General features: G+C 43.0%; 2 protein-coding genes across 2 annotated transcripts; one reads left to right on the top strand and one right to left on the bottom strand.

The window, feature by feature from the left end:
* Positions 1 to 29771: 29771 nt before the first annotated feature.
* On the bottom strand, positions 29772 to 30949 carry LOC309957630 (cytochrome c-like). Its single transcript, XM_082832938.1, has one exon. The coding sequence runs from the start codon at positions 30842 to 30844 to the stop codon at positions 30527 to 30529; it is 318 nt and encodes a 105-aa protein (XP_082689064.1). The 5' UTR covers positions 30845 to 30949; the 3' UTR covers positions 29772 to 30526.
* A 35932-nt stretch (positions 30950 to 66881) lies between these two features.
* Positions 66882 to 67265, top strand: LCE7A (late cornified envelope 7A; the record flags this gene model as incomplete). The annotated part of the gene is made up of 1 exon (XM_082858695.1): positions 66882 to 67265. One exon carries the CDS (start codon positions 66882 to 66884, stop codon positions 67263 to 67265), a length of 384 nt encoding a protein of 127 aa, XP_082714821.1.
* Between the last annotated feature and the right edge of the window lie 4824 nt (positions 67266 to 72089).

Raw genomic sequence — 72089 nt, 5'->3', positions numbered from 1 at the left:
TAAAGGATTATTTGAAAACAGTTCTGCCTTAATGTTGACAACCCATGTTTTCATGTCATCACTCTTTCTCTAATCCTCACAATAACTGAGGCAGGCAGTACAGCTACGTCACACCTGTTTAACAGATGGCTATACGGAAGCTCAGGGGGCTAAAGGCTGGGAAAGAGCAGAAGCCCGTCTCACATGTGGGATTCCCTGGCTCTGCTTTCACTCCACTGCTCTTTTTAGCCCACACCACTCAGTTTTCCGCAACATACCCCTGAGCGCAGCCCTGTCTTTCCCAGAGAGTAAAATCCAAGTATGGTCTTTCTGTTACGAGGTCTCAGTCCGAAGGGGACCTCCGGGGAGGGGTCAGAGTGAAGCTCTGCCTTGATTTTTCTCTGCACCCTATTTCACTTGTAAGGGCTGCACTCAACGCTGTATTTTCCCTCCGCAATTGCACAGCGGACCTGCTGGGGTCCGCCTTGGGCAGGGAACTAAAGGCAGCCTCCTGCTCTGTCTCTGAGCCCAGCCGGAATGAACTCAGCCCTGTGCTCTTCTGTCGATGAGCTAAGGGTGGCGCTGCTTTGACATTGGACCGGACTCTAAGGGGCACCCACAGGTTTCTCCTCTCCCTCGTTGTTGCCTGTCCGTTCTGTGGGCCTGCAGGCTTCTTTTCAGGACCCCCACCTGCTCTGCCCCTTCTACCCAAAGCCAACACGTCTGCTCTTCTCTTGACACATTTCTCACAGTTTCCTTCTCCATGGCATCTGGCCCCTTCACATGGGAACAAAGAGCCTGGGGAAGGAGTAAAAATCTGGGACCTGCTTGTAATATTGGGGTTGCTGAGGACCTCGAGAGCTGATGACCTTGTGACCCTCTGGGTCTCAGGAAGGGCGAAGGGCAAAGGGAAGAGGAGGAGGATGTGATGGAGGGGAACTCCCTTCTACACAGGAAGGTCATTAAAAGCTCCTCGGGTCCTGAGGTCCTGCGGGAGAAGGGGATGGAGATGGCTAATCAAATAGATGCGTGCTTTGACTCTCTCATCAGTGGGGCTGCAGTCTGGAGGTGGATAAATAATCAGGTTGAGAAGAAAGCGGGAAACAGGAATCTTGTGACTTATGTCCTACTTGGTGCTGTGGAAGGAGCTGAGACTCCTCCCAAGCTTCCCTGGCTCCCATGAAAGTGAAAGGGATCCAGAGGTTCCCATCTGTCCCACGGAGATGGAAGGAACTCATGGTGCTGGCAGAAAGTTCGCTGGGGGTGTGGGGGCTTGGGAGGTGGGAGGGTGACCCTAGCCAGGATGAATAGGGTCTGTGCCTCTACAGTTGAAAGTGTCAGGGTGGGCTGCTGGGGACAGGCTTTTCGGGAGTCACAGCCAGGGCTCACGGAGATCCCCAGCTGCAGGAGGAGCTAGAGTGAACTAGAATGAGCCAGGAGGATACTGCACCTGCCCAGGCCATGGGAACAGAACACGGCTTCCCTGACCACCTGGCCCCAGCCCAAGAACCCTGTCAGTTCAGTCGTTCGACAGTAGGGACCAGCAAAAACCCCAAATCGAACAGTAGAACACCAGGCTTCCCTTGGCGTGGGGCTTACAGGCCATATAAGCTTCCCTGCTCATGAACCCAGATGCCAGCATGGGCAGGACAAGGGGGAGAGGGGTAAAACATGTTAATATGGAGGTGAGATTTACTTTGGATAATTTCCTAAAATGAGATTTTCTTAAAAGAGATAGAAATATATACAGCTAATTAGTAATTTTAAGTGTGTTTCCCCCTGTATCCCCATCCTAAGTGGGCCAATTGCTCAAGAAACAACATTATATTCATTTCAATGAACGAAGCCCTAGTTCTTTCCACATTTTGGTTTAATGTACAAATGTTGCCAACCTACCACATTTTATACAAAGCCTGTTCTCCTTGCAACCTGCTCTCCTGGGAAGCACCCACAAGGTGTACATCTCTCTATCTCTGGCTTGCCCCCTGCCGTCTTTGCTCTTTCCCATGTCCCACCCACTCTAGGTCTCAGAGGCAGCATGGAAGGAAGTTGGATGTGTCTCATCGCTTGGCCTCTACATGACTCCTTGGATGCTCAACCCTCTCACCGGCCCCTCGACCCACTTACCTGTGCCTCACCCATCCATCAAGGTCTAGCTCAGCCCCACCCCTCCCAGAAGGCTTCCTGAGTCCTGCCGCAAGTCACTCCACCCCATTCCCCAACCAGTCTCCACTGTGCTCTCCTCCTAACCTGCTAGAATGCTGGGTATTTGTATTCTATAATCTACTGCGCCATTTGGCATTGTTCTTCTGTAATGTGATTTCCTTGGTCTAATGTAATAGCTATTCTTTGGTGTAGTAGTGCATACTAAACGAAATGGAATGTTAATACAGTTCCTTGTCTGAGTCAGCAGCAGGAAGACTTTGGAGCTAAGCCTTCCCAGAACCCCACTAAGGCCCTAGGAGCTCCTTAAAAATTGAGATAGAAGTTCACATACCATAAAATTCACCCTTTTAAACTGTGCAGTTCCCTGATGTCCACAAGGCTTTGCAACTTTCACAACTATCTGATTCCAGAACATTTCTCTCACTCTAAAAAGAAATTTCTTAGCAATTAGTCAGTCCTCCCATTCCTGTTCCCACCCTCCAACTTCCCATCTCTATTCCCTGGCAACCACTAATATACTTTTTATCTGTATGCATTTACCTATTTAGAAACTTGTATAAATTACATCATATAATATGTAGTCTTTCCTGTCTGGATTTTTTTTACTTCACATAATGTTTTCAAGGTTCATTCAAGTTCTAGCACGTGTCAACACTTTATTCCTCTTTATGGCTGAAAAATACCTCAATGTATGGATATGCCACTGTTTGTTCGTTTATGAATAGGTACTTTTGGCTATGAATAATAATGTTATGAACATTCATTTACAAGACAAGAGTCTTTTTGTATACATACGCAGAAACAGTATGGACGACCTTTTAAGAAAAATAACCCACTAGGCGAACTCTCTGGGCGGAGAAGGTTGCCATATAAGAGGAGCAGTAATCATGTATGTGGTCAGCAGTAACTTCTGATAGTGGGAAGATGGCTCTTGGTACTTACTGCAAGTTTGAACTCAGTATTTCATAGATAGAAAATGGGTTATTTATCTAGTTATCAAATCGTATACTTTAAAAATGTTATATTCAATCTCTTTTTTGGTCCCTTAATCTCTCTGGCAAATGATACAGCTTTCTGATAACTTTCAGGGGTTGAAGACTTCAGTCTAGCACTAAATTTAATGGTTTTTCCTGCCTCATGAGCTCAGACCTAACCCATGGCCCAGGAACCCGCAGTAAGGAGGGAGAAGTGGATGGTCTGAGCTTCCACTTTCCTGCAGGTTCTCTCCTTCTCCCTCTTTCATTGGTCTTCTTTTGGGCATTCTTTCATCTTCTGTGCATTGGGATCTCAGGAGATGGATTGGGCTGGTGCTGTAGTGATCCAGCCTTTGTAACCAGGAATGCTTCCCTAACTCCAGGGGCACATGGTAAGCTCTTCAAAGCAGCCCCTCACTGGTCTCTATTCTGGGCTCTGAATTTCTGCAGCGCATCGAGCCTCCAGATGGGATTGGATATATCCATTTCACTTTCCTGCAGGTACCACCAATCTCTGAGTGGTTTCCTTGCCCCTTTGCTTGGCTTGAGAGGTGGTAAAAACTAACTCTTCACACTCACGAGGGGAGAAAAGGGAAATAAGCCACAGCCATTTCCCCAGAGATATCAATTCCTTACTCCAAGCAACTTTCCCGCTTCAGGGAATGCTTCTATAATGTCTCGTCCAGTCTTTGTAGGCTGGTGGGATGGGTCAGTGATGGTCTCATGATGGCTCTCCTCTTTTTCAGTAAGTCTGGAGGAATCCCTGCAAACGCCTTGGTGTTGCAGTAGAAATGTTAAGGTGCCTTGGAGAGGGAGTATGATGGGGATTAACTTCCTGGTGCCCAAGAGACACAAGCTTCAAAGCTCATGCTTGGAAGCTGCCTCACCTCGCTGTTCCCTGAGTCTCAACGTAATCTCCATTCCATCTTCTAAAGTCTGCTGAACACTTCTCAGGTGGGCGTGGATCTTAGTTTGTTTCTGCCTCATTTCCATCCTTGTCCTGCTGTCCATGGATATCTGTGATAGTACAGGAGTCACTTTTGGAGGCCGTTCCTCTCATCTGTTGTTAAGAGCTGAACTGTGATCCCCAAATTCATATGTTGACATCCTAACCCCCAGTATCTCAGAATGTGACTATTTGAAGATGGATCCTTTAAAAAAGCAATTAAGGTAAAATGAGGCCATTAAAGTGGGTCCTAATCCGATATGACTGGTGTCCATATACAAAGAAGAGATTAGGACACAGACACACAGAGAGCAATGACCATGTGGAGACACAGGAGAAGGTGGCCATCTCCAAGCCAAGGAGAGAGGTTGCAGAAGAAACCAACCCTGTAGACAACGTGATCTTGGATTTCTAGCCTCCAGAATTGTGAGACAATAAACTTCTGCGTTTTAAACCACCCAGTCTGTGGTACATTGTTGTCAGCCCTAGCAAACGAATACATGTTTTCCAAACTTCCCTTCAACTCAGCTTCTCCTCTCTCTATTGTTCTTTCTTATTCCACAGCTATGTCACATACTTGTCCAAGTCTCTTGAATAAGGCTGTCAGCTCTCCATGTCAGGGTTTTAACATGTCTCTCTAGTGACAGTGAGATTGAGCGTCCAATTTGCTTTATACACGTTGGACAGTAGGGGGAGACAGAATCAAAAGCATCAGCACAAAACTGGTGGAACATCTTGGAGATTTGGCTGGATTCCAGTGACCTGACCTAAAAAGCAGGAGGCTGCCCACACGTCACTACAAACCTCCTTCTCCTTTAAGGTCTGATGTAATGCTACCAACCTCAACTAATCAGAACTGACTGTGCCTTCCTCTACAAAGCATGCAACTATGGTCTGCCTTCTATGTTGTAAACCTGGTTATAATACCAAACCCTTACATGGTGCTTATACTTTGAGCCAGACACTATTTAAAGTGCTTTAATAAATTAATATATTATACATAATATAGTTATTATATTTATATAATATATTTAAGTTAAATAATATAAATTTATATTATATATTAATATATTATATAATTAATATTAATATATAATAAATAATAATACAATTATATAACAAATAAGTAATAAATAATATAATATATAATACTATTGCTATAAATATTATAAATAGTACCATGTATATTAATATAATATTAATATGATATATAATTTATAGGAACAATTTTATAGCATCCAAATCCCAGAGAAGTCAAGTATCTTGCCCAAGGTTGAGTTGGCATTCAAATTCAGCACACTGGTTTCCAAGTCTGTGCTTTTAAACACCTGCTGTGCTAGCTCCCTCATGGGTTTCTTGGCTTCTACTACCAGGTTTTATGTCCCTATATGGCAGTGACCACATCTTACCCAACTTCATGTCCATCCCTTTAATCTCTCTTTCCTCGCAAGCACCAAACACCAAACACAAGCCTTGTGTTTGGTGCTTGGAAGACATTAGAAGCTTAATAAAAATTTGCTGAATTATTGACCTATTTTCTCATGTCACAGACAAGGAAATTAAGACCCAGGAGCAAAGCCCTCAAATCCAAGACCAGAACCCAAGCATCCTGACCCCTAGGTATTGTAAAGACTGGCTGGCTCAAGTTCTGAAGTATCTCAGGCCCAAAGAAGTAGGAACCTGTATTAATAAAGATACCCAGAGATTTCCCTTAAGATTCCACTTTCAGTATGTCTTGCCTATATCACATCACTGGCTTTCTCTAAATTAACTCCATGAAATATTCTGGTGATTATAGAACGGAAGGGTTTGCAGAGGGGAAAGGAACACATTGATTGAGCACTTCCATGTGTCAGGTACCATGCAGTGAGTTCAGGTTTGTTATCTCACTTATTGTCAGACCAACTCCCAAATTTAGGCAGTATTTCTCCCATTATTATCGACATGGAAACCAAGGTTCAGAGTGGTTGAATAACTTCCCCAAGACCACAGACCTGAGATTCAAACAGGAGTATGACTTCAAAGGTTGGGTTTTCCTGCCCCACCACCAGGGGCCATCTCAACAACAGGAGGACACCTTCAGAGAAGAAAATATTGACTCTGGGGGATGCCAGGGCTTGTGTTTGCACTGTGACTGTCAGGCAAGGGACCTGGGGCAGCTAACCTGGAAAGCCCTGGATAGGGACCAAAATTCCTCCCCAGACCTCTGGATGTTGGGAAAGTAAATTTCCATTCTTCGTATCTAGTTTCGCCCTTGTCGTATGGGGGCAGGATTGCCATCCCATGAGAAAGCTTTCCAGCTCGGGAGGGGTCCTCTCCGGCTGCCCTAAGGTCTACACCATCTACAGTTTTCCTGAAGGGGCTGAAGTTCAGAAAACCTGGGTTCTAGGCCTGGTCCTGCCACTTACTAGCTGTGGGACCCAAGGTGAGCTGCTTTCCTCTCTGACTCTGGGCCTTGGTTTCCTCATCTGGAGAGAAATCTACCTTAGCCACCACCACGTACCACTGTGCGGGGTTCCTCCTAGGGCTTAGACCTGAAACCCCATGATCGCGAGTTTCTTGGGGTCAGTACCTGCTTCAACACACATGCATCCCCCAGGAAAGGGCCATACTCAGTGTAAGTTTCAGATGGTTTTCAGACAGCAGATTTTGAATGGACAGGAGAGAGCCTGAGGGCATTGGCCGAGGGAGAGGAGCATGAAATGAGGAGACCAACAGGGGGAGGTTGACATCACCAACCAGACTTCACAGTGTAGTGGGACCAGCAGACTGAGCAACAGGCCACTGGCACTCACCAGTGTGTTGCCTCGGCCACCCAATTATCCTCCCTGGACCTCAATTTCCAAATCTGTCCACTCACTGTATTCCAAAGCCAGACTGGATTCTGTTCAAAGCTGGGCAGGCCTATCTTCCCACCTGGGCATCCCTGCCAGGATACCTTTTCTTGCCCTGCTCTCTCCTGGGTGCACCTCTCCTTTCTTTCAGCATCTTGGCTGGGCATCAGTCTGCCCCTTTCCTACTAACTAGAAGCCAAGGAACAGGGCTGAAGGTGGAAACACTAAAGGGAATCATTCTCCTGTCTACCGTGGAGCAGCTGAGAGACACCTGGTTGAACTTTGCATCTAAGCCCTAAGCTGTGCCACCCTCTGCATGGCCTCCTGAGCATCCCTTTCTGCCATATAGTAAGACCTCTATTGATGTTGCTTTTCCTTTTTATCTTTCTTACATTCTAACCCTTCCAGCTTTGAGTGAGAGAGGGAAAACACAGGAAAGGCCAGCACAGATTTACACAGAACTTTACAGTATAAAGAAAATTTTCATATTCACTGTCTGATTGATGCCCATAACATCAGAGAGAATGACGATGACTGGGTGAGAGTCCCTTCTTGCATTTCCCTGGGACTTTGTGTTTCTCCTTTTTTAGCTGTCAGCACTAATGTGATGTCCCGCTTTAATGTCTGTCTTCCCCAGTGAACCTTAAACTTCATGAGATCAGAGGCATGTGTCTGCTCCCTGCTGTGTTCCCAAAGCCTAGCATATAGCTGCTACTCAAAAAATATTTGTGGCTTGGTTGAGTGACTAGATGAAGAGCCATCATAGCTTCCATTTTACAGATGATGAAACTGAGGCCCCAAGAAGCCAAGTGACTTTCTCAAAGTCACCTAGCTCATCAGTGGCAGAAGTGGGATTCTTTCTGGCTCCTAGCTTAGAAGGTTGAAGGAGTGGGCAAGGGTCATTCACCTCCCGTCAGCTTAGAAGGTTGAAGGAGTGGGCAAGGGTCATTCATCTCCCGTCAGCTTAGAAGGTTGAAGGAGTGGGCAAGGGTCATTCACCTCCTACCAGGCATGGCAGACTAGGGCTGTCACTCCCAAGACAGAACATTGAGCGTTACCTCCCCTATCACTCCCCACCCCATTTCCTTCTACTGAGATGTCTTGGGAGGGTCTATGCACATATCATACTGTCGTATATGTATGTTTATGTGTCTCTCCACCCAACCCTACCCTGACCCAGAATGGGAACTGCTTAAGCACAGTGGCTGAGGCTTCTTCTCGTCTGTATCTTTAGGGTCTAGCACAACACCTGGCACATTATATGTACTCCATCTGTTTTTGAGGATGGAATGATTGACTCATGGATGAACCTTCCAGTAGCAGCGCCAAGTGTCTTTTGGATATGACACTCTTGGTGCAAGGTCAGAGTGAGGCTCCTGTAAGCCAGGTGTGCCCCTTAGTGGAACCAATGCAGGGGTGGTGTCAACAGTATTGGGTGTTGGGTACCATTCCAAAGACTATGAGCCCCTGAAGACAGAGCCTGTGGGAAACCTGCAGGACTGATCCATGGGATCCTCTCGGGCAGGAGGGTCTTGCAGAGGTCTTCTCATCCAGCCTGTTCTTATGTTACACAGCGATATACTGCTCCAAAGGCAGAGTGACTGCCTGAGCCCAGGCTCCACTCCCAGCCCGATCTTCTGGTTCCCAAGGGCCTGCAAAACTAACTGAGAAATTAGAGAACTCATTTCCCAGTCATCTGAAGTGTCCCACGTGGGTCAAAGCTGGGTCACAAAGATTAGCCATCAAGTTCATTCCTTCTTTCTCACACTCTTTGGGCCAGGGCAGTGTTTGCCCTTAGGACTGTCATCCAGAGAGGCACCAGCAATGCCCTGGCAGAGTGTTGACACTCAGCTGTCACCTGGGGTCTTCCCTTCCCTTCCTCCAACCCCCCCCCCCCCCGCTCCCCGCCTCGAGCTCACTGACATCACATAAGGCTGCAGGGTTATGCAAGGGACAGAGCTACTCATAGGTTGATGTTGATTATCATCACCGTTATTAGTTATGTTTATATTATTATTATTAGCTTATATTTTTATAGTACTTTATGGCTCACCAAGTACTTTGCTACATGTGACCTCATTGGATTGGGTAGCATGTAAGTAGCCTCTGCTTTAGAGAGGAGAAAATTGAGATTCAGAAGAGTAATGTGACATGCCCAAGGTTACAGAGTTAATATGGCAGAACGGAGACTCAAGAGCAGATTTCTCTGTTTCATATTCGATTTTATCCCACTGTCCTCACTCTGCTCAACTTCTTCTTTTTCCACTTTAAGGTTATTAATGGTGCACCGCTGGTCTTTGAGTCTTCCACTTCTAATAGGATTCACTTCAGTCACCCCGTCTCCTGGATCCCAGTGAGAAACACGGCACCTCCGTAGCTGAGGCCCACAGTGCTTCTGAGACAAGTTCCTTGCATGGTGCTGGGGTGGGGGTGGGGCTTGTGGGAGAGATGCGCTGAAAACCCCAGGAAGAGACAGAGCTGGCACGACCTAAGAGCAAAGGATCATAGGGCCCTTGCCATGTGCCACAAAGGGCGCTTCATTGACTGTCAAGCTTTCTGACCCAAGAGACTTTCTACTCCAGTAAATGGAAATGTGTGTCCAAGACTCTTGAGATTAGTGGGAGGTGGCCTATGTTCTGGGAAGTTGGCTTCAGCAGGGGTACCCAGGTACTGATAGAGGCTCACACTGCTCTCAGCCAGCTCAGTGGTAGCTGCTGCCAACAGTGGCACAAGGCTTCCCTCCCTCCCTCCCTTCCTTCCTTCCTTCTTCTTCCCACAAATATTTATGAGCCTCTACTATGCTCAAAGCATCCTCTGGGTCTTGGGGATTCAGCAATGAACTGGGAACCTAAAGAGATCAACTATCTGGTACATGAAGAGTTTGGTGCAGGGCCCAAGTTCTCTCTGCACCAGAGAAGCCCTGAGCACTAGGAATATTGCTATACCTACCAGGAACTGAAAGAAGTTCAGAAAGCTGGTCTCACCTAGAGGGATTCCACAGAATAACCTCCCTGGGAGGGCAGTGACTGAACACACCACATCGGAGGCTCAATTCCTGCTCCCCCACGCTGCAGTCCATTGGAGAGATGAGCCACAGAAAACAGGATTGACTTTCTCCCATCACCTCTCAAAGTCCGTGGGCTCCCCCTCACTCAGTTGGGCAGCTGGCAGTCAAGTGGACACTCTGTGAGGCACTGCCGGACTCTGTTCTCACATTACAGCTCCCCAGGTCCTCCCTCAGTTCAGCTGTGGCCATTGAAATAGGTGGTTCGGACAACAGAGATGGAAACGATGTGGGGCTCAGTGGCTGGAGCCCTAGTCCTGACTTCCAGAGCCAGTTTCATTCTCTAGATGAGGAGGGATGAGCCAGATCTCTGACAGATTCCAGGTGACCCAGATTGTCTAAGAATGACTCAAGCAGGACCTGATATCCCTCCATTTATCTAGAAGGGATCCAGAATTTCTAGGGTTTGGTCTCCTGTTTGTCAAGTATCCCAGGGAGACCAAGGCAACATGCTGGAGAGAAGTGACTTCAGTCACACTTTGCACTGAATCAGGCTGAGTCAAGGTCAGATCATGCTCTGCAGCGACTATGATGGTCCTGTGGACTTCCTCCCTCCCTGATGATGACAACTAGCTCTCATTCCTTCCTTCATTCTTCACATAACAAGTATCTGCTGAATGCTATGCACTCTGCACTGCATCCTTGAGGACACAGTGATGGACAATGTGAGGCATCTGCCCCTGAGGAACTCTTTCAGGAAGTCTTATCCCTACTGAGCATCTGTTATGTGCTAGCCACTGTGATATGCCCCCAAGGTCACAGGGGGAACACCCAGACCCTAACATGAAGGGTCTCAGAATCTAACAGTGGAGGCCAGTCATGAACACAGGGCAAAGCAGGTGCCCTGTCAGAGAGGCACTCCATTACAGGGAGCCAGTGATGAGGTCCCACCTAGGCAGGTGTTTCAGAGTACAGTCTTTGGAAGCATGTAGGGGTGGGGAAAAAAGAGTGTTCTAACAGGGGGTGTATATAGGCACGTTCGGGGTGGTAATAGTTTAATGTGGCAGTAGTGTCCCTACCATGTAGGGGAGACAAGCCTGGGGAGGTAGAAGTTGCCAAAGTACAAAGAATTCAGGCGCCATTTGGAGGGACTTGGATTTTTTCCCCTTTGCGGGTAATAGGGAGCTACTGAAAGTTTTAAATAGGCTGAGATTTACATTTTACACAGATAGCAAGCGTCCAAGGAAAGAAGGCAGTAGAACGGGGAAAAGGAAACCTGGGTGCATCTTTGGATGTGGGATGAGGAAGAAGGAGAAGCTAGGATGACTCTCAGTCTTGGGTCTTGGGACCATTTACTGAGGGAACCTAGAGGTCTGGTGGGTTCTGTGCGCGTGGATTGCTGTCAACTGTGGAACATGGTTTATGCCATCAGAAGGTTCGGATAAAGAACAGGTAGTTGGGAGGAGGGAGAGAGGCCCTCACATGGCAGTGATGGGGAACCCTTATGATGGAGAACATTTAAGGATTGATAGGGTCTGTGGATATCGAGGCAGAGGTAAGGAGAGCAGAGGATGAGTAAAGGAGAGTAAGAAGAGGTTCTGGAGACTGAATTCCCTGGATGGAGCAGACTGCAGTCTTAGGACAGAGCCAGTCATATTCCCAGATCACTCATTGGATTTGGGTGGAAAAGGCTGGCACAAAGGCAGCAGGAAATTTTTGGTCATTTTGTCATTAAGCTAGAGACTTCAAGCATCTGGTAAATTGCTCAGACCCTTATTACATGACTCAGGCATGCTCTGCCTATCTGTCAGAGCTGGGAGTATGACAGAAGACGTGAAGAAGTCTTGGCCTTGCAGGGCGGGGAGAGTCAGGCTGTGGTGGGCATGGGTGGCCGGATCCCATACTGGAGGAGGAAAGGGGATGAGGTGCAGCTCCAACCTACAGTTGCACGTCCTAGTTGCTCAGATGTGTGGGTGTCTTTCTTCTTTGTTACAAGTGACAGTCACTTCCTGCCTTATTAGTGTTTTTTTTATTTGTCAACAGAATCTCCACTACTTGAAGCAGAATGAAGAGAGAACTGTATTTGTCACTCATTTCCCATCTCTGTTCATTTCTTTCTTTCCTTCTTTTCCCTTTTCCCCCTTTTTTCTTTTCCTCTTTCCTTCCCTCATTCCTTCTTCTCTCCCTTTCTCGATTCCTTTCCCACTTATCACGTATCCAGTCTGGAGCTAGGCTCCAGGTTTACAATCAGATTAAGTGTCTTCAGTCCCTGAACGTGAACATAATCCGTTGAGCTTTGTGCCCTTGAGAGAAGGTGGTGTCTTGGGGTGGAGAGAATCATTTTTCCCAAATGTGGGTGCAGGGCCTGCCTCTGGAGTGGTCACTTTTCAGTTCAATAAACACTGGGGCCCACACTGTGCAGAGCATGGGGTGAGGCAGCCCCTCCTCATTTCCCAGATGGGCTCAAGAGTCGGGAACCATGAGGTTCCCCAGGCCTCTGGCACTGAGACCGATTCTTGTCTGGACCATGATACCCACTTCCTTCCAATGGGCTCCATTCACTATGCCACTCAGGGCACCCATGTTCCCCCAGCTTCAGGAATTCAATATGAAGATAACATATAGTTCCGTCTTCCAAAGAGTTCGTGATTGTGGGGGTAAATGACATCCATATACAGAGCTGTGTAGGGTGTGATGAAGTATCTGAGACAGTGAGTCTGACAGAGAGGGCTTCTGAGACCAGACAGGTAGGGAGGTGGCATCTGAGCTGCAGGTGGAGGAGAAGGGAGGGCAGCATTTGAGTCCCAGGAGCAAGGACTGTGTACAGCTCTCCCCCTGTGCCTACAGCACCAAGCATGGCACCTGGCGCTTAGCAGAAGCTCAAAACATCTGCAACGCTGAGTAGAAGCATCAAAGGCCATTTTTGTGAAGACTTCTCTGACACTTCCAGTGAGTTTAGAATGTCCTGAGACATTTTATAATCCAAGTAACATAGATTATAAAATCCACATTTTTCCTCATTGCAGGAAAATTGGAAAATGTCAGTAAGCAAAAGGAAAAAAGAAATGCTTGGGATTCCCCACCCAGAATTACATGCTGTTGACATTTTAATACAGATCCATCCAGACTATTTTCTGTTTGTTTACATGTATTATATATAAAGATACAGACATATTTGGAGAGACATATAAATGGAATGGCCATATTGTATGCTATTGTAACTTGCTATAAACTTTTTTTTTTTTTAATTTCTAATCCACTTTGCTTAAGCTTTGGTCCATAGTCATCAGTCTGCTCCTGTTATAGCTCATTGGGGCAACTGTCAGTGGGCAGTGATAGTGGCTTCCTCATCCCTGTCTCTAGGGCCTGGGAATGCCCTAGCAACAATCCTGACATCTCTGGGTTTCCAATGGTCACTGATAACTATTAATAAAGGCAATAGCAATTATAACAAGAATAAGAGTGGCTAACAATTACCAAGCGCTTCCTACATGCCAGGTCTGGGGCAAAGGGCTTTATAGACATTATCTCAAGGGATCCTCATACGACCCTATGAGATGGACACTGTTATTGCCCCCATTTTGTGGATGAGAAAACAGGTTCAGAGAGGTCACACAGCTGGTAAGTGACAGAGCTGGGACACAAGCCCAGGCTGCATCTTTGTTTATCTTTGAGCATTTTCTCTGTCATCTCTTAACTGAACTTCCCCTTGGTGAAAGACATCCTGTCAATATCAGATATGTGAGCCTTCAATTCCAAATGTCAGTGGAAATCATTTTAATACTTTGATCTCCTTTTAAGTAATTAAGTCACGTTGTGAAATTTATTTTTTAAAATCTAAGTGTATGTATTAGTTTCCCATTGATGCTATAATAAATTACCATAAACTTAGTGGCTTAAGACAAGTTCTGTAGGTCAGAAGTCCAACACGGGTCTTACTAAGCTAACATCAAGGTGGTGGCAGAGCTGTGTTTCTCCCAGAGGCTCTAGGGAGAGCCCATTTCCTTGTTGTTTCCAGCTTCTAGAGGCTGCTCGCATTCCTTAGCTCATGACCGTTTTCAACGTTCATCACTGCAACCTCTGCTTCTGTTGTCACACGTCTCCTCTTTAACATCAATCCTCTTGCCTCCCCCTTAAAAAAAGGTTCACTGGGCCCACTTGGATAATCCAAGACAGTTTTTCGATCCCCAAATCCTTAAGCTAATCACATCTGCAAAGTCCTTTTTGCTGTATAAGGTAACACATTCACAAGTTCCGGGGATTTGGATATGGCCGTATTTGTGAAGAGAGGCTTTATCCTGTCTACCACAGTGTGTGTCAGGGCAACAGTGAACAGTAAAAATAAGAAAAATAAATAATAAAATTAGCTTCCCAATGTTAAACTCCAAAATCAGCATGTAACGGATGAGAGCAACACTCAGCAAAGGCCGCCCAATGAGGTGCCTTCCGGCAGAGGGAAGAATGATCTACTAAAGAGCACAGAGGAAGGGCGGCCAGGTGGCAGATGTTTTCAGCACCACCCTAATCTGTCTAGGGCTGGAGATGTTCAGATGATCTGATGGGGATGTCTAGTTTTTTTTACCATCAAAACCTGAGGCCATTATGTAATTCCCCCATCACCAAACATCTCCAGATTATGACTCGACTTTTTTGAGAAATTTTCCTACCAGAAGAGAATGTACCCATCATGCCAACATTTGGTACACATGTTTCTCTTTGTAAATTGACATAATCAGTCTCTTGTGAGTTAGCTGCAGTGACTCAGCACTGCCAGGATTGATAAACTCAAAGACATGGACAAGGTTGAATTTCTGGGTCAGGGAACCATCATCAAGGTAGTGCCACCCTAGGGAGTATTCTTGGGGTCTGCCAGCTGGCCCAACCCTGGTGATGCCAGACACTGCCTTTCACATATAGGTGCTTGACTCCTGGTTACTTAGAGCAACTAACAGTAAGAATTATGTCCAGATTTTCTAACCATGAGATTCAGACAATGGTCCATCATGTTTACTACTATTTTCACCCCACTTCAATAGGCATTTTTAACAAGGCAATTATGTAAAATAAAGCTTGCTGGAAAAAACATCACAAGAAGAAATAAAATATTCAAGAGGCAAGGTGCTGTGGAGAGAGGGCTGATAGCAGGATCTGAAATCCAGGCTCTAAGTCCCTGTGTGATCTGGGACAAGCCTCTTTCTCTCTCTCAGCCTCAGTTTCCTCATCTGCAAAATAAGGGGCATGGTCTAAATCAGTGATTCTCAACCGGATGGAACATTAGAACCACCCAGGGAACTTTTGGAGACTGTCGATGCCCAGGCCTCACCGGGATGGGGTACCACTGTCTCTGAATGAGCCAAGGTCCTTTCTACATCTTCTATTCTCTCATTCCATGAAAGGTCTGGAATTTGTCAATGAGAATCTGGGTTCGGATTTATTGGAGGCATCCATCCTCCTTACTAAATAGCAAATTCAACAAGACAAGGAAATGAAAATTGAGTGTCTACTACCTACAAAGCACTAAACTAGATCCCTTAGGGGTGCCTGCACTCAAAAGACCTTACTGTGTGTCAGCTAGGTGGCCACGTACCCAAATAATTATAGGTAAAAGGGGATGGACATTGTTCCTTTTAAAATTAATCACACTCATGTATTAAATGAATAATTCCTTTAACCTCTACTGGGTTTCTTTTTTCAGAAATTCAGAGTCTGCCTTATATTATCTTTGTCAGCAAACGGGGGATGAGAAGGATCCTCTGGTGAGCAGAGCTCTAGCAACCAAAGCAAGCTCTCTGGCTCCCCACCTGGTGGTCTTTATAGAACATTTAGAAGTGACACAGCATCAGGTTTCACTTTTAATGTTGATTGAGTGCTTATTATGTGCCAGACACTATTCCAAGAGTTTTATGGATGCTAACTCATTTGATCTGCTAATGATCCTATGAGATAAACACTATTACCTTCCCCATATCCCAGATGAGGGCAGTGAGACAGAGAGCTCTGGTCACTTGCCCAAGGTCACAAGCTGCTCAGTGGGGAGCTGGAACTGGAGACTGTTCTAGAACTCATGCTCCCAACCACTTATAAATGGATTCTGGGCCTTCCATGAAATGTTCCATGTTTGCGCATAATAACGCCTCCAAAGGCTGAGTAACATGGGAAATGTTTATGTTACAATGTTAGGTGAAAAGTTAGTAAGATAAACTCATAAAAGTACCTGATCAAAACTGGGTAAAGTCAAAACAAAACAAAAATCACTAAAAAACTATACACAGTGGAAAAGATTGAAATATAATCATAAAAAGAGACAGAAGGAAAATAACAAAATATTAAGAATACTCAGAAGATGGGATTACAAATGAATTTAAAATTCTTCCTGTTTGTAGTTTTTCATAAAGATTATGCTTTCCTATGATGTCATACTTCAGTGGCAAGTAAGATATTACTCTTTTTCTGTAAGAAAACATTAGGGCTAAGCTCTGATACTGCAAACAATAGTTTTGGCTTCAAAAATCGGCAGATCAGTAATTTGAAATTTAAAAGATCTTTTCTCATGGATATAAGAGTATCCATAGTGATAAAATTATTTTTAAACTAGCATTTTGAACTAATAGTCCCAGATACTGTTCTAGGAACATTATAATTCCTTATTTAGTGAGCTAGGAATTGTTTTAGCCCCTTTTATAGTGATGATTAAGTAACTTGTCTGAGTTTGAGCTGGGAACTGATGGGAGACAGTCTCTCTGTCCAGCTTAGAGCTGAGGTGTCTCATGTTTCTCCCTATCTTACTTCCTCTCACTGCAGTTTTCATTCTGAATATGACAAATTTTGACTACCTTTTCAGCTAACCAGAATCTGATGACTTTCCTGGGGACCTAATTTGTCCTCAGAATATTTTTTGTAGGGTTCCATCACAGACTTTGCAAAACTATACAAAAAGGATCTTTCCAGGGCTTCCCTGGTGGCGCAGTGGTTGAGAGTCCGCCTGCCGATGCAGGGGATGCAGGTTCGTGCCCCGGTCCAGGAAGATCCCACATGCCACGGAGCGGCTGGGCCCGTGAGCCATGGCCGCTGGGCCTGCGCGTCTGGAGCCTGTGCTCCGCAGCAGGAGAGGCCACAACAGTGAGAGGCCCGCGTACAGCAAAAAAAAAAAAAAAAAAAAAAGGATCTTTCCAGGTTGGATGCTCTTTTCTTAGTTATGACCAGAACTCATGCCTCACTTCTGGCAACTTCCATCGAAATCTAGTTCTTCTTCTCCACCTGCAGCATATACCTGGTCCCTGCCGTCTCACCTTGGACAGGCCAAAGTTGCCTTGTTTAGGACCATATGTGGAAAGAGAAGCCATTCCTAGACTTTTTCTACCCTTTCAAAGGGATTGTTGGTGCTGAATCAGTGTTATTTGTGAGTTCTCTTGGAGGGTTAAGTTCAGGTAAGGAGAGAAGCCCAACTACCACACCATCTGCATGAGACCTGCTTAAAGTAGCTTCACTGAGATAACAAGCATTCTTAGTCCTGGCTACGGCATCATCTAAAAATGAAAAAGTCACACTAGATTATTGGCTTGGGCTTGGCACTTTATTTTGGATCTCAATCCTTATTCCAAAAAGGTTCATTTAATTTCAGGTTGGGAATTTTCCCCACCATTTCCTATACCAACGAGAAGAGAGAACTTCTCTTCATTTCAGAGGTCTAGAACCCTACTGACCGAGCCTGGGAAATAGGGAGCATAGCAGAGCTGCCTGTGAGATTGACAGACATTGTGTGCAACCTGCAAAGTTCCATCCTAATCTTAGCTAGAGGGCAGCAATTCTCAGGGGATCTTCCTGTGGGTTAATAGTTGACATGCTTACGGAGGGAGGAATTGGGTCCCTGGGATGTGAGGGAAGTGTTGTTACCTGTGCCCCTTGTGAAAGATGCCATCAGCAACCTGCCCCATGGTCTGCATCGCCTGATGCCAGATCAGAGCTGAAGCTGTATAAAAGGCTGAAGTTCCTGAGGGCACCTCAGTCCACCTGCTTCCTGGGTCATCTGCTCCAGTGCTGAACCAGGTGAAGGCATCTTGAGGACCAGGAGGGACTCTTGGTGCTGGTGCTTTGGGCAGACAGAAGCCCTGGGTGGAGGCTGAGGACAATCTTGAAGAAAGACAAGGAGAAAAGTGGGTTTGAAAGGGAGGATTCTGCTGGAAGGCGAGGGAGGATTAGTGGAAGGGAAAGAAGGATTGGCGTCTTTTTGAGGTTGCAAAAAATTCATTTGAAACTATGGAGTTCCTAGGTTGAAACTGTTTGCATGCCTCTTGTAACTCATTTGGGGAGATTGGGTTTTAAAAATCTGATCATTATAAAGAAGAAATCTAGTGAATTCATAGTTCGGTTTTAAATGTAAGGAAGTTATCTTGGGCTAGTTGAACTTAAAACTTCTGTATTTTCTTCCAGCTTCGTTCAGCTCCTGCTGAGATGTCCTGCCAGCAAAACCAGCAGCAGCGCCAGCCCCCTCCCAAGTGTGCCTCCAAAGGCCCAGCCAAGTGCCCCCCCAAGTGCCCCCCCCAAGTGCCCGTCCCCCTGCCCACCTCCAGGCTCCTGCTGTGGCCCCAGCTCTGGAGGCTGCTGTAGCTCTTGGGGCCGCTGCTGCACTGGGCCATGAAGACCACTGAGGAGTAACACTTCAGGAGCCCAGGTGCTGATGACCTGCCCAGCCTAAGTCTTCTCTTTTTCTGGTTTGGAAGAACTGAAGAAGCGTGGAAGCGCTTCTGAAATGCTTAGCGTTTCCCTCTTCTTCCTGCCCGTGTTCATTCCTTTGTGAGGTCTAGATGTTTAACCTCTGATCTTCACTGGCCTGATTCCCCTCTCAGGTATAGTTCTCTGGAGGACTTGGATTGGAGTTCGGTCATGAAGCTGTTTTCCCTGTAACAATAAAGCTTTTTCTTCCTGATGTCCCTGCCTCCTGATTATTTTGTTCACCTCTCCCACTCCCCCACCCCCTGCCTCAAGCCATCCTCCCTTCCCTTCTTTTAAATGTAAGTGAACACTTTAAAAAATCAGTTTGGGAAACAGATTTCAGCCCTGAAGCTACTTAGACCTCTGGGAAACAATATTCCCTTTTATGATCTGAAGGAGGGAACTTTAAGCTTGAAGGAAAGGATCATGTCCGAGACCATTCCCCTGACACAAGCTTTCCATAAGGAGGGCCAGGAACGGGTTTTCAGAGAGGAGACGGTGGTACCCAGAAAGGTCGCAGTGAGATGACTCTGGGAGGGTTTCTTTCAAGCATGGGTGATGGTTTAAAAAAGAAGTTATTTCCTAGTCATGGGCAGTAAGATCACCTAAAGTGCTCATTCTGGGCTCCAATGAATGGACACCTTTACTTTTCTGATTATTATAATTCTGGGTGCTTCCATCAGTTGACTAGAGAGGAAAGCTGATGGGGGTTAGTTTCTGGGGGACTGTTTAGGAGGCAGGTATGGAATGTCTGAGCCCATTTCCCCTGGCTCCTGAAAGCCTAAGTTTGGATCTGAGTAGGGAACCAAGAAAGAAGGACCCCCTCCTCTGCCAAAGACTGTCTCCATGTGGTTGGTGTGTGTGTGTGTGTGTGTGTGTGTGTGTGTGTGTGTGTGTTTGTGTGAGGGGATGGAGGTGGGAGCCGGGGGGCTTCTGTCACTGCATTGGATTTTCTGTTTCCTTTAGGAATAGGATGATTCCTTCAGGAAAGACTCAGTAGTGATACAGTAAGTCCCCTCCATACGAACCTTCAAGTTGTGAACTTTCAAAGATGTGAATGTGTGTACTCCTGTCCAATCACGTAAGTTAGTTCACACATCTGGCGTACATTGTCACATGCAGCCTGCCCTCCATCTCCTACTGCTGACGATCCTTCAGCTCTGCCATCTCCCATCTCCTCTCCCTCCTCTAGTCAGTAACTCTTCTTGCCTGTTAACTCGATGCCAGCCCCTGTATGCCAGCTGTTGAACTGTACTATCGTATTTTTCAAGGTACTATACTGTAAGATTAAAAATGTGTTCTTTATTTTTTGTGTTTGTTTGTTTTTTATGTATTATTTGTGTGAAAAGTATTATAAACCTATTACAGTACAGTACTATATAACCGATTGTGTTAGTTGGGTACCTAGGCTAACTTTGTTGGACGTACGAACAAATTGGACTTATGTACATGCTCTTGGAACAGGACTTGTTCATATGTAGGGGACTTAATCTAGAAATGATAATTCTGAATCAGGCTTTTATGTACAAGATGAACAATTAAACCTTCCTTTGATACGAGTTAACAGTGATGGGTAAAGTAAGTTAGTATATGAGGCTACAGCAAGTCCATATAATGAGCATGTACTTGCCCAAATCATCTCCCATCATCCTGTCTCCATCTTGTTACTTCATTACTTCCTCTTTTCTAATACCGACCTCACCTTTCAAATGTCTCATCTGTATGCACCAACGGGTGGCCCTAGGTACATGCAACCTGTTAATCAGGCTCTAAAGCCATGTTAAATGAAACTGGTATCTTTTTGTGACTTACCTTTCCTTGTGTGCACACTCATGCCTCTCCCAGCTCACTCACTCCCAAACCTATATCTCACCATCAATTCTTGAATTCTTAGTCTTGGATTTCACTTTTACCTCGTATTCATGGTTGTGGGCTGTTGCATTGATTAAGAAGCAGTTCTGAAAGCAGTTGACCTCCAAAGTCTTTCCCAATTCTTAAAAGTTAGTTATTCCAAAGGCACAATTTTTCATGGGCACTTTGGACCTTTGGAAAGGTCTCCTTTCCTCCCTCCCTCCCTCTCTCTTTCCTTCTTCCTCCCTCCCTCCCTCCCTTCCTTCCTTCCTTCCTTCCTTCCTTCCTTCCTTCCTTCCTTCCTTCCTTCCTTCCTTCCTTCCTTCCTTCCTTCCTTCCTTCCTTCTTCTTTCTCTTTGCATTGGGCAGTGGTCCCAGGGAGAACCTATCTTCAAAAGGAGTTTGGGATGAGGTCAGGAGTGGAGAGTCTCACAAGCTGACTTGGTATTTGGCAATTCGACCAGCATCCTGCACAAGTTTTTCTTTTAGGCCCACCAGGGCTGTATGGGGGTATGGTAACCTGACTACCCTCACAGCTTTCCTGGTCTTAATTATTCCATAACTTTGCCTGGGGTTTTCTTCCGGTCTCCAGTGACAAAGAAACTGCCACTGAGATTCCCATAGGCACATCCTCACCATCATCTCCACTCAATCCCACCCGGAAGCATCTGGATGAAACCCAGCAGGCTTTTGGCGTAAACTGTGGCCTTCCCAGAGGAGCCAAGGACCAAGATCCTGAGAGATGTGAACTAAGATAACAAGTGAACTATTGGGGTGGCCAAAAAGTTCGTTTGGGCTTTTCTGTACGATGTTACAGAAAAACCCGAACACACATTTTGGCCAACCCAATACAAACTACCATCTAGATGACTACACTGGGATGAATGTGTGAACAGGGGAACAGTGTGTGTGTGTGCATGTATGCTGTAGAAAAGGGCAAAGAGAACAGGTCCCAAGAAAGGGGCAGACTTCTCTTCACTTGAGCCCCAATGCCCTGTCTTAGCACACACACAGCCCCCAGCTATGAACAGAGTCCTGTTTGGAAAGTAAACATGCTACAGCAATCCTGGCACCTCTGTGAGGTGACTTGAATACCCATGTGCACCACCTACGGTGCTACCTGAGTGATGAATGTCTCTGGGATGTAAGCGTCAGATGACAATGTCTATTGGGAAATGGGCCCCTCCCAAGAGCCAGCGTCTAACTGGAGTCTTATAAAAGGTTCTCTGGCTGGACACTCCTCAGTCCATTGCCTAGCAGGTGGTGCATTCCAGTTAGAAAGCTGAGTGAGTCTTCCAGTGGAACCAGGGTCTAGTAAGTCTCCAAGTGGAACCTGGGGGAGGAGTATGGGAAGAATTGAAGGCAGAGGGGAGGAGAAGGCAGAACACAGCCAGCAGGTAGATATAGAAAGAGGGCCCTGGAGAGTGCCTTAAGCTTCAAGTGAGCTGACCTCTCCAGGTGCCATGAGGACATGGAAGCCAGATTGGGGGTGGGGGGGGGGTGACTCTGCAAGGTGACACAGCAAGTCTGTAGCAGAGATGTGACTGGAATCCAGGTCTTTGACTCCCTGACCTGGGATGTATTACCATCCTCTGCACCACTCTATTTTTCCTTATGGTCATGGGGAGTGAGAGGCATAGGCAGGAAAGAATGACCAAGACATGCTTCTGGTGTTCGTGGATTCTTTAGATCTGGGTCGTTAGGACAGACGGACATATGTGTGATTTTGGTATTTTCTAACTGAGCTAGTGTTGATGCAATGCTAATGATAGGCGAATACCATTTGAAGGTTTATGGCCACAGTGAAATGGGGGAGGGGAAAAGAGCCAGGAGATTTTGGACTGGATCAGACAGAAAAATTACCACAATATCCTCTTTCTTTTCCACTGTGGTGAACTTGGGTGGTCCTTACTCTAGTCAGAAAAAATGGAAAACCATTGATTCTTTGCATAGACTGTTTGCCACTCTATGCAGGTTTAACTCAGTGGAACTCACTCACTGGAACACTTGTTTGGGGTTTGTTCCTTTGCTTCCCCTCTTTCTTGTGTGTGTGTGTGTGTGTGTGTTTTGTGTGTGTGTGTTTTTTCCTTCCTTGCATTATGCCGGGCTCACGTGCTCACAAAGTCAAATCTCAAAAGCCCTGTGTTGGAAAGAAACAGTGCTCCCATGTGAAAAGCTGCTTTTCTTCCAGGTTCTCTGTGACGATGTCCTCCCAGCAGACCGGCAAAGACTTTTCCAAGGGATCTTCGCAGGACACGAAGGGTTCGTGTCCCACCCCGGCGCCCGACACCTCCTCCTGCTGCGGCTCGGGCTGCTGCAGGGGCTCGGGCTGCTGCAGGGACTCGGGCTGCTGCGGCTCCAGCTCCGTCGGCTGCTGCTGCCTTCCCCTGAGGCGCCGCCTGCTGGGCAGCCGCTGCTGCTGCTGCTGCACGGACAGCAGCCAGAGGTCCCGGTCCTCGAGCTCCGACTGCTGCGGCGGATGCTGAGGCCACGGCTGCCCCACACCTGAGCGAGAGCTGCTCCCACCCCGTGCCTTCACCCCTCAATACCGTGCTCCCCTGCGGGACAGGGCCTCAGAGCTTGCCCCCTTAAAGATAACTGCTCTTAGGTGTTCAGACACCCACCCTGTACTCAGCCCCACAAAACTCCCTGACCACGCCACCCCCACCCCCGACCCCCCTTGTGCTTTTACTCCTTAGGAACCTGAAAGCTGTGGGTGGGACACTGGACTTTACTGTCTGCAGGGACTTGCATATGTAGGTGCTCAATAAATGCCTACTGATTTGATTGTCTTTTGAAGACATGTCTTAATAAAACTTCTACCTCCTGAGAACACTCCCTTTCCTAATTGTTCTTTCATTTGTGTATTTATTATCATGTTCTGTTACTCCATTTTCTCACTCAGCTCTGGCTTGGCACATTTGTAAAAGGTGGGAAACTAAAAATTTCCCTGGAAAGCCTGAACAAGAGTGGCTTTCTGGTACTTAATCGTGATAGCAGAACTCACATAATGGAGCCAGACAGTGTTCTGAAGGCTTTATGGGACATGCATCGTCTCACAACGACTCAGTGAGGTAGGTGCTATTATACCCATTTTACAGAAGAGAAACTGAGGTTAAGGAGCTTGCTCAAAGTCATTCAGCTGGCGCATGATGGAAAAAGCCAGGGCTTATGCTCCTAACTGCTCAGCTTGGTCCCCGGAAGGCTTCCAGAGCCTTGCCACTGAGGTGCTCACTCTCCTACCCATCAGGCCCAGGCAGCTGCATGGCAAAGGTTTGGATTTGCAACTCTTAAGGGCTTTGGAATCAGGTGAGCTGAGACTTAACTTTTGCCACAGAAGAGCACCAGCCCACTGCTTTGCTTGCTGGGTAAGGGAACTTTGCCAGTTGAGCATGCCGGGAGACTGAGAACCTCCCCCTCCAGGCCTCATTCATGCAGCTGAGGTCTGACTGGGAGACATGGGTTTCCAGGACTCTGCAGGGTGAGAAGTGTCATGCTCAGAATTATGGGAATGTCATTCTCTAGAGGTGGTGGTTGTGGTGGGGTCATCCTGAGTAGTTCGGAAACCTCAGCCTGCAGGTGTAGATCTTATCCACTCGTTTCAGGAAGAGGAAGCAGAACAATGTCCTCTGCAGTGGTGTCTGCTGGGTTCACAAGGGAAGAGGCAATAGTAACAGTGATAATAATAGTGACAATAGCTACCACTTATTGGGCATTTACTCTGTTCTCATGCTGGGTTGGGCACAGGTTTAGGCACTTTACATATATTATCTCCTTTAATCCTCACAATAATCTCCATACGTAGACAGGAATTTCCCTATTTTTTTATATGTAATGAAAGTGGGGCTAAGAAAGTTTCAGTGACTTGGCCAAAGTCGCACAGCTAGCGAATGTTCTAGGTCCCTAGATGGTGAGTGAGGGAGATGAGATTTGAACTGGGATCTGTCTGACTCCAAAGTCCATGTTCTCAGTCTCAAGCTGTCATATTCTCCTATCTTAGAAATCACCATCACCCAGGGAAGGGGACACTCAGACCTCTGCAGACACACCCAGGCTCTTAGAAAATTGAAGCCTGGCTTCTTGGCTGCTGCTGCATCAGTGACCCAATGACTGGTAAGCCCTGTCAGGGCAACCACCCAACAAAAGGTATTTGCTCTGAGGCAGGGTCAGAAATGCTTCATTGTTTTCATCCAGGATGTTTATACTTGAGACCAAATGACCCCTGTCATGGAGGCTTTGAAAGGCAGTCCTGCTCTGAATGAGAGGGGCCCTTATTTCCACCTCTGGGATTCTGTAATTTCCAGTGAGAGGTGATTTGTAGAAACTGTTTACAAACAGATGACATCACCCATAGAGCTGCCTCTCCCAATGCCAGTGACATGTGTTGAGGCAAAAAGCCCTGGGACTTGGTGGAGGGGTGAGGCGCGTAGGGAGAACCGCCTGACTCAGAACAGACAGATTGGAAAGCCAACCTCAGGGTGGAGGGAGTGACCCTTAATCAGGGAGTTGAGGCATGAGTTTTGGGAAAGAAAGACGGTGACTCACCACTGAGAGACACGTGAATCCGAATAGCAGTATATACCCTTGCACACAAGGCACAAAATATAGATTAAATGGCTGACTGTGAGATGGTGGTACGGCCAGGCTCAAGTATGTGACCCCCAGCAGGACACACGGGGGGACTTTGATGAGAAAGGTTTGGGCATTCTAAGAATAGTTTTATTACAGACACCTGGAAAGCTACTTTGGATGGGCTAGAGCTCTCTGTTCATGGTCCCATTGCCTTCTCTGACTTCTAGCAGCAGGTAAAGCTATATATGTGGCACAGGCTTTCCCTCAGTGACAGCCCTGTTGAATGTATTTTATTCAGGATGGCTCCAGTTCCTTCTTAAATTATGTCATTATAGTAATAAAAATAGCAACTGATATTTATATAGAACTTAGCAGTTTATAAGGTGTTTTCACATATCTCCTTCACAATCCGTAAGACAGTATTATTGTCTCTTTTTTCTGTTTAACAGATTAGGAGGGGCTCTGAGAGTTTACATGATTCACCTGAGGTTATCCAGCCAAGAAGTGGCAGTCTCTGATTGGACTAGACTTTCTAATGCTTTCCAAGAAAGCCAAGAGTCATCTCTTCTTTTTTTAAAAATTTTTATTGGAGTATAATTGATTTACAATGATGTGTTAGTTTCTGCTGTACAGCAAAGTGATTGAGTCATACATATATCCACTCTTTTTAAGATTATTTTTCCATATAGGCCATTATAGACTATCGAGTAGAGTTCCCTGTGCTATACAGTAGGTTCTTATTAGTTATCTGTTTTATATATAGTAGTGGGTATAGGTCAGTACCAATCTCCCAATTTATCCTTCCTCCCTGCTTACCCCTTGGTAACCATAAGTTTGTTTTCTACATCTGAGGAGCTCCCTCTTCTTAATCTGTACACTGAGATAATTGAATAATGTCACCCAATTAATTATTTAGGGACAGCGTTTATTTATCCCTTATTTATCATTGCATTCCTAGCATCTAGAACTATGCCACGTACATATTAGCAGTTAATAAGTAAATGGATGTTAATTAACACATCATGTGTAAAGTATTGACCTAAACAATTCTAGGAGATGCACAAAAGTATGTCTTTACCTCAAGGAGCTTATAGTCTGAGTTGAGAAACATGGTAAATAATCATATAAGATATGAATGATAACATCACATACAAGAAATAATGTCACATACTGATACATACAAATACAAGAAACATCAAAAACAAAACACAACATAGATAAGCACTGCGGGGGTTCAAATGAATTTAGATGAGGATTTGTTACAGGACTTCAAATGAGGGCAAGTTACTGTGGACTGGGTTATTCATGAGATTTCACGGAGGAGGGATCTGGGTCTGAAGGATGGAGACACTTTGGGAGGCAGAGATTCATTTGTTTATGCATTTACTCAACTCCGTCAGACGCCGTTGGCAGTGCTGGGACAGGATGAAGAATGAGACCAAGACCCTGCCTGCATGGACCTCACCTTCTGGGACAGAGGCAGACAAGAAAGTGAGCAGTCATATTATTTCACATAATGAAAAGGGCTGTGATGAAATAAAGAAGAGAGAGATACAGACATGAACCGAAGGTGTATGGAGATTTTAGATAGGGACCAGGGAAGGCTTCCCGGAGGAAGAACTATTTGAGCAGAAAAGGTGGGAATCATTGCACAGAGCAGGAAAGCGTACGGTTATGGGGTTCGTACCTTGCTGGCAGTTTGAGGCTACGATGTTTAAGGGGAGCACACGGTTATGATGGCCCCATTAGAAACTTTTACTACTAGGAAGTAGCTTGGAATTCCAGTTGCTTGGCATACAGATTTGATGGTAATATTAATCAGATACTATGAACTGGGCATTACTTCACTTAATCCTCCCAACTCTCCCACAAGCTAGTTTTTTTTCTCACATATTTGGGATAAGAAAAACTAAGATATTATTATAATAGGTAGCCATCCCAAGGTTGTACAGCTTGTAATTATCAGAACAGGATTTTGAACTGTATATGTCTGACTCCAAAACCAATGATCTGAACACTGAGCTCTAATTGCTTTTTTGGGGTGAAGAAGGCGGGTAGTTTTAAGCTTGAACAGAGGAAGGAGAAAGGACATCCAAGGTGGAGGTTGTGGTGTAGAAACACCACGAGGACACATCCTTAGAGAGGAGAGATGAGGCCAGATCACAGATGGTTTTGGTTGCCAAATCACAGCATTGAAACTGTATATATTTGTGGCAAGTGACGGTAGGAAAATGGTTTTGAAAGAAGTACTTTAGGAAAATAAGAGTTGGTCTACATGAACACCTACAGTAGTCTCTGACATGACCCTAAGATTAATTAGGCAGTGGTAACTAGGATGCTCTGGAGGGGGAAGTGAACTGAGAAAATATGGTATATCACTGTGAGAAGGTGCAATGGCCCAGGCTTGAAGTGAGGATCTGAACGCAGTACACGGCAGTGGGCAAGGAAAGGAAATGACGAATGTCAAAAGCATTTGTCCAGAAGGAAGAAGAAGAGAGCTGGGCGATGTATTGGGACTGCAGAAGAGGAAGCAGCTAGGGTTCTCTGAGGCTTTGTGACTGGTGATTGGGAAATGATGATACCACTGACAAAACAGAGAAGTCAGGAGAAAAGAGATGTGGGGAGGAGGAGTAAGTTTGGTCCAGGGCACGTTGAGTTTGAGGTGCTAGCAACACATGACCATGAGGCAGGATGTGGGGCTGGAACTCCAGACATAGGATCTCTGAAAATTGATATAAACACATAGAAATAAGTCATCCAGAGATGACAGTCAATTCCTTGGGAATGAATGTGGTTCCGCCTCTTCATTGAAAGTTACTGAGAGGACAGACCTGGTCTGTCTGTCTTGTTCATTGCAGCAACCTCAGTGTAAAGAACAGAGACTGGTTCACAGAAGGAACTCAGTCAATATGTGTTGAGTGAATGCATGAACAAATGGATGAACGGGCAAACAGAAAGTCAAGAGTTGAGCTGAGGGGGAAATCGAGCATTTAGAGAGGAAGTTGAGTCCCAAGGGGAGAGGGCAAAGATGAAATCAGAGAAATTACTCAGACAATTCATAAGACTAATTTTGGGTCTTAGATTCTAGAAATCCAGGTGGAGGAGAACCAGGAGAGTGCAGAATTGCAGAAGCTAAAGGATCTCATCCAAATCAAGTTAATTACACAAGATCTTTCTTCCTGTTGCATGATCTATCTTGTACTCTTTAAATCATTGAACAGTTATAATAAGAGATTCCATCAGGAGGGATAGAAGTTTCATCTTTTTAAATTTTTTTTTAAATTTATTTTTTTATTTTTGACTGCGTTGGGTCTTTGCTGCTGCGCACGGGCTTTCTCTAGTTGTGGCGAGTGGGGGCTACTCTTCGTTTTGGTGCGCAGGCTTCTCATTGCAGTGGGTTCTCTTGTTGTGGAGCACGGGCTGTAGGTGCGAGGGCTCAGTAGTTGTGGCTCGCGGGCTCTAGAGGGCAGGCTCAGTAGTTGTGGTGCAGAGGCTTAGTTGCTCTGCGGCATGTGGGATCTTCCTGGATCAGGGCTCAAACCCGTGTCCCCTGCATTGGCAGGCAGATTCTTAACCAGTGCGCCACCAGGAAAGCCCCAGCAGTTTCATCTTAACTCAGTGGAACTTGTTGAACAGGAAAACTGGCATTCATAGAGTGAGGAAAACATCCTCTCTAATGACGCTGCAGAAGATCAGAATGATTTGGCCCTGATAAATCTGAAATACGTCAGTTTGACTCAGGATATATGATAGTCCACCCTAGAAAAGCAAGTATGTTCTCTTCTCTTGTAGACATTGCATCAGAGCAAGAGCTACCGCTCCCAAAGTATCTCATTTAATGATGTATCTTGTTCTTAAGAATGTATAAGGTCTATTGCCAATAAAGTAGCTGTATCAGCTCTGCATGCTTGGAAACTTAGGTTGCAGTGCTTGAAGGCTATTTTTCTATGGGTATGAAATGTGATTACCTGTACCTGAAAGTCAGGAATCAACCCTCTCCCTTTATGCCCCCCACCCCCAGTCCGGTAATTTTCTGTTCATAACCTCAATCTTTCATTCATGAAAATCTTATTGATCACTTACTATGCCCTACGTACTTGCGTACTTACTATACTCTACGTACTGTCTGATACAAGCAAGTAACTCTTCTCTAATAATTCAGTGAGAGAGAGAGTCAAATGTCACAATACGGTTAAATGCTTGAAGTCAGCACCACAGAGAGGGGACCGCTCATGCTGCTGAAGGCTTGGCAAAACCTATAGTTTAAACTTAGTCCTGAAGGATGCATAGGAGTTGGCCAGGCTGAGAAGACAGGAAAAAATGTTTAAGCTAAAGTAAACAGCCTTTAAGTTTCATTAGGTCCCATTTGTTTATTTTTGTTTTTATTTTCATTACTCTAGGAGGTGGGTCAAACAAGATCTTGCTGTGGTTTATGTCAAAGAGTGTTTTTCCTATGTTCTCCTCTAAGAGTTTTATAGTGTCTGGTCTTACATTTAGGTCTTTAATCCATTTGGAATTTACTTTTGCGTATGGTGTTAGGGAGTGTTCTAATTTCATTCTTTTACATATAGCTGCCCAGTTTTCCCAGCACCACTTATTATTTTTTTAATCTGTGACTTTGTTTTTAATTCTCAAGCCTTATGATCAGATAATTTACAAATCTGTGCTAATGACAGAGCTCCTCTACCTTAACCCTTCTGAGTTGGCAAAGGCATCATTACCCATCACACACCTACAGTAGTTCTACAGGTGTGTTTCTGAATACCTGTTTCAAAGACAATCCTGAATTATAACTTAGTCTGACTTTGTAAAGAATTCACAAGCAAGTTTCCCAACCTATCATGTCACAGTGAATTTTAAAAACATCTGATCTTAAAGATTATCTCTAAAATGTGAGAAGTACTAAATATTCTTTATCTGATGCTATACATAAACCACACTAAAATGCCCTTCATTAAGTAAAACGCAATATTTTAGATGGAGAATTTTAATTAAATTGGCATATTTAAGACCAAAAAGATAAAGTGGACATTGTCAGTGTATCTTCAGCCCTTGCCTTAACAGGTGAATGAACACAACTTGAAACACAGGTGAATCTTGCTGGTCTATGAGACAGTGAAGGGAGCTTCTCAATATTTAAATATATTAATATAACCAGTTATAGAAATCTAAATATAAAACCAATCTCCTATAGGGTTTGAGAAAGCATTCACCATATCCCTGAAAAGTTTAACATTCCTTATTCAAGTTTAATCATCTCTTTAGAAGGGGAAAACACTGACAGTACTTGCTGAACCAGAATTACTATCAAAATTCAAAAAGCTGACCATATTCATTTAGCCACAAGCCAATCTTATTTAAATCAGGACAGAAATATTACATCAGCTATTCATGACCTGAATTCTAGTGTATGAGATCAATTTAAATATGGTACACATAAAAAGTCATGAGACAGCTGTTTCATAATAAATAAGGCAGTGGCCAACTATTACTCATTAGTAGCTTTTTTGAGATAAGCTATCAAGTCTGCCCTTTCTGACTTCTTCTTAATGCCAGCGAAGATCATTTTTGTTCCAGGGATGTACTTCTTGGGATTCTCCAAATACTCCATCAGTGTCTCCTCTCCCCAGGTGATGCCTTTGTTCTTGTTGGCATCTGTGTAAGAGAATCCGACAGCCTGACCTGTCTTTCGCCCAAACAGACCATGGAGATTTGGCCCAGTCTTGTGCTTGCCTCCCTTTTCCACAGTATGGCACTGGGCACACTTCTGAACAAAAATCTTCTTGCCCTTCTCAATATCACACATTTTTAAATCGTTCTTTCTCCGTGTACGACTAAGCCGTTCCCGCTCACAAGCCAAACGTCCCGCTCTCTAATCCCAAGGACACGCCGGTCCGCGCCTATGTACGGGTGAAAATGCAACCAAACTCAGCACCACTTATTGATACAGCCACTATGAAGAACAGTATGGAGGTTCCTTAAAAAACTAAAAACAGAGCTACCATATGACCCAGCAATCCCACTACTGGGCATATACCCTGAAAAAACCATAATTCAAAAACGAGACATGTACCCCAATGTTCATTGCAGCACTATTTACAGTAGCCAGGACATGGAAGCAACCTAAATGTCCATCGACAGATGAATGGATAAAGAAGATGTGGCACATGTATACAATGGAATATTACTCAGCCATAAAAAGAAACAAAATTGAGTTATTTGTAGTGAGGTGGATGGACCTAGAGTACGTCATACAGAGTGAAATAAGACAGAAACAGAAAAACAAATACTGTATTCTAACACATATATATGAAATCTAAAAAACAAAAAATGCTACGGATGAGCCTAGTGGCAGGGCAGGAATAAAGAGGTAGACATAGAGAATGGACTTGAGGACACAGGGCGGGGAGGGGGAAGCTGGGACGAAGTGAGAGTAGCCTTGACATATATACACTACCAAATGTAAAATAGATAGCTAGTAGGAAGCAGCAGCATAGCACAGGGAGATCAACTCAGTGCTTTGCGACGACCTAGAGGGTGGAATAGAGGGTGGGAGGGAGACTCAAGAGAGAGGGGATATGGGGATATATATAAACATATGGCTGAGTCACTTTGTTGTGCAACAGAAACTAACGCAGCACTGTGAAGCAATTATACTCCAATAAAGATGTACTTAAAAAAAAAACAGCCTTAAATGCAAAGGCTGGCAAGGTGAGTACACGTTTTGTAGCCCAATTTTGCATGACTGGAGCTCAAGGAAGCCAGGGCAAGTGAGATTATACAGCTGATCAGGGAATAGATAAGGCAGGGCCTTTTGCAACTACCCAAAGCTCCTGGAACTTTATCCTGGAGGCCTAGTGAACCATATTTGGGGGCTCATTAGGTCTCTCTCCCTTGTTTTCAATCATACTAAAGTTATCTTTGCTTACAAAATGAGGGCATTAACTTTATCTCCAAATATCATGTCCATCTATCTTTTCTTTTCTTAGTGTCTTATCCCAGTTTTGAAAGTGCCATTCATTGTTTTATCTTTTATTAAATCTTTCTTAATCCAGCTGAATAATGCTTGTCCCACCAACCAACCATTATGCTAGATGACCTCACTCCAGGGTTGCCAAGTCATCACTCAAGCTCTGCTTCCAATGGTCTTTCCTCAGTTCCCAGGATCTTAGCTCTCTGTGCACCACTGTCCACCGTTGATCAGCTTCTGCCTCTCCCTTTGTGACACTGCACTTCCCCTCAGTGTTTCTGTGCTTTGGGCTTTTTAATAATTTCCTCTCTTCTGTTCTCTCTCCTAACTCCACCTCTAAATCTGTGTATCATACCTAAGTTTCAGCCCGTAACCATCCAACGTTCTATAGAGAAATCTCATTCATTCACTCTTTCTTCACAATCTTATTGAGGGACTAATATGTGCTAGGTTCTTGGTTAGGATTTCAGACAGAAAGACACAATCTGGGTGATTCCCTTACATGAATGTTTCCCAAATCGCTATCTCCAGCTATGATATTTCCTGCAAATTATAGATTGCAAGCCTCTGATTCTTATGGAATAGTTGCATTTGGATATCTCAGTCACATCTCATACTAAACATAACTACCTCTCAAATGAGGTTCTTTTTTTTCCTTCACATTTTTCTGTTTCACAAGGTGCGGTCTCTGTCACCATCCACATTGAAAACTGTAGTGAAATCTCTGAATCTTCCCTTTTCCTTGCTTTGGTATCTGACTGGTCACCAAGCTGTGTGGCTTCTTCCGCCCCAGGTTGGTCTCCCTTTTGCCCTTTTCTTTTTATCCCGACCACTATTGTCTTTTAATCCTCAACAAAAAAAATGGGCAGGGAGTTTGGAAGTAAAGGATTCAGGAAAGATACCTGTCATTGGGGCCAAAGTGGGCTAGAGTTGGAAATCTTAATCCAAGCCTACAAGGGATAACATGGGAACAACTAGCTGTAGTGGGGTCAGAATTCGATATCATATCTGCTAGACAGCTCTTTACACTGACACACTCTAGAGCACAGTAACCCTAATTGTTCTCTTCCTGCCTTACATTTTATTGTTGGCCAATATTATAGCTTCATCTTAACACCCTCAAGTTAGCCATCCTCACTTCTAGTATTTTATACTGTCAATGCTTGTTTATTTTTATCTCCATTTTCACCACCACCCCTCCCAATTGCTATGTCAGGTCATTCCTTCTTTCTGGATTCCATTTCCTCCTTCCTGAAGTAACTACTTTGCTAGTTCATTTAGCTACTATCTATGATTGTCAAAATCCATCTTTATCTAAAATATTTTAATTTGTTCCTCATCCTTAAATGATATTTTATCTGGATATAGAATTCCAGCTTGGCAAATATTGTCTTGGTTTACTTGCAAGATATTTTCCCACTGTTTTTTGACACTAATTCTTGAGAAGGGTGCTGTCGGCCAAATTTTTATATTTTGGAGGTAACCTCTTTCATTTCTCTGGCACGTTTTATGACTTTCCCTTGAGATTCGTGTTTCTGAGGATTCATGACTTTCATTAGTTCTTGAAAATGTTAGGGCAACAACTCTTCCAATATTTTCCCTCACTCATTCTTTCTTTTATGGAAGTCTTATTAGAAACATGTAGGACATTTATATTCTCTATTCCAGAAAACACTGTATTGAAATTATTTCAACATATCTTCCCATTCATGATTTCTCTTTTCAGCTCTTTTTAATATATCATTTGCCACCTGTTAATTTACTCCAATATCTATTCTCCCTTCCTTCCACATTAATTAAACTCCTAATTAATTGTATCATATTTTAGATTCAGGTTCAGTTTCATGATTGTCCAGAATAAATACCCCAGCCTCTATTGCAGCTATGCATGGCCATGTGACTCAGTTCTGGGCAATAGGAACAGTGGAAGTATTTTCAGGATTCTTTTTTAAAGGATAGATCCACACCCTTTGCCCCTTTCCTACTTTATCCCTTCCTTCTTCTCCCTGTTTAGATTGTGTATTGATGGCTGGAACTACATATTGAACCAAAATAACAAGTGTCATCCCCTATGAGTTGTAAACAGAAAGGTAGAAGATGAATCAGTCCCAGATGGCTGTGGAACCGCAATGCCAGGGCTGGGTGGCCACACTGCAGAATTTTATGTGAGAAACAAAACTAATTTTAGGTGAGAAACTTGTAACTTGTTAAGTTACCATCTCTTCTTTTTATCTTTTATTCTTAGCCAAATATAATCACTAATTTTGAAAAATTATTTTTTATTTTTTCAAATCGAAGTATATTTGATTTAGAATGTTGTGTTAGTTTTTGGTGTACAGCAAAGTAATTCAGTTAAATATATACACATACACATATACTGAATTCAGTTCCCTGTGCTATCCAGTAGCACCTTTTTGTTTACCTAATTTATATATAGTAGTTTGTATCTGCTAATCCCCAAATGCTCCAAATCCTAATTTATCCCTCCCCACCCCCTTTCCCCTTTGGTAAACATAAATTTTTTTTCTATGAGTCTGTTTCTGTGAGTCTGTTTCTGATTGGGAATAAGTTCATTTGTATCATATTTTAGATTCCACATGTAAGTGATATCATGTGGTATTTCTCTGTCTGACTTACTTCATTTAGTATGATAATCTCTAGGTCCATCCATGTTGCTGCAGATGGCATTATTTCATTTTTTTATGGCTGAGTAATATTCCATTGTGTGTGTGTGTGTGTGTATGTGTATATATATCACATGTTCTTTATCTATTCATCTGTCAGTGGACTTTTAAGTTGCTTCCATGTCTTGGCTATTGTAAATAGTGCTGCTATGAATATTGAGATGCATGCATCTTTTTGAATTAGAGTTTTCTCTGGATATGCCCAGGAGTGGGATTGCTGGATCATATGGCAACTCTATTTTTATTTTTTTAAGGAACTCCCATACTGTTTTCCATAATGGCTGCACCAATTTACATTCCCACCAACAGTGTAGGAGGGCTCCCTTTTCTTCCATTCATTGATTTTTAAATGTCATTAACTATATATGTAATTTCTTATAGTTCTTTTAGTTCTTTTTCATGGTGTCTACATGTTTTCTTACATTTTAAATTGATTATTTATTGTTTTAAATAAATTGAAACATTTATTTTATAATTATTTTTATAATTATTTTTTTTTAATTTTTGGCTGCATTGGGCGCCCGTTGCTGTGCACGGGCTTTCTCTAGTTGCAGTAAGTGGGGGCTACTCTTCGTTGCAGTGCACAGGCTTCTCATTGCAGTGGCTTCTCTTGTTGCGGAGCACGGGATCTAGGTGTGCAGGCTTCAGTAGTTGTGGCACACAGGCTCAGTAGTTGTGGTTTGCGGGCTTAGTTGCTCCGTGGCATGTGAGATCTTCCCAGACCAGGGTTCGAACCTGCATCCTCTGCATTGGCAGGTGCATTCTTAACCACTGAACCAGCAGGGAAGTCCCAAAACATTTATTTTTATAACAGTTACCAGATATTTCTTTAATTTGAAATTTTTTGGCAGTATCATTCTACTGTTTACAGAGTATATTAACTTTCACTGAAGGTGGACTCATAATTCAAAATTACAAAACACACAAGAAAACAATCCACCATGAGTTCATCTTCAGTGGGACTTTATTTGTGAGCATCTTTTGTAACTTTTTGAAGACAAGTCCTTCCAGATTAATTTTGGGTTGGTTTCTGTCAAACAATCCAGGTCACCTGCCTGGGACCAATTTTTATTTTAATTACTTAAATTAGAGATTCTCAGACCACATGTGTAGTATATTTTGGAAGAACGGCAAACCAACATGAGGCACTGGCCTGTGGTTATAAATTATAACTGTAATCCCAGGCTAAGGTGGACAAGCTTCCCTGTGTCTGTGGTATCCTTTTATCTCGTCAACCTTTTTTTTACTGAGGATGTCCTTTTTTTTTTTTTTTTCTCCCAGCAATGTCTCTTTCTTTTCATGACCTTAGATCTTAAACTCCTAGAAAATGAATCTCTTTGCCCTTAGGCAGCTTCCATATCCACCTATGGGTTTCCTATTCTGGTTGGTTTTAATTTCTCCCTTGAATTATGAGACTTGAGGATTTTTTTTCTACTTGCTTGCAAGCATAGATACATGTTAAAATAATATTTATACTATTTTACCTAACATTTGAGATGGTTATAAGAAATATTGCCAGAACCGGTAGTTGGTTTTTTGAAAGTTCCAGCTTGTCTCAGCTGTGTTAAAAGAAATCAAGGTAAAGAATTTCTGCTCTTCTTAGGGCCAGGTTTGCTCTGGGGACTGTTGTGGAGGGACGGGTAGTACTTGTTTCAAGAGAAACTCAAAGGGGAGCCAAACCTCAAGGACCAATTGTTGATTCTCATTCCATTACTAAGCAAGGCAGATTTCTTCTACAATTACTAGATTCTAGGCTTCTTGAGGACAGAGGTTGTATCTTACATGTCTTGGTGTTTCCCTGCCTGCTTAGCGCTATGATTTGTATATAGAAGTTGCTCAAAAACAACTGTTGATTGATTGTTGACACGATGAGCTCTATAATTTACTCCTTGCTTTGTGCTTTGTATTAATCAGAAAATTACATCAAAGTGTGCTTCATTCTTAATATAAAGCAGCACATTAACCCTGAACTCCACCCAGGCCAGAAACATACAGAGCCTGGGCTCATTTTTGACATTATATCCATTATATCCATTCCGTAACTAAATCACTATCAATAATAAAGTAGAACTTATTACTGTATTACCTGGCTAGTTAAAAGTATGTTTTTCTTTAAACTTAAGGGTTAATAGCCCAAAATTCACAATATTTTTAACATTTGAAAAGATTATTAGAGACCGTGTAATAGAATCACTCATTCAGTGCAGAAAAAAGTCCCTCTACAGTAACCTGGTTAATGCTTAAACATATTAGAAATAGTGTGTTAACTCACTACCTCACAAGATAGTTTATTTCATTTGAAAATTTTAATTTGTTAGATAATATTTGTATTAAATTTTCAGTAATGTAACTTTTTTCTTATTATTTAATAATTCTTTTCATTGTAAAAAAACAAGTATAAATAAACAAAATAACTTATAATTCTATCATCCACAGATAATCATTTCTACATCTGGTTGTGTATTTCCCCAGATCATTATCTATGCAAGCTTTTTTTCTTTTAACAAAATGTATTCAGACTGTGAATGCTATTTTTCCATGTGAACTTTTCACCCAATAATATATTACAGCATTTTTTTCATGAGAATGAACACTCATCCATAGCATACTTTTTATACCAGAATAATTTTTCATTTTGTGGATAGTCCCCCATTTATATAACCAACTCCTTATTGCTGGGCATTATCTTACCTCCAGTTTGTTCCTATAATTAAATATGCTGTAATGCACACAATTTATTCATTCAACAAATATTAAGCATCCTAACTCTGCCTAGCAATGTACTAGGTGCTGAGGATTCAGAATGGGGGTAAGTTCCTGCCCCCCATGATAATCACTGAAGAGGGGAGTGAAAGATTTAAAATAAACAAACAGACCACAAATAAGATACTCACAAATAGTGATAATCAATATGGCGACAATAAAACAAGGTAATGAGATAGAAAGTGATGGGGTTGAGTTTGTCATTTAGGCAGGGAAGATACACTATGTGATGTAACCATGGGATAAATCTTAGATGAACCTGTGGAAGGGGAATTGCTGCATTTGGCACTAAGCTATTCTCCCACCATGGTGTAGAGGGCCTGCTTCTTGGCATCCTTACCAATGTTGGCTCCTGTGCTGAGTCTTACGGCTGCTCTTTGGCCCTCAGGGATCAGCTCAGGACCAGCCATCAGCTTTCTATTTGCCTCAGCAATAATGTTCCTCATGCACATAGAACTTCACACTTTACAAAGAACATTCACATGTTAACCTAATAAATTCATTATTTTGTTTTGTTTTTATTATGGAAAATTTCAAATCTGCATAAAATGAGTTAGAATAGGATAATAAGCCCCTAATTACCCAGCACTCAGATTTTTAAAAAATATTTTGTCAATATTGTTTCATCTACTCCCCTCCACTGCCCCCTGCCCCTGCAGAAACTTCTTTTCCTGAATTATTTTAGGCAAAGCTAAGACATCACATTTTTTCCTACCCATAAATACTGGAGTATGTATCTCGAAGACATAAGGACATTTTCTTTTTTCTTTTTTTTTTTTTTTGCGGTACGCGGGCCTCTCATTTTTGTAGTCTCTCCCGTTGCGGAGCACAGGCTCCAGACGCGCAGGCTCAGCGGCAATGGCCCACGGGCCTAGCCGCTCCACGGCATGTGGGATCTTCCCGGACCGGGGCATGAACCCGTGTCCCCTGCATCGGCAGGCGGACTCTCAACCACTGCGCCACCAGGGAAGCTCCATTTTCTTTTCTTATACAACTTCAATGTCATTACTATTTGTGACAGAATTAACAAAATTTTAATATCATGCAACACCTAGCTCACATTCACATTTCCACAATTATCTAAAAAAACGTGGATTTTAAAGTTGATTTTTTGAATCAGGTTGCAAAACAAGGTCCACATGTTTGGTTGATAGGTCTCTTAAATTTCTTCTTGTCTATAATAGTTCCCCTACTCTTTCACATCATTAACTTTTAGAAGAAACAGATTATTTATCTTGAAGAATTTCTCATGTTTTGATTTCAACTGATTGCTTTTTTCTGGTGTCATTTAACTTTTTTTGTGATGTCCCTATATTTCCAATATTTCTTGTAAATTGACAATTAGATCAGAAGCTTAAATTAAAGTTTGTTTTCTTATTTATTTATTCATTCATTCATTTATGGCAAGCATACATAAATGTGATGTTATGTACTTCTTATTGCACAGTACAAGAGGCGCACACGGTCTAGATGTTCTACTTTAGTGATATTGAGATTGATCTGTAGGTTCGGGTAATCTGTAGGATGTTAGCACCATCCATTCATTCCTTTTAAACTTCTCTATAAACCTTTCACCTAATGCTATAAGCACATATTGATGATTATTCCTAGACCCATCATTTCTTTACGGGTCAATAAATGGTGATTTTTCTAATTCTATCATTCATTCTTCATTTATTAACTAAAATTGTTTATCAAGAAGAACTTTCCTCAACAACTACATGGTAACCTGAAATACAGTTTAGGTAAGAAAGACAGAATGAATGCTAAAGTCTTTCTCTTGTCAATTTTTAGAATAATAAGTTGGTGGCCTAGCGATTTCCAAAGATGACTTTTTTTTTAAAGTATCATTATGGACCCATGGATGTCTCTATTTTTGATGTGCCTTGATCAATTGCAATGATTATTCTTTTTTACTCTCAAATTGTTCCATTTTTTAGCTTCTTGCGTCATTTTGACACAACCCCAGTAGTCTACCACAGCTTCCTTGTTTTCTGGTATAGTAAGATGTCCCAGGCTCATCTTGAGCGTCACCTGCCTCAGATCTAGCCTCAGACATTTCTCCAAGAAGTCTCACTTTCTTTTAGTGGGAAATGGTATTTAGAGACCTTAAAATGGGTGGTATGGATGAAAAATACTACTAAGGTTTTATTGTAGCTAGGTCGTTTTTAGTGGGCAACACTAGGAAATATATTTCTTTCAAGAAAAAAATCAAGGATAATGATATTTATATTCAAAATAACATTTTAGAATAATACTACTTTCATATTTACACTTGTATCTTTCTCCTCTTATGATGAAAATTTTGGTCTTTTTTGTTTTATCCTACAATATAGCTATAATATTATTTAAATGATAATGCCAATATTACTACTGATCATAAGACCATTCAATGCTATGTAAGGTTTCTTTGAGATTCTTTTCATCCTCGGAATAGAGTTGTAGAGTCAAAATATTGTGTTTTAAAGTTACTTGAAATAATTCTCTTCTCAGTGTAGTTATCCCATCAAACTCATATATGGTTAGACACATTTCTTGTAGTTTGTTTTCTCTGTTTTGATACTTTTAAGTTTAATACTTTTGTTTTTAATCATGAATTAAACATTTACATTGTTTTGAAGTCAAAGCTATAAAACAAGGTACATTCATCAAAGTCCAGCTTCCTTCCTTGCCCCATTTCTCTTTCCTATACATAATCATTTTTATCAGTTCTAGGTTTAACCCACAGTTTCTTTAACATTTTTTTTTTTTTTTGGTGGTACGTGGGCCTCTCACTGTTGTGGCTCTCCCTTTGCGGAGCACAGGCTCCGGACGCGCAGGCTCAGAGGCCATGGCTCACGGGCCCAGCTGCTCCGTGGCATGTGAGATCTTCCCGGACCGGGGCACGAACCTGTGTCCCCTGCATCGGCAGGCGGACTCTCAACCACTGCGCCACCAGGGAAGCCCCAGTTTCTTTAACTCTTAATCTTATTTTTAACAATTTTATGTTGGCATGAAACTGATTATTATTAACATCTCCATCACAGAGGAAGTAGCCCTGCCCATTTAAAACTAAGAGCACCAGAATCCAAATACTGTGCTCTTCCCCCATGCCCCACACTTCCCCTACAGACACCCTGAGGAAATTCATCAAGGCGATACAGCCATCTGGTCACCCTTAGGTTAGACATCCAAATTAACCAGGTTGTTTCAGTATTTCTCCTCCTATTCTAGAATTATGCGAAATAATCTTGCCAGCTATTTTTGGACTCTAGGTGTTGCTTGGTGTCTGGAGCTAGAGAAACACGTGGGTAAATACGTGTGAATAAGCATCTGTGTATGTGTGTGTGTGTGTGTGTGTGTGTGTGTGTGTGTGTGTGTATGTGTGTTGTTAGGGAAACAAATTATCCCCCAAAGCTGTCATTTTCTGTTAATATCTACTATGGTGACATGGAATTGAGATACAATAATGGCATTATCCCTGGAATCCCCTTTCAGGAAAATGTGGGGACCATTTTACAAGAGGAAAGTAGTTTTGAAATTAATGAGGATGGCCATTCAGAAAACATGGCAGAGGCTGTGAAGTCCCAGTTTGTTCCCAAATGTAGTTTGGGTACATTTAACAGTAAAAACTCATAAAATTTTTCATGAGTTTAAAATGACTGTAGATTTATTATTACTTTATCTTTCTAATTCAATTTAAAGTTATATTGACAACTAGAAAGACAATAGGGACTATAACTTCCCTAAGGGGGTGAGTGCAAGTATGACAGAGTGAAAATCCTACTGTATTGTTGATCGCCAAAGGGCTCTCCCCTGCCCCCACCCCGCAGCCCTGGAGACCTGAGGAAGCCAGAGGAGCAGAGATAGCGCGGGGCGGGAGATGCCAGCAACAGTCTTCTAAGGTGAACGTTCAAAGCCCACAGAAGCTTCTTCCCTGCTTTGTTCTGTTTCCCAAGGCACCAAGAGACAGGTTTTTGTAGAAAGGGTCCTGATGGAGGCTCAGAATAGAGCCAAAAAATAAAATGAGGTGGCTCTCCCAGCATCCCTTCTCTGCCTAGACAAGATCCAAGGAAGTATCCCCATAACTTTGAGCTTTTGTTTGTTTATTTGAAATAAGGTTTCAATGGTAGAGCATTTCGATGTCAAAGGTAGTTCACATGCATACAATGGAATTAAGTTACTTATTTTGTAAACAACGACAAAAGTGATAAAATGGCAGTAGAGAGCAGTGAGAAGCAGCACTGCAAGTGGGGCGGGAAAAGCCAACTTTGAGGTTAGGGCCAGCGCCACAGCCTTAATTTGCTGCAGCGGAGTAGGTCAATCTGGGCAGCTGCCAAGGGTGTGGGGCGAGTTGCCAGACTCGGGTCCTCCTCCCAGGGCTCATGGCAGAACCTAGGGGAGGCTGTTCACCTGGGGACAGTCCCCTTTCTCTTTCCTTCTGGTTAAGGAGCTTTCCCCGTGCAGCAGTGGTCAGGGGAGGCAGTCACCGACTCGGGGTGACCAGGGAGGAGCAGTGATATCTTGTTTCTTCATTGATAAAACGAGGGGGATGACTTTTCCAGCTCTGATGCCGTAGCCCTTTCTTCCCCTGGGCCCATCAGCATCAGGACCCTTAATTATTAAGAATTTCACGCTGCCTAATTATTCTCTTTTAAAAATAAAGCGATTTTATTATAATTAAAGTAAGGCACATTTGCTAAACTTTAGAAAACGTTGGAAATGTGAAAAATTCACAGAAACATGTGAATACAAATTTGACAACACCTGCATACCATATATTCTGCTTTTTCACATTGCATTATGAGAATGTGTCCATCTTTAAAAGTGGTTTACATGGTGGAGCAATAGTTCATTCATTTCATGGATGCACAGTATTTTTGTTAATTTTCCTCTATCACTGGACGTTGAAGCAAGTTCTACTTTATTGCTCCTCTGAAGAATGACACACACAATCAAATTCTGTTGATTTAACTGCAGGCATTTTTCTAGAAATAGTTACTATTCTGTTAAATTCAATGACTTTTTAAGTTTTGGAGACACGGTTAAATTGGCCATATCACCGCCATGTATATGTCCATTCCTCACAACCTCAAGTGCCCAGGATCTGGTGATTACAGAAAGACAGGTAGAACAGTTTTTGTTTGTTTATTGAGGAGATTGAACATATTTTCATATTTATTGGCCATTTACAGTTCTCTCATGAATTGCCTTTGTCCTTTCTCAATTTTTCAAAATTGGGAATAATTTTTATTCCTTAATATGATAGGACTTTCTGCATTTGTGCTATTTGGTAATTACATAGCTCTAATAATATGTAATAATAGTAATGCGGTTGAATAAACACCCTAAACAATTTTACTCTGTTTGTTGTTTCCTTTTTTAAACTTTGCTAGGATAACTTTTGCCCCCTGGGGCTGCAAATTGTGTGGTCAGCTGGGGCAGCTCCCCACCGATTTGGAAGATGTCTCTGGGCAGGGCTGAGGAACACTCACCGCAGGTAGCTGCTAGGTGGCTCTGGTCACTCTTGCAGCCCTCTGCCTGCAACCTTGCAGCCAGCTCATGTGGGTGGAGCTGCCCTTGTGGCTAATTCCCTTTCCCTGTTTTTAGCCACTGTCGTGATTACTGTCTTTGACCGAGTCTGCCTTTTCCTGGTACTCTGTGCCTCTGAACAGACCTCACCCTGTGCTTTGGGGACGATGCGAGTCCTTTTGGGTGACTCTGGGAGCGTATCTGGCACAGAGATTTCTGGCATCTCAAAGCATAGATGCCTAGCAATCAACACACAGGGCTCCAGCCAGCCTGCTGCTGGACCCCAACCCGGTCCATGCTGCTCTGGTCCTGTTAGAACAAGCAGCTTAGCATCCTAAGTGCAAGCTGGTGTAAGAGGTGGGCAGGGCTGGGATGGGCATTACAGAAATATAAGTTGGGGGAGGTGAACAGAGGTCTTAGGGCTCACTGTCTAGCAGAGGAGACAGATAGATGCACAAACAATCACAGGTGCTATAATGGGACTCCTGATTCTGACTGGACAGGGGACTGGGGATATGTAGAGGGTCAGAAAAGAATGAGTTCATGAAGGAATTGAATTCTGGGTTGGGTCCAGCAGGACGGGCAAAATTTCCCAGGCCAAGGGACACTCCAGACTAAGTACTGTGTAGCACAAGCCAGGCTCAAACAGTGGGATGGCTTCTAAGAAGCACAGATATTCCTAGGTAGCCTGAGCACAGGTGAGGGAGCGGCAAGAAATGGGGCTAAAGGGTTAGGTAAGGCCAGAAAGGCTGAGTCTTGGATGGAGCACTGAGGACCTTGGCCTTATTGTATAGGAGGTAAACATCCTTTAGAGGGTTCAAGCTGATTTCCTCCCCGGGACTGACACAGGCTGCTCTTACACAGGCAGAGTGACTTGTTTCTCTCTCCCTACCACCCACAACTTCCCAGACAATAGAAAATGTAGTCAGGACAGAACTTGGCTTTCAATCACCTTTGGGGTAGTTGCTGCAAAAGTAGGAAGGTAGTTGCTCCAGTAGGAAGACTGCCAGCCCTCCAGGGCACTTGCCATTTAGAATTCAGAGGAAGGAGAGGATCCAGCCTTCACTGTTCTCGCCCCCTAGATGCCCTCCCCTCCAAACCCAATCCACCCACAAGTCCTGTCCAGTCCACTTCCTAAATAGTTCCTGAATTTGCTTGTGTCTCTCCATCTCCACTTTCCACTGCCCCATTCGGTCATAAGCATCTCCTTTAAGCTGTACTGTGGTAGCCTTCTAATGCCCTCATGCTTCCATTCTTGTCCCCACCCCTTCCCATGGAAGCCAATTATTAAACAATAAAGAAAAGCATAGATGAGGTTAGACTTCTTTAAAATACTCCATAGTATTTGGAATAAAACCCAAGCTCCTGACCTTGGCCTCCAGGTCCTCTGTGATCAGTGCCTTGTCAATGCTGCTCTCCTGTCCTGCCCTTCCCATTCCTCTCTATGCTCTCCACACTGGCCCCCTTTCTCTTCTTGGAACGTGATGAGCCTGTTTTCATTTTATGGAATCTCATTGGAGGTTTTGATGAGAGATCTGACCTGAGCTACTGGAAGTCTTATCTGCCTTTAGGCCAACGGGAAAGCAGAGAAGAGGGAGAGAGATGGGTTATGGCCATTGCCTGGCAAGACACGAGAAGGACCTGAGCGAGGCTACTGGCCCTGGTGTTGAGGAGGAGGTAGCAGATGTGTGAACCCTCCTAGAGGCTGACTCTCTGGTTCCCTAGGGCTTGGGGGTTGGCTGGATGCGAGGGACAGGGAACCCCCCAAATCTTTGGGATTTCCAGGACTGGTAACTGAGACTTGGTGTCAATAACAGAACTTTGGAAATCAGGAGGAAGAGCTGGCGTGGTGGGAGAAGATGAGAACTGAATTCCATTTACTGACCAATTGCTGATGATTTATCAACAACAACAAGAATAATGATGATGATGATGATGATGATAATGATAACTACCATATACTAAACACTCTCTATGTGTTAGACACTGTGCTTTTTGACACGTTTATCTCATTTTTTTTCACAGCCCTCACTCACTGTGAGGTAGGTGCTAAAAGTATCTTCCATTTAGAGATAAAGAAATAGAAGCTCAGAGAAGTTAAACAACTTGTCCAGGGTCACATTTAAACAACAGCAGAATTGGGAATAAAATCTGGGTATATTTGACCCTAACGTTCCTAGAAAGTTTCCTTACCTCTACAGTGACTGTAACATTCTATACATTTGAAAACCTCATAAACTTTAAGGTTAACAGGTCTAAGGTTGCAATTGTTAGTGTCACCCTGAATAAACATCTCATCCTGTATCCTTCAGCTCAGGGATGAAATAACACCACAGTCCACTCGGGCCCAAACCCGAGGCCCAAGGGTCGCCTTTGATTGCTCCCTTTCCCTAACCTCTCAACCTCTGGTTGCCATTTCTGTCCCAAACGGCTCAGTCACTGAGCTGTGTGCCAGACACCTCTCTGCTCTCCTCCATCCCACTGCCTGGCCCTCGTTCTGTCCTGCACCCTCTCCCTCTGCCTTGGTACCCAATGAAAAGACCCAGGAACTAGGAAGCAGTGAGGAAATTAAAGACGTCCTTCAGTGACAAACTAAATGAGGATTCCTTGTAATAGAACCTGAGGTCAGGAGGGGAACAAAGGCTCTTAGAGCGTAATAAGGTCAAAGCTGTAGGGCAGAGAGGTCAGAATCGTGTACAGGGACAACAGAAATTGGGGGAGTCCCTTTTATTGAACTTTTATTTTTTATGGGCCTGGTGACTTGCTGTGTGAGACACAGCCATGACATCTCCTCACACCCAGGCTCCAGCATCTTCTTGGACAAGGGTTAAGAGATTCCTTGGGAAATCCTGACTCTGCCTCTTAAATTTCCTCAGACCTACTATTCCTCCCTGACTTGCTCAGTGCATGAATATGAACCAAACACTTGCAAAACATTGGCAATACCAAGAGAGCCCAATTCTAGGATCTCATGGTCATGATGGGCAAATGTGGAACCAACCAAGTAAAATGCAATGTTTCAAGTGCTGTAACTTCGCACAAGCCTCTGTGAGCAGTTACGCCAAGTGTCAAAGTCTGCACAGCAAGGGGGAGAAGGTCTTACTCCCTACCTCTGTGTGGAACCAGCTCCTTTCTACCCCTGGGACAAAGTCTTTTGCACAGGTACAGGCCCTTTCCTGTAGTGAGCGTTTGGGAGTGCCTTCCTCAGCGGTGCTCAGGCTGAAAGAGGAATGAATGCAGGGTGTACGGTGATGTTCTTTCACTGTCAAATCACAGGGTGGCAGGGGGAGGTGGGAGGGAGGGTGTAACCCCAGCCTTTTTCTGATGGGCACTGACTTCTCTGCTCAGGGCCACAGACTTCCCCTGAGGTGGGGAGAATCTATCTTCCTCTTCCTCTTCCTCTTTTCACCCCAAGTCAGGTCACTGCACCCTGCGTCAGCAGGGTTGGGCTCCAAGATGCTGAAGGAGGAGAAAGCACTGAGCAGCCTGGTATGGCGAGGGCCCAGTGGAGGAAGGACAGTTGGTGTCATATTAGCGAGACCTCATGGCTTCACAGGGCCACAGGCCTCCATCACGTCTACCACAGCAAACCTGAGGTTTTGCCCAGACTGAGGTCTTCCCTGAGTTTATCAAACCTGCATTGGTGTCTATTAAACACCAGGGCTCTCAAACAACTGGAAACAAATCTTAACTTGAGGCCAAGTTTTTCCATCCCGGAACACATCAGAGTGTCTGTATATATGTGTGTGTTGTGCAGTGTGAGTGTTTATGTGTGTGTGTGTGTGTTACCCGAACCATGACTCAGCATCCTTTGTGCTTCCTGGCTGAGTACGGCCTAAGAATTTTTTGTGATTTGGGATAACAAATACTCTATCCATGCTGTGAATCCAGAGCCTGCTATAGTGTGAGTCCCACACTTGCATCCACATCCTCAAACAATCCTATCTCAGCCAGGCGAGCTGGGCTGTATATTTCAAAGCAAGTCAAACATTGGCTCCATCTTGTGGACCATTTTTGGTAACTTATTTTTCCTGAAGTCTAAGGAACTGGATCCATGCATGCTGGAGGGGAAGCTGATTTCTAGTTTGCCACTTCCCAAGGGTTTTAAGGACCTTTTAATTCTATGAACTATAACATGGCACTTACTGTGCCAGTTTGGCTCTAGGTCAGGCATTGTTATGTCTTTACTATTATTATTTTTATTGTGGTAAAATGTACATAACATAGAATTTACTATTTTAACCATTTTTAGATGCACCATTCAGTGGCATTAAGTACATTCACAATGTTTTGCAACCATCTCCACTATTCATTTCCAGACTTCTTCATCATCCTTAACAGAAGTTCGGTATCCTTTAGGCAATAACTCCCTATTCCTTCTGCTCGTAGCCCCTGGTAACCTCTATTCTACTTTCTGTCTCTGAATTGGACTGCTCTACGTACCTCATATAAGTGGAATCATACAATATTTGTCTTTTTGTGTTTGGATTATTTAACTTAGTATAATGTTTTAAAGGTTCATCCATGTTGTAGCAAGTGTCAGAATTTCATTCCTTTTTAAGGTCAAATCATATTCCACTGTACTTGTATACTACATTTTGTTTATCCATTTTTATGTTGATGGACACTGGGGTTGATTCCGCCTTTTTGCTATTGTGCAAAGTGCTGCTATGAACTAGGGTGTACAAGTATCTGAGTCCCTGCTTTCAATTCTTTGGGTATATGCCTAGAAGTGGAATTCTATGATGTCTTATTGTTTTTTTAGTTTTATTTTAAGGAACATTCTGGCTCAGGTCTGGCTGATCATTCTTGATTTTCCATTATTTCACAATTTGCAGTCAATGGAAAATGTCACTCAGGTATTCCACAGATGCAGGGTACATCAAGTTGATTGTGGAGATTTAATCCGCTGCTTCTGAGGCAGCTGGGAGAAATTTCCCTTTCTCTTCTTTCTTCTCACAGCTCCGGGGGCTCAGCTTTGGATTTGGCCCCGCCTCTTAGTGTAGGTCGCCTGAGGGCGTCTGTTCCCTCTCAGACAGGACGGGGTTAAAGGAGCAGCTGATTCGGGGGCTCTGGCTCACTCAGGCCCGGAGGAGGGAGGGGTACGGATGCGGGCCGAGCCTGCGGAGGCAGAGGCCGGCTTGACTTTGCACCGGCCTGAGGCGCGCCGTGGGTTCTCCCGGGGAAGTTGTCCCTGGATCCCGGGAACCCGGCAGTGGCGGGCTGCACAGGCTTCCGGGAGGGGAAGTGTGGATAGTGACCTGTGCTTGCACACAGGCTTCTTGGTGGCGGCAGCAGCAGCCTTAGCGTCTCATCCCCGTCCCTGGGGTCCGCGCTGATAGCCGCGGCTCGCCCGCGTCTCTGGAGCTCCTTTAAGCGGCGCTTTTAATCCCCTCTCCTCGCGCACCAGGAAACAAAGCGGCTGGGAAGAAAAAGTCTCTTCGGCAGGTCCAGACTTTTCCCCGGATTCCCTCCCGGCTAGCTGTGGTGCACTAACCTCCTGCAGGCTGTGTTCACGCCGCCATCCCCGGTCCTCTCCCTGCGATCCGACCGAAGCCCGAGCCTCAGCTCGCAGCCCCGCCCGCCCCGGCGGGTGAGCAGACAAGCCCCTCGGGCTGGTGAGTGCCGGTCGGCACCGATCCTCTGTGAGGAAATCTCTCCGCTTTGCCCTCCTCACCCCTGTTGCTGTGCTCTCCTCCGTGGCTCCGAAGCTTCCCCCTGCATCTTCTTTTTTCTTTTTTTCCCGGTCATTATGCATAAATTCATCTCTTTTTTTATTGAGGTATAGTTGATTTACAATATTATGTTAGTTTCAGGTGTACAACATAGTGACTCAAAATTTTTATAGATTATACTCCGTTTAAAGTTATTGTAAAATATTGGCTATATTCCCTGTGCTATATGGCATATCTTTGTAGCTTATTTTATACATAGTAATTTGTACCTCTTAATCCCATACCCCTATCTTGCCCCTCTCCCCTCCCCGCTCCCCACTGGTAACCACTAGTTTGTTCTCTATATCTGTGAGTCTGTTTCTGTTTTGTTATATTCACTCATCTGTTTTATTTTTTAGATTCCATATATAAATGATAACATAAGAGTATTTGTCTTTCTCTTTCTGACTTATGTCCATCCATGTTGTTGCAAATGGCAAAGGGACAGTATCAGGCTCTAGGAATGCAGAAGTGATGAAGTCCCTGTCATCAAGGAACTGTTTAATAGAGGAGATAGGACAGGAATTTAGGTCACCTTGACCTTGAGCAGCTTTAAAGGCTGTGAGAGGCTGTTGCCAAAAAAAATCTTGGCTCTCTGTGCACTGATGCTGAACAGAAATAAAGCGACAGAGATTTTGGAGGATAAGAGAGATGGCTTTATTCCTCTGCCAGGCATAAGGGAAGACACAGCAGGCTAGTGCCTCAAGAACTGTGCCCCCCCCCCCCCCAACCATTCAGGGAATTAGAGAAGATTTTATATGCGGGGCTTGCAGTCCAGGGTATATGATAAGGATCAAAGTAGTGAAGGTCTTGCATTCTTTTTCTCCTTGCATTATTTCAAAACAGTCATAGTTGGTGTCAGGCAGCCTGGTAATTGGGTCCATTTGTCTCTGGTTTATTGGCCTGTGACCTTCTTTCTGAAATGCAAAAGCTACAGTGGGTGATTGTTACAAGAGAGACCAGGTGCTTTGTGACCGCCTGGAGGGGTGGATTAGGGAGGGTGGGAGGGAGGGAGACGCAAGAGGGAAGAGATATGGGAACATATGTATATGTATAACTGATTCACTTTGTTATAAAGCAGAAACTAACACACCATTGTAAAGCAATTATACCCCAATAAAGATGTTAAAAAAAAAAAAAAGAGAGAGAGACCAGGGAATGTAAACACCAGGACTAGGATGTAATTTACATAAAGTTAGGGAGTGATAGGCACAGGATGTAATTTACATAGTGTCATGGAGTGGTAGGTTAAGCTTTGTGAAGTACAAATGTAGTTACAGACACTACAGATTAGTAACAGTGAAAATAAAACAAGGAGTGATTAACTTTTTCAGGCCAGGTTATGTTTCTTCTCTAGCCTGTTCACTGTTCCCTTTATTTCCCTTGTTCTCAGGAGAGGGGGGAAAAGAAACCTCACTTCCATTTTTATTGCAACAAGGCATCTACAAAGTTCATCCTCCAGAGGACGGAGGACTTGGATGTGGCTGGGAGACCAGGCAAGTCTCCATGAAGGAGATGGCATTGAGCTGGATGATGAAAGTCATGGGTGATGGGTGGGGGGTGGACAAGAAGGGTCCTCCTCAGACTTGCATAGTATTGACTTTGATCCTCCCCCTCCAGTCCTGGATAGAACTGTCATATCCCCATTTAGCCCCCTAGGGATGTAATCTAGGCTTGGTCAGTGTACCCACCTTCACTCAGGCCAATCTGAAGGCCCCAACCTTTTGGTCACTCACTCACATGGGTATCCCTTTGACCCACATCCAGCTGCGTGTAGCTGAGGAATCCAGCCCTGGGAATTGTGAAACATCCGGATAATCTGCTCCATGGTTGCCCTCAAGTAACATGTAGCCTGGAGGCTTTAATTGAGTAGGCATAAAAGGCTTCTTCCTTCCCAGCCCCACAGACCTCCAGACTCCTTCGGGATAAGTTGTCCACATGTCTTCCTCTAGGGTGAGGCTACATCTGGGTGGGTATACGTGTGGATATCTCTTACTCAGAGGCTGCTAAGGCAGCCCCATTTCCTCTTGTTTTTTTCCTAGGGAGTAGATACTCCAGGTAGGAGAGGTCTGGGGCATGGAGAAGGGAAGGGAAATGGATCCCTTTGGAAGACCCCAAATGATCTAACATGGGAGAAAGCCACAGAAGCTAGAGGGCCAGAGAAGTAGAGAAGGTATATGCAGGCTTAGGAACTTCAGGGCAAAATAAGACCAAGTGAAGAAAGGGTAGAGACTCGGACCTCCTTTACACTTGACCATGGTGGACATTGGCCTGGGAAAAGTGGACTATCAGCTCAACTAGGTTGCAGTTTTTGTTTTTCTTATTTAAGAAAAAAAATAAGTTATTATGGTTATTGATGAGTGGGACCCCTGGGAGTTCCCACCACGATTTGCTCCCCTTTCAAATCCATTTTCCCCTCCTGGGGTGGATTTTAGCAGGTTGTAAATGCTAGGTTCCCATGACAGCTCCAGCTCATGGAGAAGAGAAACAAACACTCAAGGCACCTGGGTCCCTGATCTAACCGAATGTTCTTTTTCCTTCCAGCTTCCACGGGCTAGCCAGGCAATGTCACAGCAGAAGCAGCAATCTCAGGAGACTCCAAGTGCTCTCAGATGCCCCCCTCCCCAAGGCCCAAATCCTTCCCTGTTCTCCTGCTCCGTTCCTTGCACTCCCTGTACAGGAGGCTGTAGTTCTGTTTCCCAAAGGACCTGAGATCAGAGCCCGGCTGGCTCTTGGAGGGCTCGCTGGAAGCCCCACGGCCTCAGGGGAGGCACAACCTACCACATCAAAGAGGAGAAGTGTTATGGAGTATTAAGGTCACTGGCCCAGAAAAGGGGACACGAGGACAGCTGCTCTTGCCCCACCCGGGTCTCCAGCACTCATTCGCTGGAAGCTCAGGCCCCTCCCTCTCATTTGGGCTGGGAAACACCTCCTGGCGCCCCTGCACTTAGGAGGCCAGAACTCTGCTAAGCTGTACTTCCACATCTGTCCTCCACCCACGCCTTCAGCTCAGCACCAACACAGCTGCTTTGGAGGTGCGGCTGCTGTGAACACTTGAGGTTTCTGCTCAGATGTGCTGAGACTTTTGCAGGTGGAGGCTGCCCCTCCTTCTTTCCTCCTAAGAGAACTGAGGATGTTTTAAAGAGACAGGTGGTTTGAGACTTACATCTGAGTTCTCAGCATCCTCACATCCATTGACCTGTGTCATCCCCCGATCCTAGCACTGAAGGCATCAATGTAATAAACATATGCTGAAAACCTACTGTGTACCAGGCTCTGTGTTCACAGATGTAAGTTGGAGATTTGTTTCTGGTCTAGAAAAGCTTACATTCTAGTGGGAGAAGCAATGTACACTCCAGACTGAAATATGTAGACTAATAAATATAATTTTAAGCTGATTGACATACTTATTTTTTTCTTACTTTGCATCTAAAAGAACTTAAAGGGGGAAAAAAAGTAAGAAAGGTCAAGGACAGCAGGGAGAGACTCATCCTGATGGTGTAGGTCAAAGGTAGCTTCCTGGGCCTTGGAAGGAGAAATTCAAAACATAGAGAGCACACCACTTGTGGGAGAGAAGAACAGGCTCCCCGGGGTAGGGTTGGAAGCATTTAAACAGGGCCTTTAAGGATAAGCAGACTTTGGTACTGGGGCTGGGCTGAGTAGGGAGGATCTTGCAGGTGGAAGATACAGCATAATGGAATGCAAGGCAAATGGGGTACTTGCCAATGACATGGATTTCAATTGGGCTGGATTGCCAGGTGTAGGATGATAATGTGGGACAGTTCATAACTCCAATTCCTTATGAAAACTCAAACCAACTGAATTTGCTGAACTTAAGGTTTAAAACTCCAGCTACCAAAAGATTATACCCAAGCTCAGAGTCTATCAGTCTGGGACTGGGGGGACCTGAGGTAAAGAAAGTATAGAGGCCTGGAGAGGCTTGAGGTTCAACTATGTTGCCTATCAGTATAAGTTTCGTGTGAAAATTTTAGCTGATTCTTATTTTCTGGGGGACACTGAAGTATTTTTGTAACCAAGTACCCAACCCAGTAGACTGTATTGCCCAGGCTCAGAGCAGAGTATCAGCCTGTCTATCATTTCCAATACACAGGATGCTTATTTCCATAGCTTAGCCACCCCCCCTATTGCTAGGACCTGATTTTGCCTCTGTTGTGAAATATTTATACCTAGTTGTATAGATATAGTATAATTATATATAATTATAATTTTAAACGTATAATTTTTTCTCATTAAACAAATGATACATACTTGTGTGTATGCAAGATATGTTAATGTAGATAAGCATAAGGAAGATGATCAAGACCAACCAAAAATCTTATCACCTAAAAATAACTACTGCTAATAATTTCATGGATCTATTTCCAAACTTTAAAACAATCACAAAATAAGATCATTTCAGAATATTGTATAACCTGCTGTTTTACTTAACAATGTAATTGTCAATGCTCTTCCATGCAAAAAAATATTGATCAACATTATTATACTCTATTGGATGAATACGCCATAAATTTATGTAACTAGTTCTCTGATATCTGGCACTAAAATTGTTTCCACTATTTTGCTGTTTAAACAACAGTAAATATATATATATATATATATATATATGTGTGTGTATGTATAAAATAATTTAGAATTGGAATTCTATTTTTAAAAATTTTTTATTGAAGTATAGTTGGTTTACAATGTTGTGTTAGTTTCAGGTCTACAGCAGAGTGATTCTGTTATATACATATATATTATATCCTTTTTCATATTTTTTTAAATTATGGCTTATTACAGGATATTGAATATAGTTCCCTTGGCTATACAGTAAGACCTTGTTTGTTTTACATATAGTAGTTTGTATCTGCTAATCCTAAACTCCTAATTTATCCCTTCCCCGCCCCCTTTCCCCTTTGGTAAACATAAGTTTGTTTTCTATGTCTGTGAGTCTGTTTCTGTTTTGTAAATAAGTTCATTTGTATCATATTTTAGATTCCACATATAAGTGATATCATATGGTATTTGTCTTTCTCCTTCTGACTTACTTCACTTAGTATAATGATCTCCAGCTCCATCCATGTGCTGCAAATTACATTATTTCATTCATTTTTTATGGCTGAGCAATATTTCATTGCATATATATACTACATCTTTTTTATCAACTCATCTGTCAGTGGACATTTAGGTTGCTTCCATGTTTTAGCTATTGTAAATAGTGCTGCTACAAACATTGGGGCGCATGTATCTGTTCGAATTAGAGTTTTCTCTGGATATATGCCTAGGAATGAAATTGTTGGAAATCTAGAATTGCCAAAGATTATAAAGTTATTTTATTTTATTTTTTTTTCAGACCCTCCAGGAAAATTGCATCTTGGTAGCAATTACAATGCCTCCATTTAAGAAAATCATTTTTGGGAAAAGGATGCCTTTTTTCAAGAGCAAGAGTGAGTACTATGTTAAAAAAAATTACCCTAGCTACAGAAAAAGAATCCCTCTTGTGAGAAGAAATACTTTCTGAGAAACTTGACAAGTATCTATCTATTTTACTGTCATGAAATTCATCCTTTTAAAAAAAGTTTAGATGCTTTCTCCCTTTGAAGGAAAAAGGATACTTTATATTGTATAAAGCAATGTCTTAGGAATTTTGATATACCATTGCTTAAGCTTCCATATTTAGTTGATAGGTTTTTAAATATTTTTGATTTTAGATATTCAGTTATGTCCATGTGAGAGATTTCTGGAAATGAAATCTCATTTTTCCCTAAGAAAAAAGCAAAATATAAACATTTGGTTGATTGTGCAAAGCTTAATGTGAAAGAATATTTTTTTTCTATTTTTAATTTCTGCTCTTTATTGAAAACAGACATTCACCAAGTCAAAACAAAAAAAATTAAGTTTTGACAGAAACAAATTTTCTTTGACAAGAGTACTAGTTAATTCCCTCCACTAATTGTTCAACTTACATAGTATTGCATTGACACACTGTTCAGTCTGTATCAAATTGACTTCAAAATTACATTGAAAATAAACTAGTAATTTGATCATTGTTTTTCTTCATAAAGGTCTTCATTTGGCATCTTCACATTTTCTAAATATGTCTGTACATCAGAAATGTCAATATTATAAATGTCTTTTTTGTGTTGCATTAGTATGGCTTTATTTTAATATCGTACACACAGTATACCTTTGTTTTATAGTAACAAATAACGAAAAACAAAGACTTCACATTTTGTGCAAAATGTGCTATATACGAAATCTTGGGCCAGCAAAAATAGGTGAGTGGTACCATCATTTTAGAATGTATCTAACTTTACACTCTTAATGAATATTAAATAGTTACACATTTTAAATATTTTCTACTTAGAAAAATTTTATGTTGACAGAGCATTGACATTTAATATGCCCTTTTATCTAATTTAAAAAAAATGTTAAATGCAGTATTGTATGGACTAAATAAAGAACATGTAAATAAAAAAAAAAAGAATGAAAGAAAGCAAGTTGCTAGATATTTTAAAGAGCTCCCCAAGGACTTTGAAAGGTCCCTGAGTGAAGGTTTCACGGCATTGTGTACCCTCTTCACCAGTCTGGATTCCAGCCTTACAACAATGGAGTTCTTGCAGGGGAACTGAGTTTGAGCCCAGTGATCTAATGCCAGGACAGCCCCTGCCTCAGAGTGCCCAGCTCTCCCTGGGTCTCCAGTCAGGATGGACGTGCCTCTCGTTTGCCTGGCTCTGTGATCAACCTCTAGTGAGGCTGGCCTAGCCCACTCCCTAGGTCTAACGTGCTTTCAGCAGCTCTTAGTTTACAACGTCTGCAGACCATATTTTATATTACTGGATCCTATACACTTCATGACATAGCACAAATAGTAATAAAAAGTCACTGTTTTTATTGATCTCTGTAAAGTTGTCACAAATAAAATATTAAAACAAAATCATCCTGAGGTGAAAGAAAGTATGTGGTGCTAATTTCCACTCTTATTTAGTGGAAGGCAAGAAATACTGCCTAAACTTGGCAGGTGAAGAAATAGAATTTTAGTTATAGTATTTAAAGTTATAGAGGTAGCCAATAGTAGTATGAAAAATAAAACCATGTCTAAATAAGGAGGAGGAAGGGAAGGGACAATGAACATGGACTTCATTCACTGTGTTTCATTGGGGGAAGTAAATAGGTCTGAAAGGTGACACATTTTTTCATATTACAACCTATTGAATCACTTGATTTTTAATTTTCATTTATATATATTACTTTTTCTAAAAATCAATCAAATCACATCCTAGTTTTACATCCCTGTATGAGTCCTAGGCCAAACTGTCCTTAACAGAGTGAGTGTTAAGTTCAGACCCCTGTCAGGTGGAACCCATTTCAAATCTCTGATAATTCTTGATTTTACTCAAGTTTCTATGCTTTTCTATGGCTCAGTTTCCTCATTTAGAAATAAAGTAAAATAAGAGTATCTGTTTCATGGGACTGTAGAGGGGATTATATATGATATTGTAGGTAACACGTTTTGACACACATGTTAGTTGTAATTTACATTTGGGGTGTACTCTATGTTTTAATAGGCTTTTTTATTTAACATAGTTTTAGATTTACAGGAAAGTTGCAAAGATAGTACAGAGAATTTCCCACGTCCCCTGTAACAGTTTCCCCTGTTGTTGAGATCTTACACTAGTATGGTACATTAATTACAATTAAAGAATAAATATTGATACATTATTATTAACTAAAGTCCATATCCATATTTTATTCAGATTTCTTTAATTTTTAACTCGTGTCTCTTTTGTGTTCCTGGATCCCATCCAAGACACCATATTACATTCTGTTGTCTTGTCTCCTTAGGCTCCTCTTGACTGTGACAGTTTCTTAAACTCTCCTTATTTTGGATGACTTTGACAATTTTGATGAGTACTGGTCCGGCATTTTTAGAACGTCTCTCAGTTGGGATTTGTGTGGTGTTTTTCTCATGATTAGAATGAGATTATGGGTTTGAGGGAGGAGGATCACAGGGGTAAAATGCCATTCTCATCATATCATATTACATATCATATCATCATATCAACGGTACATACTATCGACATGACGTCGCTGTTGATACTGACCTTGATCACCTGGATGAGGTAGTGTTTGTCAGGTTTCCAAACTGTAAGTTTACTCTTTTTCCTTTCATTTCTGTACTCCTCTCTGGAAGGAAGTCACTATATGCAAGCCCATTCAAAGGGGTAGGAAGTTATGCTCCATCTCCTTGAGTGGGCAATAGCTACACAAATTATTTGGAATTTTTCTGTAGGAAGATTTATCTGTTTCTCTCTGTTTCTCTCTCTCTCTTTCTCTTTATTTAAATTTATTCAATCATTTATTTATATCAGTAGGAACTCATAGATATTGGGTATCTATTTATTTTATACTTTGGGTTCTAATCCAATGCCAATTTATTTATTTTTTTGTTCATATTATTCCAGCTTTGGGAGCTCTTTCAATGAGCTCCAGTGTCCCTTTGGCTTAACCCCATTTGGATTCTTTTTTAAGCACTTCCTTGTTTTATGGCATTATAAGATGATCCAGGTTCATTTTGCATATTCTCTGCCCCAGTCCTAGATTCAGCTATTTGTCTTGTGAGCCCTGCTTTGTTTTATTAGGAAATTACATTATAAACCAAGATCTGGGTGTTGGTTGTGTTCACTGCTACTGGGGTGTCATTGCTTCTTGGCCTTCCCAGTGGATGGAGCTTTGAAATATACATGTGCATACTAACCAGTGTATAGGCACAGGTCTGCAATTCTTTCAATAGTTATCCATTGGTATCTATATTCAGCTGAAAATGAATTCATACTGATGACTTCAACTCTAATTCAGTATCTCATGGTTTATCCTAGCCTCTTTCTTTGTTCCTCTGTAATCGTCCACTCCAACAATGAGAAATTAGCTCCCACCATTTGCCACACATTCACTTATTTGTTCATTCCCAGTATGCAGGAATGGTATACTCTGTTTTGAAAACAAAGTTATGAAAGCCCAGAAGTAATTTCATGCTGTGCAAGCAATGTTTTTTCTTGCCTCTGGAGGCTATATAGACTATTGATTAAAGAGGAAAGAATGGTGAGCCAGGGTCCTTGAAGGTGGGTAAAGACGGGTCAGGATAGAGACCAGGCATCCTGAAGACCAAGGGACTAAACTGAAATGGACTGTCACTCCATGGGAGCTCTTTCAGCGAGCTCCAGTGTCCCTTTGGCTTAACCCCATTTGGATTCTTTTTTAAGCACTTCCTTGTTTTATGGCATTATAAGATGATCCAGGTTCATTTTGCATATTCTCTGCCCCAGACCTAGATTCCACTCCCCAGAAATCATCTGCTAAACATAGACTCTGCTCAGCTTCCTCCTCCCGCCATCCCGTCTTAGCAGACTCACTTCCCAGGAGCAAGCTCATCACATGGCTTGGGCATAAAGCATGAGATCACGGACACCCTGTGTGGGACTATAGGCATGAGAAAGCCTCATTCCATACCCAGGCACGGGTTAGGACCAGTTTGGATTCTCTCGATGAATCAGGGTAGGAGAGGACATAGCATCTCTGTCATAAAACTACATGTAGGAGATCAGAAAACAGTAGGGGACAGCCTATAGGTAGATCAAAGAACACAAGTATTAAATTTGTGACCTAAATAGTTACTATACCTCAGACTAATGATTAGTTCTGAACTTTCTGGTAGATAAAATCTAAAGAGACAAATTATCTGATATATATAGTCTTCAAGAGAAGGCTTGCCCTTCCTAACAATGGATTCTAAAAGGAATTGTTTGCAATGATCAGGGATACACTTAAAAACATTATTAGAACAAAATTACAGATGGAGGACAACCACTATTGTTTTACCTCCCATTGAGAAAAGCAAGTCAGATTAAAACAAATTCCTGCTTATTAACATGGCAGAGAGGGTCAACTGAGAGTATAAGGAAGCCTGAAAACAGAAGGTCTCACAGGTCTAGTCATAGCTTTGTTCACAAAGGATGTAACTCACCCATCTGTGAAACATGGATAATAAAAGTACCTCCATTCTTCATTCTGGTGTGAAATGATGCTCAAATAAGATAAAGGGGTCTAAATAAATCTATCTTACTGCTCTGTTAACCACCTGCTCAGGCTTCTTCTAACACCTAACAAGAACAGAACCTAAGTCCCAGACTGCTCTCTCTCTCTACAGATGCTCTGTCAATTCTCTCAAGTCCCTGAATTCTGACGGATCCCTCCTCCTCCCTTGAGCTTCAGTATGCCCTCTCGACATGGACCTGTGATGTCTCCATTCTTCTCCTTCTGATTGAAGTCCCAGAAGTTCTACCTTTATCTCTGACAGGTTCTCTCTGTCCTGCTTTGATTGCCAGTGGAGTAGAGGGATTGACATACTCTGAACCCCATACAAACTCAGTCCCTGCCTGGATCGAACACTAGCTCTACTCATTTTGCTAGTGCCTAGTTAATAAGTTTGCTCTCAGACCCTACAGGCAAATGATTTTTAGGGAACTTTCCTCATTGTAGCTTTATATAATAGCTCTGATATATGAGAGCCATTTTTCAAATATATGACTCCAATTAGCCCTGAATCTTTGCCTGATCCATCCCAATGTCCATTGTCACAGCTTGCAGCCTCAACCTATGCATGACTCATGGGGATATTTGGAGGAGATGGTGGTGGACCTGTTGGGGGCGGGAGGTGGGAAGAGTGTCGTGAAACCAGCTTTTCCCAGTCACTGACATGTTCTCATGATATTCATTGTTATTTATAAATCTTTAGAGAAATAAAAATATAGACCCTCAGCACTGAGTGACACTGAACTAGCCAAATAGTAATATAATAATACCAACAACAACACAAAAAGAAACAGCAACAATCTGTATTTATAGAGCACCTACTATGTACAACCTGACTTCTAACAACTGTATGCATATTATTTATACAATCATCACAACAGCTCTATGAAGTAGAAGTAATTTTTATCACCATTTTACAGATGAGTAGTCATAGTACAGAGAAGACAAGTGACAAGCCTAACGTTGTACAAATAATAAGTGATGGAACCTGGATTTGAAGCTGGGTGATCCGAGTGCAGATACTAGACATTTAACCCCTATGCTGTGCTCCCAAGAAGATCGCTCCCCCTCTGCCCACGCCAAACATAAACACTGGGTGAAGTCAATTGACCTTAAGTGTCATCATAATTCTGCCTCTGTTTTAACTCTGTGAAATGACTTATCTGATCCTTCAACTCTCATGTGTGAAATGAAACCATATAACCAAGCCAAACAACACATTTTATTTGCAGTTAATTCACTCATTCAACAAATAAATAAGTACTGACTCTATGTCAAGAACGGTTTTCGAGGTATTGCCATTATTTCTTTATTACCTGATCTCATGCATTTATTAGATAAAATTTTCTAACAAAAATAACAGAAAGGAAATGACCTACTTTGTGAGGTAATGAGTTCTCCAAATAAAAGCATTTCATTTCAGGCCAGAAAGCATTAGGCATATGGGAGAGGGGATATAAGCACCTGACTAGGTGTTTGCTAAGACCCCTCCAAGGCGGAATGAGTTTGTGGGTTGACAGTGCTCCTTACATCTTTTAACTGCCTGTGAAGATCCCTGGAGGAGCTTGGAGGAAGGGATTAAGAGGCTGAGGAAACACTGCTGCCCGAAGGTTCTAGGGCTGACTTTCATTCTATGGTACTACCATACATACATACTACACTTTAGGACGGTATTTCCCAAACTAGCAGAATCACCCAGAGCATATTTAAACAATGTAAATACTTAGGACCCACTCCTCAGAGATTATAACTCAATAGGTCTTAATTGGGAACCAGGAATCTGCATTTTAACAGTGCTTCCCAGATAGCTCAGATGCACAGAAGGTGTAGAGTCTCTGATCTATAACAGCACCAAGATCAAGACTGAAAGAATTCTTTCCTTGCTTCATGCAGTTCCTTGCTGGGTCCCTATTATTCTTCAGCCCAGAACTGTGTGATCTTCACTTGCTCATAAACTTTCCAATATTCAGTTTTTCCATAGGCAGTAACACCTAACTCACAGTGTTGTTCAGAGGAGAAAGTAAAACCTGTGAAATGTAAGACAAATGTGGGGGAATGTGAGGGACTCCCCTTGTGGGACTACTATCTCTAAAGTATGAATGGCTTAGAACTATGGGTTCACAGACTGACAGAGCAGAAAGTCCTGATGCCACAAACTGAGCAACTTGCCTGAGGCTTCTTAATGCCTGCCCCCTATCCTCTTACATTTTATAGAACTGTCCTTCCTAGGTAAAGATAACCCTCCTGATCCAACTGGAAGCTGGCTTTTCAGTGAGGGGTGGTGTTACCATCCCTGCCTTTTCCTTAAGATGCGTTAATTGCAAGCTGAAAGATACAATCTACTGGGTTATCTCTTTTTGACACAGTGGAGAGAATGATGGTGAAGTCTTTAGCATGTGGTTGTGATGAGCCAGAGATATTATGTGTACAGCAGTCACTAAGTATGGGAGGATGGTGGAGCCAAAGATCTGTTCTGTTCACCTTGGTGAACATCAGAAGAGAGGGATGAAGTTATACAAGAGCAGGAAAGCTCTGTTGCTATAGGTTGTGGTGTCTCATTTCTTGGAAGATTTATAAATATCTTCTTGGGATCATTGCCTGGAGGAGAAGCATAGGCAAGGTGATCTCTCTGCATCCTTTCTGATCTTAGGACTAAAAGGCATCATTTGATGGTGACATTTGTAAATACAAGCTGCAGTAAGAGGTCTTAGTTATTGCTCCACTCACTGAGGTCAACTGAGGGGCCAGGGTAGAGCCCAGGATTCAAAGAGGGATGCTTACATTTGTTACCACAACAACCATCAAAGATGACCAATCAGAAAGTCACTCAGGTCCTAATATGATCAAGCAGCCCCTAAGCACAGAGGTCTCATCATTACCTCAGAGATCAAGATAAAAACAACACAAATAACCACACTCACTTTACAAGTGAAGACACTGAGGCCTGAAAGAGGCAAGTGACCCACAGCTGGTCAGTGTCAGGACTGGGCCTGTGCCTCAGGGATGACCTACTACTTCATTCTAAGGGAGTTTTCTACAGTTGGAGAATTTAGAGAAAGGAGGGGTCGTAATACTGGCACCAGATGACACTGGTGTGTGTTCCCCAATACCACAGGAATAGGACTCAGCAGCCAGGGAATACTTGGGACTGCAATAAAGAATGATGTTTGTACTATACCTACAGCTTACAGAACCCCACTCAATGCTGGTGTTGGTTTCTTCATTCAAACCACCATCCTATACATGGTGGGCCTACGTCTCTAGTTGACACTCTACAGACAGGGGCGGGGGATTGGCTTTTGTGACCATGTCACAGAAGTCATGGGGTTGTGTTATGCTGAGCAGATCTTGTCCCTTTCTTCCATCCACTAATTGGGATGGTCTCAGACCCCCAGGGCCAAGTCATTGAACATGGGTTATGACTGTTCCTTCCACCCCAAGGAAAGCACAAGCAGCATGGGTCCTTCAGTAATGCGGGTGTGAATCCCACTGCCCTTGAAAGGACCATGAATCCTCTCCCAGTGCAGTTTGCCAGAGTCAGACCCACATGTCTGCCTGCCAATTGGGATTCTGTCCCATAGGAGGACTGTTCAAAGATCTGACCACTCAAGTCAGAAAGAAGATCCTTATTTTCCTTTATTTCATCACTTAGGAATTAGCTTGATAAGAATCTCATGCATACCAATGCTGGCCTGATTGGTACCTCACCCTTCCATTAAGGGCACACCCAAGACAGCAGGAATCCAGAGCACGCTTGAATCCTCAGGCAGGCAGGATGGTGAGGAAGTGCTTGGGCAGATGAGGATAGAGTCAAGGAATATATGAGGTCCAGACAGCCCTCGAGGAAGAGAAGACCCTCCAGTCACCTTCCAACCAGTCCCTCTGTCCACAAGCTCATTAACAAAGAGCTCCCCCGAGTCCAGCTCTGATCCTCACATCAGATTTGTAGCCTGGTTGTCACCATAGACTTCAGCTTAAGTAACCAAATCAAGGCATCTAAGGCCACCTAACCCAAGTAATCTTTCTAAAATAAAAATCTCATCATGTCCCTCCTTTGATTAAAAGGTCAAGGAGGACCCAGTTGTCTCTAGTCAAAAGATTTTAGGCAGCATGATCTAGTTTTCAGATGAAATTGATTGTTTGCCTCTAATACATAAAGCGGGTAAAGGTGCAATGACTCTATTGCAACAGGGGGTAAATGGAAGGTCCAGATTGCTGTCTGCTCAGGCTCCCCCTCTCAGGTAGCCCAAATTGTCAAGAATTTAGGATAAACGATCATTTAAAATCTGACTCAAAGTTTTTAGGAACCCCCATATCAGTAGAATGGTGAGGGAAAGGAAGGAAACTAAAATGTATTTTCAATGTACTACTTGTCAAACATTATTTGCATTATTACACTAAATAGCTCTATGAGATTCTTATGGTTAACTCTATTTTACAGGTTAAAAAAGAAAAAGAGAGACGAGGCTCAAAAATATTAAATAACATACCCATGGTTCAAAGGCCAGTGCCCCAATTCCAAGACTCATCTTCTTCCAGCTTCTGTGCATGCAAAGACATGAAACTGACACGTAGACAAGGGTGGAGGCAGGGAGGGAGGGCTGGAAGCACCCCCAGAGCAACAGAGCAACTCATACTGTTTGCAGGTGTGGCTCTCTGAAGAGGTGATGTTTGCACAACCTGGGTAACAGGGTTCCAAAGGATATAATTTTGGAAGCTATTAAGCTATAGGCTAAAGTAAACAACCCAGCAAGTAAAGCTCTTAATGCTCTGGACCTTCCCTTCCTTTCTGTCCAGTTAGTGTCCCACTTCTTGCTTTTATCCAATAGTATGGCTACTCTGTTTCCAGAAAAGATCAAGCCCTTTCACATCTCCGTGCCTATGCATGTGTTCTGCTTCCCTCTACCTAGAATGCCTGTTTCCCTCTCACCCCCTGACTAACTTGCACTCTGTTTTTGAGCCTCAGTCTTGTTTTATCTGTAACGTGGGATTAACAGCAAGGAACTCAAGAAATAATGTGTTGGAATAATGAAAATAACATGTTTGATGGATGAGAGGTTGAGAATAAATCTTAATTCCCTTCCTTTCTCTCATATCATCCCACTTGTATCATTCATTCCTTAAGGGCAAAGAAGTATCTTAATCTTTGAATTCACAAAATCCTGCACCTAACAGGTACTCAGTGAAAAATTAATGTCATTAAAATGGTCATTTCAAAGTTACTGCAAGAAAGGAGTTTCTGTTGGGATAAATAATTTTTCATTATTGAAACAGTAATTCATTGATGATTTTGGATCAATACAATAGAACAATGTTTTCCAACCTTTGAAAATTATTTGTAATATTTTAGTGGGGGCCATGCAAAGAAGGAGCATAATTTTGCCCATCCCACAGATCTGGGCTTCAATAGCTCACACTCTTAGATAGAAGGGACACGATTAAGCAAGAGTCACATATATACACAATACTCTCTTTTGTCACAACCAGACAAGTTAAATAATTTCCTCTAATAAGTGGGATGAAATAACTAGACTATATGGAGTTGCTTCTTCATCATGTGGCTTACCTTGCAATGCTTCACATCCTCACATACACACCAGCCATCATCTTTCCCCTCTTCATCAAGTTCACCACTGCTCCCAACCTCAGATAAAATAAGTTCAGGGAAAACAGCAAACCAGGAAAGGTAGCACTTGGATGTTAATCCTTGGAGGTCTGATGCTCATAAATGCAAATACACACTTGAAGATGTACTGAGACCATCTGGTCCAGTCTCCTCTGAAACCCAGGGGGAGTAACAGAGCCAGGACTAGATTCCTGACTTCCATTGTCAAGTTCTCGTGGTTCGTTTTCATTGATGACTTTATCCTGGGAGCAGCCTCCCACACCCGACCCATTTGCTTGCTGCTAACCTGGTCTCCCAGGTACTCTCTCTCCAGGAGTGAAAGGAGAGAGACTTTTGTCTCAACCACTGCTCATTAATTCACTGAGCAAATACTTTTTGAGCACTTACAAGATGTCAGGCACTGTGTAGGTGCTGAGGATAAAGAGTGAACCAGCAAACACTGACATTTCACTCTATCCAGGATGACAGATATAGAAAAATAAATACAAGCATGGTGTTATGAGAAATACAGTAAACTGTGGCAGCATTTCATAGGAGATACAAGGATTCAGAGCAAAGGAATAGGGACAGGCATTAGAAAAGAAAAGGAGCTGATCCTTCTCCAACACAGGAAGTCACAAAGGATGGTTGCAGGCATGAGTAGACTTGGTGGTAGGAAGTGGAGTACTTTACACTTGACGGGTGCTGTTTACCCCATGAAGTAGGGGCAGTATCATCTATCTAGAGGCAGCATCAAGTGTTTCAGAGGTACAAGAGAGGAGGAAAGGCATGATGTGTGTGCGCAGTAAATTCAGAGAAGTATACAGGATTGCCAAGCAGTATTTTGGGCTCAACCAGGTGGATGCTTATGATCTTAAGATAATGCCAACTTTCCAAAGGATCTGTTTTTGTTTTGTTTTTAATTTTCATAGCAGCTAGGCATAGCAGGGCAGATTCAGCCAGGGTTTGGGTTTTGTCCGTCAAGTGCATTAACAAGCTGAAGGGGCAAGAGAGTTTATTATATTGGCCAAAGAGTGGTTGAAATGATGAACTAAGAAAAGCAAACTAGGAAAGGTTGCTGGTGGGCAGGGCTCTAGTAGGTTCCAGTGGATATAATGAAGGAAGTTGGAAACAAGGAACTGTGATCAAAGAAAGAGGTGGCTGGATTCATGGTCTCAGAGAGTTAGGAGATCTGCCTTCTAGTTCAGACTCTGCAGGACTCAGAGCATCTCCTTCATCTGCTCTGGCTTTCAGTTTCGTCATCCATGTGTGGAGGGTAAATAGTGGCTGGAAATCCTTTCCAGCTGGGCTTTTCTATGAGTCTACATTGTTGGTCAATGTTTTAGGCACTTTGGGATCTGAATCAGATACACTGAGCCTTTGATTGTGGCCCAAGTGTGCTTGGATTATTGGTCCCAAACCTGTTGATCGAGTTTTCAGAAACTCCTTCATATGTTCGAGTGACCCAACTTTTGTGGCTTTAGATTTTTATCTCAAGCATGAGTTGGGTTCCTCCAGAAACCCTAAATTCAATCCCGAAGCTGCGCCATTATAAACTCCCTTATAAATCACGATCTTCTCATCTTTATGGAAATAATTCCGGGGTTTATGGAGGGGAGGGATGCTCTGGAAAGATACTCATGAACATCCAATAGTGACCCAGTGTGACAAAGTGACGGAGCCACTTGAATGTGGGAAATTGTCATCATAACCACCTGGTTGAGAACAGCTTTCACATGATTTATTCCCTTGAGTTAGGTGCAGGATATGTATAAAAGACGTCAGATCACACTATCTCCTCATTGCATTTGACATATCATCACTTGCCCAAGGGTAGAAGAACAAGGTGAGTGTCCTCATTGATCTGATGGCAATTTGGGGGTGGCTGTGACTGCCACACATCAGCTGAATGGGACAGGTTGGAGAGAATGGGAACTACCTGGTAATTGCAGGAAGATAAGGCTCATGAAGATCATTGGTGTGGCTCAGAAGTAGCAATCCTAGGGGGGATAAATGGTAACCAGAGATTGGGCCAGTGGTGGGGGAGACTACTTGGTAGGACAAGAGACAGCCACACAGGGCTGAAGGTAGAGCCCATGATGTAAGAATGAAAAGAAGGGAGATGATGAAAACAGGTGGAGTGACCATGGGCTGAGGCTAAACATGTGGTTTCTAAAATGCATAAACCAGATAATGTTATAAAAAAAACTTACGATTTTTGAAACTGCCTAGTGCCCTATGTTACTGCCTTTAAAGTCAGGAGTCGTAGGAGAACCAGGACAGGTAGGAGAAGGTGTTACCAAAGTCTAACTTACCAACTGCCTGATTTCTCCTATGCCAGGAAAGTAGAGCTACTCTGCTGTAAAGACATGGGCCCTGGAACCACAAAATCAATTACAGAACTTCAGACTCCATAGGAAAAATACTGATACAAATGAGATTTATAATCACTGAACTTTTGAAATATCTGCATTGCTTTATAGAGCAACTGAACATTTCCCAAGATGTCCTGCCAACAAAACCAGCAGAAGTGCCAGCTCCCTGCCAAGTGCCTCCCCAAATATCCACCCAAGCACCCCCCAAAGGCTCCTCAGGCCCTGGCTCCCTGCCCCCCTCCTGCCCCTTCCTGCTGTGTCCCCAGCTGCTGTATTTCTGGCTTTGGAAGCTGCTGCTCTCTGGTGTCCCACCGGTTTCCAAGTGTCTACCTATGCCAGCCCCAGCCTTCCAACTGCTGTGAGGTGGAACCCTCCGGATGTTCCAGTTGCTGCCATAGTTTTGGGGCTACAGCTGATCTGCAACCTTGGAGGAGCAAAAGAGCCACAGCCAAAGAACAGTCTGGAGCTGACATCACTTCTCACTCTCGGTTTTATTCGTCCCTCTCCTCCTGAATTAAGCTGCCTAGATGTGTACATGATGGATTCCTCTTTTTCCTGAAAATCTCACACTTCCTGGCCTTAGCTCTGGTCCTAGGTCAAGAAGACCTGAACGCTGGAGAAAACTCTACTTCCCAAAGCCTTATCAGTGTGCACAAATAAAGCTTATCTTTCCCGGCACCCAAAACTAATTAGAGTTTGTTGATTTCCCCCATCCTCAGCTTTGAGGAGCTTCCAGGAACCTGGATTCCTTAAGCAGATTCCCACAAATAGCCACCAGATGGGAAATTCCCTCTAGGTAGACCCTGGGTCTGAGCAGCCTGAGAGGGCTGTGAAAAAAATATCCAGAGGGGAATAAGAAGGGGATGTTCCCAAAGTATCAGTGACCCTGTTCCACTGCTATTGCCACATTTGCCACCATCACTGAAATTTCTTCCTACTCATAAAGGACACGATACTTCCCAGTCCCAGAACTTAGCCTCCAGATCATTTTTATTTGGGGGAATCACATGCTTAAGAAGGAAAAGCCACAGGGGTACATGTAGTTTTCAGATCTCAGTTCAAAAAGCCATGAAAAGCTCTCTCCTTGAGTGAATCCTCCTGACTGAGTCCCTCACGCCTTCTCTTCACACAGGCGCCAGAATCTGGTGGGAATGTACACCATGGTCCAGTGAGCATAATACCCCCGAGAGACATTTGGGCCTTGGTGTTGCTATCCACCCTATGTGGTTTCTTTTCCTCCTCTATTTAATGGGACAAATGCCATGGGTTGGGGGGCAAGTTCTCAAGGTACTTTTTCCAACCCAACAGTGGGCCATAGGCAACAGCAATGCTCTGTCCATCCTTCAGGACTATGGTTCTTTTTTAAAATTTTTGTTTTATATTGGAGCATAGTCGATTAACAATGTTACATTAGTTTCAGGTGTGCAGCAAAGTGATTCAGTTATACATGTATCTCTTCTTTTTCAAATTCTTTTCCTATTTAGGTTATTACAGAATATTGAGCAGAGTCCCCTGTGTTCTACAGTAGGTCCTTGTTGGTTATCTATTTTAAATATAGCGGTGTGTACATGTCAATCCCAAATTCCCAATCTATCCCTCCCCCCTCCTCCCCCTGCCCCAGTAACCATAAATTCGTTCTCTAAGTCTGTGAGTCTGTTTATGTTTTGTAAATAAGTTCATTTGTATCATTTTTTTAGATTCTGCATATAAGCAATATCATACGATATTTGTCTTCTTCTGTCTGACTTACTTTACTTAGTATGATAATCTCCAGATCCACTCATATTGCTGCAAATGGCATTATTTCATTCTTTTTTATGGCTGAGTAATGTTCCATTGTATATAGGTACCACATCCTCTTTATCCATTCATCTGTCAATGGACATTTAGGTTGCTTCCATGTCTTGGCTATTGTAAACAATGTTGCAATGGACACTGGGGTGCATGTATCCTTTTGAACCATGTTTTTCTCCAGATATATGCCAGGAGTGGGATTGCTGGATCATATGGTAGCTCTGTTTTTAGTTTTTTTGAGAAACCTCCATACTGTTCTCCATAGTGGCTGTACCAATTTACATACCTCCCAACAGCGTAAGAGGATTCCAGTTCTTCCACACCCTCTCCAGCATTTACTGTTGGTAGATTTTTTGATGATGGTCATTCTGACTGGTGTGAGGTGATACCTCATTGTAGTTTTGATTTGCATTTCTCTAATAATTAGTGATGAGCACAAAAGCATAATATTAAAATGGCCAAGACAATTCTAAAAACCAGGAGTAATTTGCAGGGACTAGTTCTACTAGATATTATATATTTATAATATATTATGAAGCTGTTATATAGATAGTGTGGTACTAGACCATGAATACACAGACAGATCAATAGGACTCAATGGGAAGCTCAGAGCTGGGACCAAATATATAGGGGAAATTAATTAAGTATCAGGTAAATTGCATAACTGGGCAGTTTCCAGAAAAAGAAATATTATGGCTCCCAAGCATAATGAAAGAAAATTGAGCTGACTTACTAAGAAAAACTCACACCTACTCTGAAATATCAGTTTTAACTTATCAGGTTGATAGAGCACAATTAGTTTAATAATGAATTCATTGTGTGAGTTTGTGGGGAAATATGCAGTTTTACACATTGTGAGGAATGATGTAAATTGGTGAAACATCCGTGGAAGAAAAATTGACAACGTCTCTCAGTTTTATCTTTTGAGGAAGCAACTGCACTTAGGGAAATGTATGCTATATCCATTCTCCCCGAGGCACGATGTATGTACAGTGTGTCACCACAGCATTGTTTGCAAGAGCTCAAATTGGGAATTCCCATGTGTCTCTAGATTATTATTCAGACAGCAAACTGAATGAAGATACTCTTTATGTACCGGAATGGAATGATCCCCAACATGAGAAAAAGCAGTGAGCAAAACAATGTGGAGTTTCTCTTATTTTGTTAAAAGAAGGAAAGGTATACATGTTTGTGTGTGGCTTTTAGCATATAAAATACCCCTGGAAAGATATTTGAGAAACTGATTGCTATTGGATGAAGGGATTGGAGTAGCAGGGGGAAATTGCACTGTGTATCCTTTTTACCTTTTGGATTTCAAACCAAATAAATATATGATAATAATGGATAATATCAAAGGAGAAGTACAGGAAGCTGGACCTCAGGGACCTGAACCCAGAAGTGAGAGACCACAAGGATTTGCTCCATTACAGAGCAAACTGGCCTCAATTTTCTCATCACCAATAAATTTAGCTCCTATAACTAAAGAAGATGGTCATAATCATCCCTAATTTTGATGACAGAGGCAAAAAAAATAAATAAATAGGAGGTAGGAGTGGGGCTGTGAAGGGACACATTCTGTTAGTTTGGATGATGTTTGGAGAACAGACTTTAAAAACAGGTTTCTCACCTTGTGCAAATGAAGTTCGGAGTTATAGCAGAGACCACACCCCACACACAAAAAAGTAACTAACAATCAGCATTCATGCATTCAACCAACATTGTTTATTCCCTATATGTCAGAGACTATTCTAGAAGCTTGAGGTGAGTCCGTGCGAAAAAAAAAAAACTTTGCCCATTTGGAGGTGACATTTTGGTGAGAGAAGAAAGACAATAGACAAAAACAGAGCAAAGAAATTATACGTAGAGTATATTGTATGTATACAAAAAGTGTTACCTAGGAAAAGAAAGTAGAACTGTATAAAGGTGATTGGAGTGAGGGAAAGAGTAGCAGATTGTAATTTTAATTAATTAATTAATTAATTAATTGGGGGTATAGTTGTTTTACAGTGTCGTGTTAGTTTCTACTGTACAGTGGAGTTCCCTGTGTATACAGCAGGTTCTTATTAGTTATACATATTAGTGTATACATGTCAATCTCAGTCTCCCAGTTCATCCCACCCCTGACCTCCACCCCTTCTTTCCATATGTCCATATGTTTGTTCTCTACATCCGTGTCTCTATTGGCAGATAGTAATTTTAAATAGGAAGATGAGGGTGTAATATCTCACTTATAAAGCCACATTTAAGCAAAGACTTGAAGGAAGCAAGGGAGTTAGTGATGAAGATCTCTTGGGGAGACTATTCCAGCCAGTACAAGCAAAGGGCCCTAGGTGGAGGGATGTGGTGTTTATGCTGAGCTAGAAATGAATAAAATAGAGTCCTTACCCCCCCAAGGGATCCTTGTTTCTCCCATGTTTAGAATCCCTCAGTGGCTCCCATTGTCCTCAGGTTAAATCCAAACCCTTTCCCATGGCGTATAAGGCCCTCATCGGTACAGCGTCCACCCTTTCTCCTTTCTCCCCGCTGTGCTCCAGCCACACCGAGCTTCTCTCCTACACAGGACACCTCCATGTTCCACTCTCTATCTCCCGTTGCCACCCAATCCCTGCCTAAACATCACTCCTTCCGGAAAGCATGCCAGACCCCAAACCCGACCCCATGTGCTCCCTTGACAACCTGTGCTTCCCCTGCCATCATTCTCATCACACAGTACTGACGCCGTCTACTGTCTCTACACCGCATTAAAAGAGCTTTGAGAATGTCAGCTATTGAGCTTGTACACTTCATGTTCATGATGGAGCCTGGTAGACAGTAGACACTCAGTACATATGTGTGCGTTAGGCTTATGTCTTAGGTAATCGAACCATTATGTTTTTTTTTAACATCTTTATTGGAGTATAATTGCTTTATAATGGTGTGTTAGTTTCTGCTTTATAACAAAGTGAATCAGTTATACATATACATATGTTCCCATATCTCTTCCCTCTTGTGTCTCCCTCCCTCCCACCCTCCATATCCCACCCCTCTAGGTGGTCACAAAGCACCGAGCTGATCTCCCTGTGCCATGCGGCCGCTTCCCACTAGCTATCTATTTTACGTTTGGTAGTGTATATATGTCCATGCCACTCTCTCACTTCATCCCAGCTTACCCTTCCCCCTCCCCATGTCCTCAAGTCCATTCTCTAGTAGGTCTGTGTCTTTATTCCTGTCTTGCCCCTAGGTTCTTCATGACCTTCTTTTTTTAGATTCCATATATATGTGTTGGCATACGGTATTTGTTTTTCTCTTTCTGATTTACTTCACTCTGTATGACAGACTCTAGGTCCATCCACCTCACTACAAATAACTCATTATGGGTTTACTCAAGAGCTGCCTGTGCCCTTCAGGAGAGAAGAAACCAAGGGGAACCCTGCTATCCAGGCAGCAGGGGGTGCCGGTGAGTCAGTCACAGTCACAGAATATTGGGGAGAGAGAATGACAAGGTCACAGAGGCTTAGAACCTCGGAAGCTTGGCATCCGGAGGGAACAGAAACCATTTGACTT

The sequence above is a fragment of the Leucopleurus acutus genome, assembly GCF_964270905.1.
Source record: "Leucopleurus acutus genome assembly, chromosome: 2".
In the NCBI taxonomy this organism is placed as follows: Eukaryota; Metazoa; Chordata; class Mammalia; order Artiodactyla; family Delphinidae; genus Leucopleurus; species Leucopleurus acutus.
The sequence above is the reverse complement of the archived record's forward strand: the minus strand, read 5'-3'. Positions and strand labels throughout refer to the sequence as shown.

Bases quoted from the DNA above. Each gene is read 5' to 3' on its own strand.
- LOC309957630 (XM_082832938.1), bottom strand. From the start codon at position 30,844: ATGTGTGATATTGAGAAGGGCAAGAAGATTTTTGTTCAGAAGTGTGCC.